Source organism: Polypterus senegalus, chromosome 6 (assembly GCF_016835505.1).
Source record: "Polypterus senegalus isolate Bchr_013 chromosome 6, ASM1683550v1, whole genome shotgun sequence".
Classification (NCBI taxonomy): Eukaryota; Metazoa; Chordata; class Cladistia; order Polypteriformes; family Polypteridae; genus Polypterus; species Polypterus senegalus.
This window is the reverse complement of record NC_053159.1, coordinates 119,438,090-119,510,178: the sequence shown is the minus strand read 5'-3', so window position 1 is coordinate 119,510,178 and position 72,089 is coordinate 119,438,090. Positions and strand designations below refer to the sequence as shown.

The 72,089-nt window shown below is 38.2% G+C and overlaps 3 protein-coding genes across 4 annotated transcripts; 1 reads left to right on the top strand and 2 right to left on the bottom strand.

Moving 5' to 3' along the window:
* The first annotated feature begins 18,619 nt into the window (after window positions 1–18,619).
* Window positions 18,620–32,193, top strand: sumf2 (sulfatase modifying factor 2). The gene is made up of 9 exons (XM_039756978.1): window positions 18,620–18,819; window positions 21,179–21,326; window positions 28,336–28,450; window positions 28,852–28,896; window positions 29,140–29,290; window positions 30,070–30,125; window positions 30,448–30,532; window positions 31,451–31,616; window positions 31,983–32,193. Exons 1-9 carry the CDS (start codon window positions 18,744–18,746, stop codon window positions 32,083–32,085), a joined length of 945 nt encoding a protein of 314 aa, XP_039612912.1. The 5' UTR covers window positions 18,620–18,743; the 3' UTR covers window positions 32,086–32,193.
* A 419-nt stretch (window positions 32,194–32,612) lies between these two features.
* On the bottom strand, window positions 32,613–61,049 carry phkg1b (phosphorylase kinase, gamma 1b (muscle)). 2 transcript variants are annotated; one of them, XM_039756976.1, is made up of 10 exons: window positions 60,859–61,049; window positions 51,416–51,550; window positions 50,549–50,724; window positions 50,395–50,449; window positions 42,435–42,500; window positions 41,451–41,614; window positions 40,128–40,218; window positions 39,099–39,252; window positions 36,097–36,222; window positions 32,613–34,162 (listed from the first exon to the last, which is right to left on the bottom strand). In XM_039756976.1, exons 2-10 carry the CDS (start codon window positions 51,496–51,498, stop codon window positions 33,920–33,922), a joined length of 1,158 nt encoding a protein of 385 aa, XP_039612910.1. In that variant the 5' UTR covers window positions 51,499–51,550; window positions 60,859–61,049; the 3' UTR covers window positions 32,613–33,919. The 2 variants fall into 2 exon arrangements, with proteins under 2 accessions (XP_039612910.1, XP_039612911.1); XM_039756977.1 differs by having other exon boundaries at window positions 51,416–51,508.
* A 3,058-nt stretch (window positions 61,050–64,107) lies between these two features.
* On the bottom strand, window positions 64,108–70,457 carry chchd2 (coiled-coil-helix-coiled-coil-helix domain containing 2). Its single transcript, XM_039756975.1, has 4 exons — window positions 70,302–70,457; window positions 68,928–69,192; window positions 65,715–65,874; window positions 64,108–64,460 (listed from the first exon to the last, which is right to left on the bottom strand). Exons 1-4 carry the CDS (start codon window positions 70,349–70,351, stop codon window positions 64,453–64,455), a joined length of 483 nt encoding a protein of 160 aa, XP_039612909.1. The 5' UTR covers window positions 70,352–70,457; the 3' UTR covers window positions 64,108–64,452.
* Between the last annotated feature and the right edge of the window lie 1,632 nt (window positions 70,458–72,089).

The window sequence follows — 72,089 nt, the reverse complement described above, 5'->3', positions numbered from 1 at the left end:
ACTGAATCTGAATATCTTCGCAATGGCTGAAACCAGTTTTGCTCTCTGGTGTGTGTGGGGTTGGTTTTTTGTTTTTTCTCCAAACCACCTCTCCCCGCCAACCCCGAACCTGTCAAGATCTCTGACCTCGGCCTTCTCTCAGAGCACAATCTCTGATAGGATGTAACCTGAACAAACACCACGTTCTCAATCCCTCATCCTATATAACTTCCAACCCTTCGGTGATTGCTAGTGTCAGTAAGCAACAAGGCAGTTTTGGTGAGATATTGTCAAACTTCAGTTTAAAATTGTATTATTATTTTTAATATATATATAAACCAGGGATATCAAATACAAAGTTAAAACAAGAAAATATACAACCAGAGCAATTCAAATTAAAGTCCATATAGTGAGCTTCACATCCAGTAGTTCATTTGGCTTTTCTTGTTGCAGTCTACATTTTCTTGATCCAGTTCTTTTTAAAATGCTGAGCGTTTTTCCTTTTAAGCTAGTAGCACAAGTAATGCTGTGAACATTGGGATGCCACAGATAGCTAACCTGCCAGAGATATATCGAAGCTTCCTTCCTGTTATTTTTTGATGTGTCTCATTCTTAGCTGAAATTGTGAAAACTGATAAATTACAATGGTCTTATTGTTTATCGGTGAAGCTGCTTTTAGTTAAATACAATAACATGTTTAGTACAAGGTTCTAAGCACCTATATTTTCTCCTAGCAAGTATGCACACACTGGTTAGTTTGCCTGAGCTTAAACCTAGTATCAAAATTATCTTCATCTCCCAATGTAGTTTATTTGCATATGTTCCTGTATTGTGTCTTTGTATGTGGAATGGGATGTCCAACAAGCTCTTATAGTATGTGATGGTCAGCTGTTTATAAACGTTTGTCATGTAGTGTGTCTTGATTATGGGTAATGAAGTCCTGTCATTACAAGGTTTTTTTTTTTTTTGTTTTTTTTTTTAATATATAAACAATTAGGTGACTGTTGCATTTGTGTAGTCTATCAAGCAGCAAGTAGTTTGAGGTTGGCTTACTATTTTGATATACAAAATTTACCTTCACTTTAAACAAAACATAGTAACAAATTAAGCGTTTTATAATATTCCAGCTATAATTTTTCAACCGTTTTTATCTGTGACTTGGGATTCAGTGTGTTAAGTTTTGATCCAAGGTAATTAACCACACTTGTTTTAAAATGAATAGAACAACATACTTGAACGCCAAGCTTGTAGAATAATTGCTTATATTTAAACTTAAAGTACAATAGAAGAGGCATGCAGTATACTTTGTTGCATATAACACAAAGTGCACTGTCCAAAAATGGAGGTTTACATGTGTTTTTAGTTAAATAACGCTAGGACACGGAGCAGGTTATTTTAGAAGTGATTCTTTTACCATGAGTAAGTATTACTGGAAGGCAAGCTGGCTTCTTCGGGCCTGTAGCACTTGTGTGATGTCAGAATCATTCGCGCTTTGTAAAATGTAGAACTATTGTGTGCACTTTCAAGAGATATTTTTGTAGAATGACACTTGAACAATTCTGATTTTAAAAGGGAAAAAATGCAACACCTATTACTGATCTTCCAAGATGAGCATGAGACTCAATATACTGAACCACCTTGGCAAGCTAGTCGCTTATTACCAAAGTTATAATTTCTTGACCAGATGACCAAAGAATATCTCTTTAAAAGCCATAGGTACTCGAGCATGCTCTGTACAATTTGTTTCAGTTACCATGTTAAGAACATGGATGTCAGTTTTTGAGCAGATTTTGTCTTTGAACAATGAACAGATGGTATGTCCCTGAATAATTCTTACCTCACAAAAACAGAAATCTGAAGTGGCCTCCAAATATTTAATATTCTGGGTATCTAAGGACTTGTGCATAACAACATGTAATAATAAATACTGATGGCATTTATATAGTACTTTATGTAGACAAAGGGGAGCCACTTCACCAAAATCAATGTGCAGCACGCACCTGGATAATGTGACAGCAGCCATTATTAAGTATTAGGAGGTGAAGGGAAGGGTTGTATTAGAGAGTCCGTTAGGAACGGTGGATAATTAGGGGACCAGAATGGCCATGGTGGGCATTTTCAGGCAGGGCATCGGGATAAACCTTAACCTTTTGATGGGACCTCCCATGTTTTACGCCTTACCCAAAGCACCATTGTAACAGCACAGTGTCCCTATCGCTGCACTGCGGCATTGGGATCCCAACATGGACCACAGAGTAAGCACCACCTGATTCCAGCAGCAGCCCAGCCATTTCCTAGATGGTCTCCTATCCAAGTACTGGCTGGATCCATACGTGCTTTACTTCAAGTTGAGCTATTCTGAAGTATAGGTGCTATGGCTGCTACCAATAACCTTTAATTCCTGGAACTTTTTGTACAATTTTGATGGTAGAATGGGGAGAGAAGGAATGAAGAGATGCCTTTTAGATATTAGCACGGTGTGGCTCTTGTTTGCATTTTAGAGCAGAAAGTCTCACTTGCCAGTTCAAGTCTGAGCCAAAAGGGAAAATGCTTAAGATCTTAACAATCCTGCAATAAGATGACAAAGTGCATCTCCCTTCAGTTGTTGTATGTGATGGACTTGAAATTTAAAGCCATATGGGGATGGGAGTCTTCTACAGAAAAGCAGACGTTTTACAGGTAATGGTGTGTTTAATGAGAGTTGGAAAACGTGGACAGCCTGCTAACACCTGTTGTCCTGCAGGTGATTGTAGAATGGTGAAACATTGCAATTTTCATCTGTATGGAAAAACTGCTGTATTCTGTACTTCATGGGACTTTGTGGTATTAGTAAATCCCAGCCTTTCTGCCCATTGTGAATCTACCTTTGTTCTTGTAACAGTGCTGTATATTCAGCCACATGCTAGTAACCTCACCGATAATGGGGAGAAATGCATTTAGAGGCTGTCTTCATCTTGGCAAGGTATTTGAAACTTACTTTTCAAAGGTGCTAGCAAAGTACTGAATCTTGTATTTTATTTTTAAAGATTACTATGCTATTGTAGTAGTCATCCATCCCTCCGTAGGTAGTCTGATCTTGCTAGTTTTTCTGCTTACATTATAACTGTAAACAGCAGCATATCACCAGTGAGCATTTGGTTTTATCCAAGTATAAAGCTTGGGATTATTATCTGCTTCAACTGGAGCCTTTAGACCTTTAGACAACATAATGCATAAAAAAAACTGAAAAGGTGGTCAGACTGCCTTTTAATGGACATTTTTCAAACTCTTGTCCAAGTCTGTTACATTTGGGTGCTTCACCAACAATACCATGGTGTTTGTTCCAGGAAATTCCAAATAACACACCGGAATGCTTCTTGTCCAAAAGCCCTGACTCCTTTTAAAGGATAAGATAACAAAAGAGTGGAAATGAGGTGAAAGTAAGCTGTCACTTGTTAGAGCCAGACCGGGAAAGAAAAGCTGATGATTAGAAAATGTCACATCGAGCAGTAAACATTCAGGCAATTGTGCATTTTTTGGCTGCTGCTCCAGCTGCAAGCATGATACCATTGTTACACTGGCTGTAGTTTTGAATATGATACATAATTGAATGAAGCATACTCTGGGAAGTTACAGTCATGCAGTTAGCGATGTTTATATCAACAATCTGCGGGGTAGGGATTTAAAAAAAACACCAGGGACATGGAGGAGTTGAATTGGTTTCTGTTATTTGTAACACAGGACAGGAACGTTTAAATAGTAAATAAGATGCACTGTAAATAATTATACCAAATCAGACATAAACAAAAATAAATAAATGAAAAGGAACGGGATATATTATTGGATTTTGAGCAAAGCGATTTCTGCAGTTCTCCTGTCCACATGAACAACAACAGAAAGGAGAGATGACCTGTCATTTCTCAAAGGGGTGGCTACACATACAATCGTAGGTTCATTTTCTTTATCTTGGAAATATCCCTGATGTCCACATGGCCTACCTTTTGCGCTTATAATGCTTTTCAGAATCCCCCCCTTTTGACATAATGGACAGTGTGACTGCTAGCTGTGAGGCTGGTGTTTATTATGTGAAGAATACAAAGTATTGGATGGATTAAAAGGCCACAGACCATCTGTTGCAGTAACTCTTACGGACAACAACATGTAGTATGACTTTATAAAAACTTGTTTTGGGTAATAGTACTTTTTATCATTGAAATTTTTTTTTTTGGTTTGCAATTTGCTTAAATCTAGAGTATTTTTAATGGGTATGCCATGCTTAATTTTTCACCATATGGTTGCTTGGAGGAGGCAGAATGCTAGATGACAAATCTCACAAGGTTGTAGTTGACACATGCATTTAGTGTTTAAATATAATTGCTCATAAATTATTAGTACAAGTATGAAATTTGTCAAACGTGCAGTGGCCCTGTGATATGCAAGCATCCAGTCCAGTGTTTGTTGCTTGGATAAGCTTCGGGCTCTTGAGCAAGACTAAATTAGTTCAATAATGGATGAATTGTAACACAGTGCACACGTCCTGGGGAAGCAGTGAAAATGACTATGACCTCAACTGAAAAGCATCGGACTCCCTTGTAAGACGCAGGAATTTACAAATCTGCCAAATGTAGTTAAAATCCATTCTGGCACTGAAACAATTTGTTACTTTGGTGGGAGGCCTATTCCTTGTATGGTCTGCGGGAACAAGCATGGACAGAGCATTACCTCAGACTCCTGCAGGGCTTCATGGGAGATGGAGATGGATACAGTCCTGTTGGGATCCGGAGGTGCCGCCAGGGGGCACTACAGCTGTTCCTGAGCCAGTATGGGCAGTTCTTCCACCACACCCGGAAGTGCAGCTGGAAGAGGGGCAATGGAGAAGGGTCTGGCTGCAGCCACTGTAAGGTATTGAGCTCCACAGTAAGCGGAAACACGTGACCTCCACAGTAAGCGAATGAATATAATTAGGACCTACCCAATCACCAGCCCTAACCTTAAAAACACTGGGCAAGGCAGCAACAGGGAAATAGCATGCCTAAGCTTAAGATAGTGGGGGAGGGGCATATTCCTTCTTTAGTATATAAAATAACCATTCGCGGAAATGTCCATCCCGGACAACAAGTAACACGAGGCAGGACAGGATCCAACTGAAAAGGCTATTTCTTCCACAAAGTAAAAAAATCCTTCTAAAAACACACATGAATGAACACCTTTCCAGAAAAGAGTACGATGAAAACGGTTTCTTTTAACTAAATGAAGCCAACCCGAACAACTGAATGTACTAGACAGGATAAAATTAGAAAGACTAAATGAGACTAACTAATATAGGACTTACCCAATCAACAATCCTAACCTTAAAAAACACTGGGGAAGGCAGCAACAGGGAAATAGCACGCCTAAGATTAAGATAGTAGGGGAGGGGCGTTTTTCCGTCTATTGTGGCGGTCATGTGTTTCCGCTTACTGTGGAGCTCAACACCTTACAGTGGCTACAGCCAGATGCTCTTGGGGCAATGAGCACCTGGTGCACTTCCGGGTGACTTATATAAGGGGCCAACAGAGACTACTCTGTGAGCCAGAGTCGGAAGGAGGGAGATCAAGCTTTCCGGGAAGAGTGGAGGAGACAAAAGAGGAAAGGAATTGTGTTTAGTTGTTGTGCTTATTGGGACTGTGTTCTGTTTGTGGGAAATGGGGACGGTGTTTCCCACAGGTGAAGAAAAGAAAAGAAAACTGTGCCTGCTGCGGGTTGATACATTTATCACACTATGTAACTGTTAGAAATGCCTTACATTGATTATAAAATGTTTTTATTAAAGAATTATACAAACTGCACTTTAGGAGTGTCAATTTTGCAGTTGATTTGCTTGTCCCATTCAATGTAAATTAGGATATTTCAGATTTATTGCGTGCAATGTATAGAAGTTGTATTCAATTGACTTTGCATGACGCACATGAGCTAAAGAGTTCTCTTTTAAATTACGATGTAGTGCTTCAGATTAGAGTGGTAAGGCTAGTGTAGTTATTAGCTCTGTTACCTTAGATGCAATTTCCTACACTCTTAAAAATAAAAGTGCCAGAGTAGTTCTTCAGGGCGATGCCATAGGGGAACCAGTTGTGGTTCCCGAAGGAACCTTTTGATCCATAAATGAATAGATGATAATGGATTTATGGACTTTAAGTTTTCTTGTGAGTATCCTGCGCTATACATTAAAGATTTCTGTTTTGTCCACATTGTTATTATTATTATTACTTATTATTTGGCTGTCACACGTATTCAAAGTGACTAACCACATTTATAATACAACTGGTTACATGTGCTTTGTTTTTCCAGGCAGGAGAAGTGATTTGCTCAGGATCACAAAGTGTCCGTAGAGAGATTTGAACTCACAACCTCCAAAGCCTTAACCACTATACCTGCCTAACATATTAGGAGCCAATTTCATGTGCAAAGGACCCTCCCCAAAATGAAGTGGGTCTTTGTGAAGCGATAATTCACTGTGGAAAAACTCATCCCGATAAAATGCCATTCAGGAACCTTTAATTTAAAGAGTGGTGGAGTAAACCCCATAGCTGTCAGTGGCATTTTTGCCATCAAAAGTCTGGTGGGGTCACACAATATTCACTCAAGAACATCTGATTATGCAGTCATACCACACAGAAAAAATAAAGTCATGTCAATGGGTTCTTTGTAGATCAGTTTAGCAATTTAAAATAACCAGTAACATTAAAGGTCAGTGTGACACTAGACAGTCACGTCAGGTCTAATTAATATTTGGGCATCCTATACTGAATCAATATCAGAGGTGCTCTTAGCATAAAAATTCTGCTGGGGCTGTGCAGATCTGGGAGGCAATCTGGACTACTTTAACCCTAATAGTGATGAACCAGTGATTGCAGCAAAACTGGAGTCGCGGTGACGTTTAGAATTGTGAAACTAAGCGGTTTCATAGCCAGTGAAATTTTTACCATTGACACAGGAATTAATGTGTTTTGTATAAATGAAGCCCCCTTTTCTCTGCTATTTTCATTGCTTCTGCACCCTTGTGGCAGTGCCAATGCAGGGACTAGAATTCCTATAAGGCAGAAGGCATGTGCCAAGGCTAACTGGAGGATATCTTGATCAGAAAATGCACACAAACTTTAAATAGGAGTGCTGGCAATAGAACCATTACCCAGCTCACCCACTTTGGGTAATGGTTCCATTGCCTCACTGGATTACACCTTTTGTTAAAGAGTACAGCTTTTTGCCTGATTGTAGATTGTGTTTAGCCATGTAGCTTCACCAAAATACTCTTTTCCACATTTATTTTCATCTGGACTCGTTTCTGAGGAAATTTACTGGTCAACAAGGGTGTACAGTGTTCCCAAATCCTTAGGACAAGAGTGGGGTTTGGGGATGGCAAGTGGGGTGACCGCCCCAGGCCCTGCACCTAAGGGGGCCCAGCTTTTCTGTTCGAGCGGATTTGTCAAGTTATATTCTCCAGTATATATATATATATATATATTTGTCATATATATATATATATATATATATGTCTATATACTGTATATAGATATATATATGTGTCATATTTATTTGTATATATATGTCAAGTTATATTTTCCAATATACAGTATATACAGTGGTGTGAAAAACTATTTGCCCCCTTCCTGATTTCTTATTCTTTTGCATGTTTGTCACACAAAATGTTTCTGATCATCAAACACATTTAACCATTAGTCAAATATAACACAAGTAAACACAAAATGCAGTTTTTAAATGATGGTTTTTATTATTTAGGGAGAAAAAATCCAAACCTACATGGCCCTGTGTGAAAAGTAATTGCCCCTTGTTAAAAATAACCTAACTGTGGTGTATCACACCTGAGTTCAATTTCCGTAGCCACTACCCAGGCCTGATTACTGCCACACCTGTTTCAATCAAGAAATCACTTAAATAGGAGCTGCCTGACACAGAGAAGTAGACCAAAAGCACCTCAAAAGCTAGACATCATGCCAAGATCCAAAGAAATTCAGGAACAAATGAGAACAGAAGTAATTGAGATCTATCAGTCTGGTAAAGGTTATAAAGCCATTTCTAAAGCTTTGGGACTCCAGTGAACCACAGTGAGAGCCATTATCCACAAATGGCAAAAACATGGAACAGTGCTGAACCTTCCCAGGAGTGGCCGGCCGACCAAAATTACCCCAAAAGCGCAGAGACGACTCATCCGAAAGGTCACAAAAGACCCCAGGACAACGTCTAAAGAACTGCAGGCCTCACTTGCCTCAATTAAGGTCAGTGTTCACGACTCCACCATAAGAAAGAGACTGGGCAAAAACGGCCTGCATGGCAGATTTTCAAGACACAAACCACTGTTAAGCAAAAAGAACATTAGGGCTCGTCTCAATTTTGCTAAGAAACATCTCAATGATTGCCAAGACTTTTGGGAAAATACCTTGTGGACTGATGAGACAAAAGTTGAACTTTTTGGAAGGCAAATGTCCTGTTACATCTGGCGTAAAAGGAACACAGCATTTCAGAAAAAGAACATCATACCAACAGTAAAATATGGTGGTGGTAGTGTGATGGTCTGGGGTTGTTTTGCTGCTTCAGGACCTGGAAGGCTTGCTGTGATAGATGCAACCATGAATTTTACTGTCTACCAAAAAATCCTGAAGGAGAATGTCCGGCCATCTGTTCGTCAACTCAAGCTGAAGCGATCTTGGGTGCTGCAACAGGACAATGACTCAAAACACACCAGAAAATCTACCTCTGAATGGCTGAAGAAAAACAAAATGAAGACTTTGGAGTGGCCTAGTCAAAGTCCTGACCTGAATCCAGTTGAGATGCTATGGCATGACCTTAAAAAGGCGGTTCATGCTAGAAAACCCTCAAATAAAGCTGAATTACAACAATTCTGCAAAGATGAGTGGGCCAAAATTCCTCCAGAGCGCTGTATAAGACTAATTGCAAGTTATCGCAAACGCTTGATTGCAGTTATTGCTGCTAAGGGTGGCCCAACCAGTTATTAGGTTCAGGGGGCAATTACTTTTTCACACAGGGCCATGTAGGTTTGGATTTTTTCTCCCTAAATAATAAAAACCATCATTTAAAAACTGCATTTTGTGTTTACTTGTGTTATATTTGACTAATGGTTAAATGTGTTTGATGATCAGAAACATTTTGTGTGACAAACATGCAAAAGAATAAGAAATCAGGAAAGGGGCAAATAGTTTTTCACACCACTGTATATTTCAGATGCTTCTAAGAGGAACCCTTTTAAAATCCCTCTTCAAGGTCAAATTCTGTACATATACATGTTTGAAAACATTCCATAGTCCGAAAATGAATGCACAAAAACGTGTATCGCTACTGACAACTGGCTAACATGACATCGGAGTGAGTTATGACTATGACATCTTGCATATCGAGACTCAGAACACACTTGCAAACTGGGTACTTGTCTAGAAGAGGCCCTGCTAATTTCCGCATAACACCGCATCGCATTTTACAATATCATGGTATTTTCATGAATTATGAATTGCACATTTTAAATAAATTTATATTGTTATATTTTAATAAAGTCTGCATGTTTTCTTGCAAACATTTAGCTGAACACTGTAATGAGAAAATCCAGTGTATGTTAACATTATTTATTATTTATTTTTATTAATTTATTTATTGTGTTAACATTATTTTTTATTAAATTCGTGCGCAAGTTTATATAGTCCACATATACCAGTAACAGCGTTTGACGTAACCGGCCCTGCGTGGGGTTGGTCAGCCCTAGGCCCCACACATTTTTAAGGCAGCCTCTGCCTTAAGGAGCAATGTTATTTTCTCTCCACCACCCAAAATATCTTTAAAAACTCCAAAAAGCCTCTTTTTATTAAGTTTTGTGATTACAAAATAGTATGAGAAATTAATTATAACATCAATGTCAAGGAAATGTAAAAGTAAACTCGTCTTTTTTTGTTCATCAATACCTGTTATATTTGTAATATATAAATTTTATATAATCTACAAAGCAAGATTCAGACTGTTGATTTATTGTAGTGTGTACACATGACAATAAGTCTGAAATTAACTAAATACATATATTTTTTTAATTAAAGCAAAGTCTTTACTGCATATTGTTACTAAGTAGCCAATAACAATTAATACTGCATTAGCTTGCATTTAGTTGTACCAAGGAGCCACTGAGACCTGTCACCATCTGAGGGAGGACGTGGAAGTGGCGCAGGGGTCCATATAAACAACAAACTGAACTGGTCTTGCGGGGCCATCTTACCTCCATCATAGGCACCCGGACAAAGTAGTGCGCTGGGGCCCCTGTTTTGATAGCAAAACAGAAAGATACATAGGCACCAGAAACATCATGGGCCCCTACACTCCTGGGGCCCCCAGGCAGTGCCCATTGTGCCCATATGTTATGACTGCCCTGGGTCTGACAACACAATGGTTCAGTATAAGAAGGGCCAGAGCAGACTGCACTTGATAAGGAGACTCCGGTTTTTTGATGTATGCAGCAAGCTGCTGGAAATGTTCTATCAGTCCATAGTAGCCAGTGTAGTGTTCTATATTGCAGTCTGGTGAAGCAACTTGAGCTCAGAAGAAGCACAATGCCTGAATAAACTGATAAGGAAAGCCTGCACCATCATGGAACAAACACTAGATACACTGGAAGCCATTGTAGAAAAGAGGATGGTGGCAGAATTGGATGCCATTATAAAAACTCCCCTCCATCGTCTCCAGGAAATTCTCTCTTGATGCATTTTTAGCCACAGGCTCGTTCCACCATGAAGTTCTAAGAGGCAACTCTGGAGGTCTTTAATGCCCATTGCTATCAAGCATTTCAATGCTTCCTAATGGGGCACTCGTTAAATCTATGTTGAAATAACATTTTGAAATATCTGAACAATATACTGTACATTTATTTATTTACATATCAGTTGATTGATTGGCTGTGTATTATTTGTCCTGTGAATCTGTATCCTTGTTTTTGTTTCTGCTGCTGCATGCATGTGAATTTACCTTTGGGATTAATAAAATTTTATCAATTATAATCTAATTTGCTACATGTTATACACACACAATAAGAAAAAATACAGAGGAAATTAAATAAATATGAAAATTGCCGAGCAAAGAGCTAAACCAAAAGTCAAAGTGAACTTTATTGTCATCTCAACCATATACAAGTATACAGATAGACAAAATTGTGAAGCTCAGGGTCCACAGAGTAACAACATGATGTGCAAATAATAAATTAAAAATAGAATTAAAATATAAATTTAAAAGTTAAATACAAACAAGACAAGACATTGTGCAAAGACGTAGCAGCAATACTGACGTGTAGTAGGAAGGGTGATTTTTTTTTTCTATACCACATGCTGAGTCACTCTTCTTAAGAGTGTGATAGAAAATGGCAGATGATGGCATTTTTGAGTCAGTTAAATTAACAAATTATTTTTATTGTTTCTTGTTGGTAGACATTTCTTCAAGTCCATTTTATGATGAGGCAGTTCTAATTTTAGGCTTTGATGACAATGTAGAGTCATGATTTGTAGCAATTTTGAATCCTTATTGTCACAATAATGAATACTGCCACTGTTTTTGTCTCCTGACCTGCAATATGGAGTGTGGCAGCAATCATTGTGAACATGCAAGCCTTCTGGTTCCCCCCAACTATGGATGTTTCCTAGTCCATATTGGAAAGGATCCTGCCTTGGATTGGCTTAGCTCATGAAGCTTCGGATAGTGAGAGGAGATAATGCTGCCTGTGACTACAGGTGAGCAATGTGAGACAGCACCGGGGATGTGAAAGTCACAAAAAAGGTCATTGGGGCCACATGGAAAAAGTCATGTGAGATGGGTCACATGAGAGAGAGAGAGAGAGAATGTTTTTCTCATATAAAGGAGCAACAGAAATGGAGTGCAGCTTAGCAAGGAGGTCTGGGATGCTGCTGAATAACGAAACTGTACTTTTAAGTGCCAACAATATAAACATAAGAACACAAGACTCATGCAGAGACAGCACATTGCAAATACATACAGTAGCAGTCAGCTCAGTAATAATCCGATGAGATTAGTTTTCATACTTACTGGTATCGGCCTTGGCTTGCTTTTCTGACTTCCCTTCCTGAAGGTTTGAAACCATCTATGGCTGTTTTTTTCTGTGTAGTCATTACAAACACTTTATTTCAAAGTCAATCCAATACCAAATTTCCTTTATCTTTGCTACTAATTAGATTGATCTGCTAATGCATCAGAAAATATAAAAAAATAAATGTTTAATCAAATTAGCAGCACATTTTTTCTAAGTATTTAAGTATATGTTCTCTTTGTCCATCCTAGAACTTGGTTGGGTGTCTCATCATCTTGGAGGCCGTAGGCATGCTGTAATGACACTCTCAGAATCTCTGTGCTGCTTGCTGCATGTTTCCCCGTATAGGGGTCTGGGCACACCCCTATTATTGCATATCATAATTGTTTTCATTAATTATTGCTGGGTAAATTGTTGTTTACATTGTTAACCACCTTAAACATTCATAGTCCAGTATCTTTTTCGCCATTTGGTGTTTTGACATTGGTCTCTTTCATATCACTAGCATGTTATCCATACATCCCAGGAATGACATAATTTGTTTTCTATTTATCCCACCGATTGAAAACTGTTCTCGACTCCCTCTTTGTTAACTCCATCAGGTAAACTGATGTGTCCTCAAGTTACCTCTTGGAGCCTGTAGTTTTTTTAAGTGGTTTTGCCTCCTTATGCTACTTAAGATTTACGTGAAACAACAAGGCTAGGCAGCTTTGTTTTTTTCCCACTGCAGTACACTACATTTTCTCCAGATTTTCTTTGACATCTCAAAGATTTGCAGGTTAGGTTCACTTACAGCTCTAAACTGGCACTTTGTATGTGTTTATGTGACTATGCCCAGTGATGGAATGTGTTGTCCAGTTTTGGTTCTTGTCTTACTCATAATACTCCTGGAATGATTTGCAACACTTCATGAGTCATAATTAAATTATGAACAACAGAAGAAATTGGACAAGCAAGAAGACTATTGAGTCTATCAGGCTCATTTGTTTAGCTAGGTGCTAAACTGTCCCAATACCTCATGCAGATTCTTCTTAAAAGATTGTTGAGGTTTCTGCTTCAACTACATGGCTCAGTAGTTTTTTTCCAGATTCCTACAACTCTTTGTGTAATGAAGTGCTTTGTGGCTTCAGTCCTAAACGTTCTTCCCCTTAATTTCTGCTGATGTCCTCAAGTATGTGATTCACCCTTATGTTGAAGGAATTCTGCTGGATCTACTTTATCAATGTTTTTGATCATTTTTGAATTAGGCCCCCAAGCAGCCTTCTCAGCTCAAGAGTAAATAAGTTTAATTATCTGAGTCTGTCGGAGTAGGACATGGCCTTAAGTTGTGGGATGCACTTGGTTGTGGTTTCCAGTGCTGCTATGTCTTTCTTGTAGTTTGGTGTCCAGAACTGCATGTGGTCTCATAATGCTTTATATATCCTAAGCATAATGGTATTTGATTAATATTCAACAGTTTTAGGGTCAAATCTAACATTTTATTTTGCCTTTTCAATTGCTTCTGCACAATGTTTCAGCACAAACTCCTAAATCCTTTTTAAACATTACTTCCTTTAGGACAGTGTCTCCCATCTTGTATTTATAATTAACATGAATTTTGCCCAAGACTTAAGAAACACCCAGTACACTACAGTGAAAAAAGGTCTAGTCTCTTTGTTTATTGTGGAGGGATGTGATAAAAAGTGTATTTTTCTCAGTGCTGTATTATATAGATTTAAAAGAGTTGAGAGTTGATGGGCTTTAACTGTATCTTTTAAGTGACTTCAGAAAGAATAGCATCAAAAACAATAGGAAACTCTTAAGAGAATCCTGAAATCTTACACATTGCTGAAATACTTATAAAGTTATTGACTAATTAAATGTTATTTTATTTCATTTGGTAAAAAAAAAAAAATTATAATCAAAATTCCAGTTTTTACAAAAAGAAGAAAAAATCTTAAAACTAATAACCTAGAAAGAAGTACATGTATGTGAAAGTTGGATAACTTGTTGGGAACTTTGTTAACATTATACTTGCAGAGAAACAAAAACTTCAGACTCCCACCTTAGAAAAATGAGAGCTGTGGGAATTTTATATGAAAGAATGGAATTCATGTTTAAGCTGTTATAATGAATACCAGTTAATATGGTGTCTTAATATTATCAGCTTCGTTAAACTGAACAATATGTTCAAAGTAAACTAAAATAGTCTTTTTTTTTGCAAGTTCATATTCTAAGTGTATCTCATACCCACAGCTCTCACTTTTTTAAAAAAAGCATTGAAACTGAACATCCTTTTTGAGCAATTCAATTTGACTCCATAAGAGATGTTATGAAGGTTGTATAATGAATTTTACATAAGCTCTGAAGACATTCTGCTTGTCTTGTGAAAACCAGCACAAATTATATTTGATACATTATATATACAATAATATTATTTTTTACATACCATAATAGTACAGTAGATGTAATTTTATCAACAGAAAAAAGTAGTTTTATAATTTTTATTAAAGGATCTGCTAACCTCTAACGGGAGCAGCTGAAAGAAGATTAGCGGATTAGGCTGCATTTTAGTTTAATAGCGACCTCTACTGACCATAAAGCTACATAAACTATGAGAACTTGTATTTATTTTAAAGTACTTGTATAATGTATCCCCTTAGCATCCTATGAGTCTGGTTTAAAAGCACAGCACAGTTGTGAATCTGCTCTGTTTCAGTAACTAATGATGTGCTTATGGTGGCAGACTTTGTTCATATCAGCATATTAATTCTGTTAGGCCGTAGTGGTGTGTCTGACCCTGTCAAAAGTGACATTCTGCTGTGCAGAATAGAGACCATTCTGATATCTCTGGCAGTGCCCTTCAGTGGTTTAAGTCCTGTCTGACTGATGAGCCTTGGTAACAGCAGGTCCAGCTCAGTGCCAGTTGCACAAGGAGCTCCTCAAGGCTTTGTTCTAAACCCTCTGCTCTTCACTATCTACATGCTTCCCCTTGACCATAATTACTCATAGTTTTAATTTTATTGAATTTTTTAAAATCAAATAACATTCCATACAAGCAAGTCAAGTTTTACAAAACTAATCAACCCCCACCCAAACTGTGTAATTGTTTTTGCAGTGTTAGATGTCATCACCCCTGTGGCAGGGGTCCTATCTAGGTCTGGATTTAAAACACAATTAAAGTCCCCAGCCATTATAATTTTAAGAGTGTTCACATTGGGAATGGATGCAAAAACGTTTTGGATGAAGTTCCCATCATCCACATTGGGTGCATAGATATTTATCAATGTTTAAATAAATTGCCCATGATGATCACATATCTCCCTTCAAGATCAGATATTACATATGATACTACAAATGAGATTGTTCTATGTATAAAAATTCCCACACCTCTAGTTTTCTTTGTAAAGCTGGAATGGAATATTTGGCCGGTCAAATCTCTGTGCAGCCTAAACTGATCCTTGCTTAATAAGTCCCCTGTAAAAATACTATCTTGGCATTTAGACCTGTTAAGTGAGAGAATATTTTCTTTGTCTTTAATTCATAATTGAGACCTTTAACATTTGAGCTCACAAAGTTAACCGTTTGGTCATGGAGACATTGCTTCTGAACTTTTGTTGTCATTTTGTAGTCTTAATTTTAGATAACACAGCTTTGACCTTAATTTCCAATTTTCACAGGAATTATTGCCATGAAGGCCATTGTTGCGTTGGCACTTTTACTGTAATTATAAGGATTAAAAGAAGAGATTAGAAATAGCTTGCTCTCTTTGTCTCCCCACCCAGTCCCCCATACCCCCATTTTGCTTCCCCATGTGAGACTATGCCACACTTCACAAAGTCCCAGTCCTCTGACATACCTAAAGACACAACACATCCAAAACAAGCTCCCCACCAGCGGTGCATACGGATTAAAATAGAGATTATCTATTGACAATACAGTCCAAATGCTATAAACATAAAATATCTTTAACATTTGTCTTGAGAGAGTAAACCCAGGGAATGATTTTGAACAGTAGCCCTGGATAAGCATAGTAAGTAAGCCCTAATACAATAAACCAAGGGTATGATGTTAAACAGTCCTGTAAAAAAAATGTACACATAATTATTCATAGTTTTTTTTTCCACTGGGTTATCATTTTTATGCACATGACACTCAGATCTATCCATCAATCCATCATTCAACTAGCTATATCCTAACACAGGGTCACAGGGGTCTGCTGGAGCCAATCCCAGCCAACAAAGGGCGCAAGGCAGAAACAAACCCTGGGCAGGGTGCCAGCACACCACAGGGCACACACACACCAAGCACACACTAAGGACAATTTAGGATCACCAATGCACCTAACCTGCATGTCTTTGGACTGTGTGAGAAAACCGGGGCACTGGGAGGAAACCCACACAGACATGGGGAGAACATGCAAACTCCACGCAGGGAGGGCCCAGGAAGTGAACCACTCAGATCTATTTCAGTGTTAAGTTCCTCAGTGTTTTCTTAGCTCACAACTTGCCTCTGCAAAATTAAAACCTGGATAGCACATAACTCTTTCAAATTAAACTGCAACAACACTAAAGCCATACTAACTGGCACTACAATTCATCTTATGAATGTGAGCTCCTGACTCACTATCAGACCAATTTTAAGGAGATTGGAGCTCTGAACCTCTAAACTTTCTTTTGTTTTCAGATGTTTCGCCAAACCTTTTACTCTTCATGTTGGTGGACAAAATTAAATTAAATGAGGGGTATCCCTGGTGACCCCAAGCTTCATTTTCTGTTCCTGCCCTTCATATCACAAGAGTCAGATACTTTCCAAAGGATTCTGTCTCTGGCAAGAAATCTTTATCCTTTAATTTTTTGACTAAGGATATATAACTTGTAACTGAAGAACTGGACCAACTGGGTAAGTGTCATCATCATTTTACTGTTACAAATGGGATTGCAAGAACCCACAAGAACACAGATCATGGCAGCCTCAAGAAGCATATTGCATAATAACAGGACAAGCTCAGATCATGGCGGCCTCAAAATGCATGTTGTATAGTAACTGGACGAGCTCAGATCATGGTATGTCTGCTGGTTGCCTTCCAGGCTCTCTTGAGGTACCACCCCAGTGAGAAAGAGAGCACTGTCGCCAACTTTATCACCTGCTTCTACCTCCAAAGCTCGGAGAAAACATCCACTGAGGGCAAATGACTGTGCCCCCCTCTGAAGGAGTTCCTGTAAAGCTGTGCCTCTCCAGAGGAAGGCGTCTGACTTGAACTTGAGCTAACCGCAAAGACGAAACTCCACAGACAGGAAAGGAATGCTCTGATGAGCAACTTTCTGTTTAAAGAGAGAAGCAGCTGCCTATGTTTTTAGCCTGTAGCATTACTGTGTGTGTTTTTATTTTGGAAATAAAAGAATTAAATGGGACAACCTGACTGGTGTCCCAACAATTAAAAAACAAAAAAAAAGAAAGTGAGTTCCTGTTGGTGATGATATTATCAGACCTTCTTCATTTGCCTTGTCTTATTATTGATAACGTTCTTTGTTACTCTACCCACATAAATCACATTAAGAAATTTTCAACTTCCGTCTTCTTTAGCATATTCCGTATTTGCACATTTTTCTTATTTTCTGTTGCTGAGGAATTTGTTCCTTTCATTGCATACTGCATTGGCTACTGGCAGTTGCCTCTTCTAGTCTGTTATCACAGACCCAGATGTTTTAAAACTGCTGCAAGAGCCCTTACACAGACCCGCAGCAGCGAGCACATAACGCCCATCCTTCTCCACCTTCACTGCCTCCTTGTGCCTTATAGGACTGAATATAAAATTCTTTTACTAACCTATGAAGCTTTAAGTGGCCTTGCACATTAGTAACCTCCTCCATCACCATGTTCCTGTCTTCCCACTAATGGTAATCTCTTTATGCCTCCAAGTAACCTGCGCTCTATGGGTGACAGAGCCTTTAGCTTTTGTAGTGTCCAGACTTTGAAATAACCTCTCCAAATTAATGAAGTCAGTAGAATCAATTCATTCATAAAAAAGAAAAGAAAAAAATAATTTTAAACTCTTGTTAAGGAAAGCATTTAACTTGCCCTGATATTCTGACCTGTCTTTCAGTTTACCCTCTCTGCCCAGGTGCTCAGGATGATTTGCTTGTGTATGACAAATTATGTTATTTGTTCAGGGTTTTCTTGTAATATTTTGCATTTTTATTCTCGTTTCGTGTCTCCTAAATCTAATTCAAAGCTGTGTTTTCTGGATTTATCCATATTTTGCGTTTCAAGTAAATATCACTTGTTGTATGTACCCTGTTATTTATTTTGAACTTCTGTATAGAGCCATGAGTATGGGAAAGTACCTAACTAAATACAACGTATTATTATTAAATATTATATGACTGTATTTGTCTTTTACGATTTGTTGATGTAATGTTTTAGTTTTGAATGTTAACAATTAAAAATAAAGCAAAAGAACTAAGTTAAAATACCGGAGATTACAGTTGGTTAGTTTATTGTACATCTATCCAAATTCTGTACTATTGCATTGGGTTCGCATAAAAAGTAGATCTGTGACATTTAACCCCGAGTTGTTCACCGGAAGTATTTCTCCGCAGCTCGGCGCCACAGTGCAGTCCAATCAGGACACTCGGATGGTGTCAGCGGGAAGGAGTAGGCAGATTAAATTTAACTTTTCGGCTGCGATTATGATATACCTTCTTATTGGAATGTAAACATAATGTTGAAAAGAGGAGCAACCCCTGCTTTTATGCTGCTGTTGTCATTGCTTGGGATCGTCGCCTGCGTATCCGCAGGTTCGTATTTTTATTTGGATCCAGCGAATTTTCAATCGGTATACATAAAAGTGTTGCAAAATGTTTTATGTAGAGATGTTCCTACTAATTTATGAAAATGTCAATTATAAAAAAATTTCGACCGCATGTCCAGTAAAAGTAAAGCAGGCAAGAATGGTGCAGTATCCGCCCATTCTGCGTTTCGCTCACGATCTAATTGTCGAAGTATCCGTTGTATCATCGGCCCTTCTGACTTAACGGTCTCGTTCCAGTAACACATTACTGTTATAACAAATTTTTGTTGTTTTCCCTAATAAGTAATAAATACATTTATTTACATGTCTGTGTTACGTTTTAACGACTGAGAGTTACTATGATGTAAACGGAGAAAAGGATTTAAACACACACATACTGTATATACTTAAACGTTTAATATTAGTGCATGCATTTAAAGTTAAGGGATATCACTCAATCGATTATTTAAGAGAAGGAAACTTGGCGTTACACAGTAATCTCATTAGAATTTTTAACCTTGGGGTTCAGGCACCAGTATAAAGGAAAGACTGAATTTTCGTAGTTTAGTGTTGTTGTCAAAGCAGAATTTCTTTAGTTTACTTGTATTATACACGCAGTACATATTCAACTTTATGAATTTGTAAAGTTATAATGCTTGGCTGTATGTATTCTTTAGTAGTTTAATGCTTATATTTTGTTAGTATGAAAGAGAAAAGTTTCCAAGAAAAATTATACAGTTGCAGTTTGCTGTTTTTTTTCTTGTATTAAAATGAACAGTTGAGAACAAATTTTAAGTGGCATTTGTGATTTGAATTGCAGTCACTTATCTTTAATTGTGACGGTATGGCCGGCCTGTACACTGGTACTGTGAGTGCTGTGCAGAGTGAGGGTAGAACCCCTGTGTTCTTCCCATTTGATTCTGTAGTTCATCGGGGTGTTTTCTTGCTTCTACTCTACTCAGTGCTTGAAATGACGATTTGTTGGGGAAGGTCATGTGGTCCAGCGGCTGTATGGCATTTGTTGGTGAAGAAAGATTCACTGATCTTGACTTTGCTGATGATGCTATGATTTTCGTAGATTCAATGGAGGCTCTGATTGGGGCTCTCGCGAGACTGAGCGAGGAGTCTGAGTGTTTGGGCTTACGAGTGTCCTGGTTAAAACCAAGATCTAGGCCTTTAATGACCTCTTGGGCACAGCCATCAGCAGTGTGTCTGTCTGCGGAGAGAGTGTAGACCTTGTCGAGAGGTTTACTTACCTCGGCAGTGACATTCATGTCTCTGCTGACTCATCCTATGAAGTCAGTAGACAGAATGGTAGATCGTGGGGGTGGGGGGTCATGGGGTCGCTGCAAAGGATTGTCTGGCATTCACGATATCTTTGCAAAAAGACGATGATCCAAGTCTTTAGAGTTGTGGTGCTTTCTGTCTTGTTATATGGTTGTGTGACATGGACACTACCCACAAAAACTGGACTACTTCAGTACTGTGTCTCTTCAGAGAACCCTTGGGTACCGTTGGTTTGACTTTGTGTTGAATGAGTGGTTACTCATGGACTCCCAAATGAGGCACAATACCTGCATTGTGAGGGTGTTTGTTACGGCACTACGGCCATGTGGCGCGATTCCCCGAGGGTGATCCAGCTCACCGGATCCTCATTGTTTAGGACCCCAGAGGCTGGACCAGGCCAAGGGGACACCCACATAATACCTGGTACAGCAGAGAAATGATCATTTCCAGGGGGCACTGGACCACGTTTCTGACTTGGAGGTTGCCAGCTGGGATCCTGAGCTACTTCACTGTGTGGTCGGTGCAGGAACATGCTGTACCAGTGCATGCTCCCCAACCTGACCTGACCTGCAGTTTTTTATATTGGTTGTTGTTTCTACATCCTTGTGTTTTTCTAAAATTACTTTATCCATTACAGGACTATACAGTAAACTCAAAGCAAAAATCAACTCTAAATATGGTGTTGGCCAATCACGTCATGAACACAACAGAGGAATTTAGCTTTACCTACACTTAAACTACTGTTGCAACTTATTTTCCTTACAATGTTAACATGCTTTACAACAGTAGTCATAATATTATAGGCCAAACAATCCTAGTACCCATGCATGAGTATAGAGAAAAAATAAAGTGCAGAAACTTGGGAGATAAAATATCAGAAAAGAACAAACACAAATTTGAAGTGGGGCATTTTAACCATAGTTGAAATTGACATTTTTTGAACTTCAGTTTGGTAGAGAAATGTTTAAGCAATATCTTCTTTACAATATCTTTCTGTTTTACTGGAAAATACATGTAATGGCACCTATGCACTTTTACTTATTTATTTTTTTCTCTGTATGCATTTTAATTGTTAACAGATATTGGCACCATAGTCCATTTGCCAGGGGGCACATTTAAAATGGGATGTGATGCAGCTGACGCTCAGGATGGTGAAGCACCAGTCAGGGAGGTAACAGTCCAGCCTTTTGCATTGGACAAATATCCTGTAACAAATGCAGAGTTCAGGTAAGTGGGACAGATTGATGCATTGTCTTTTATTTTTTGGTTAAATTATGCTAATTTTTTTTCCTAATCTGTGTATAAATCTTCTTTGACAGTACCTTTTATTATCCTTTCTTGTGAGTTGCTGAATCTTAATCAGAGTGGTTATGCAGTATTTACTCAAAATATGGAAGTTGAAATCTTCAGATATCATTTTGTATTTGTATGAAACTTCAAGTTTACATGTAGAATTTCAAAACAGCTGGATGTATTATGGAGTAATACTGTAGATGTGTATGATATGACAACATGTTTCTTCAGGCTTTTGATTATTATGGACACAAGGAATGTGTTTTTGGGATTGCACAGCTTTTGCTTCTGCTATGACTCCGATTCAGGGAGTGGAGTTTGAATCCTAGCTTGGCCACAGTCACTACAGAGTTTGCATGCCCTTGCTGTGTCTATGTTGGTTATATCTCAGTAATCTGTTTTCTCTCCTTGTTCCGTAAATTTCAAGGTTGGATTGATTGTCAACACTGAATTGTGTCAGTTTGAGTGCTGTGGGAATGTCTGTTGTGAAAGACTGACAGCCTATCTTGAGTTGTCCCAAATTTTGAGCTCAAAGTGTCTGGCATAGACTTCACCTCAGCGCTTTCTGGTAATGTAATGGCAGGGTCCAGGAAATGAATTGCTGGAATATGGGTTTAGTAATAGATTCAATAAGAGCTTTACATCAATAATTGCTGCTCTGGAAAAAGTGGAATATTTAAAAATGTAATCTGTGTTAAAATATATTAGGTCTACTGCACATAGGTGGGCCTTCAGGATTCCAAAGCATTTTTGCACTAATTTGGATGCAGAGCAGTGATTTGTCAGTCTTTCTTCTTCTGGAAAACTGTTATTAGTAATATGTACAATCCACACTGTCAAATGCAAATAACTATTCATTTGATTAGGATATTTGGTTTTATATAACCTAATGTATGGCACAAAAATACAATGGCAATGTTCTTAAAAGGTGTATGGAATGATGAACACTGTCATCTGATTTGTACTTGGTGGGACAAATTTCTTTCATAAAGAGAAAATACGCAGCATTGGTGTAATCATGCAAATAAGAAACTGAAATTTGAAGTGATATTTTTGCTTTCAACTAATCAGTTTTTAATATGGAAAAATAGCTTTACAATATATATAACAAATTAGAAGAAAAAATTGGTAAGCAGGATAGCTGCCAGTTTTATATAAAGGCAGAAATAAATGTGTAGATTTGCGAAGGTCAGGTCAAACCATGAAAAGAGTAGAACACATTAAAAGAAGTATTAGAAGAAAAGATAAAGTTGACACTTGATTTACCATTCCTCTGCTCCTTGTTATGCGCAACAAAAACATAATGCACAATTTATTGCATGTATTATGTTGAAAGACATTGATTTAGAGGTGTTAATGTGGCCTACAGTACAACACAGGAGAACAGAGTAGTCTTTCTCCCACTGGATGTAGCAGGAACCCCAGAGAGTTGTTTGCTGAGCTGCAGTAGATTTTTTGAGGGGGCATATTTTCTAGGAGCTTTGAACTGTTAAAGGAAAAAAACATTATATATAATCAATTTAAGTTTTCATGTCACCAAGAAGACAGTACCGTATCAGTGGCTTATGTCAGTTTGGGAAAATCCAGACTGTAGCTATCTTACCCTTAAGAGTGATTCAAATGTCAGCCCTCAGAGAATCAGTGAGCTCATAATTAGCTACTGCAGCGAGTAACTTATTGGTGGGTGAAAAGGTGTCCAGCAAAATGGATAGAAAAAGACTATTACAAGACTTTTTTGAGGGAAATTAAAAAATAATTAATTTTAGCCACATCTTCACATAGTAAATGGTTTAAACCGAATGCTTTTATAACAAAGTATATTTAATTAATCTTAACAGGCACATACGTAATTTAACCTAACATTCTGCAGCCATGCTTAATTCAGTTCATTGTTGCAGTGAGTCAAAATGCAATTGCTGCGGCATTGGGTGTAAGGTAGGAATTAGTCCTGGACTGGGTGCCAGTGTGGCCCAATCACATATGCACACCCCCATACTGGGAAAATTTATAATCACAAATCAACTTAACACTTAGAAGCATCTTTGAGATGTGACAGTAAACCAATACATACACTGGGAGAACAAGAAATATGCACACAGAAAACAAATGGGTGTGAGACAAACCCAGGACCTTAAAACTGTTAAATTATAGCACTAACCACTGGGCCATCTGGATGCCTACAGTATATATCATTTATTTTTTTCATTCACTATGTTTAATTGGTTTAATGTATCTATTTAATAAGACCTCTGCCACAACATTGGAAATGTATCTACTATCCCTGCTACTTTGGATACTTTGTGGACTTTGGCAAGCACTTTGTGTTTTTAAATAAACTTAAGGAGATCCGGCCCCTATTTGCTTCGCTTGCCCACCCCTGTCTTTGGTTTCCCGGATATACAATTTAAAGAGATTGTTATTTTCATGGGAATTGTACATATGCATTATTTTCACTTTTACTTTAAAACTTTTGTAAAAACAATACTGTACTTCTCCTTTATTTCTGGCCCTGGGTGTGGTCAAATCTCCTTCTCGATTGACATATAATACTGCCCACGTTGTAAAGGTGGGGGCGGCTGAACGCATGCTAACGAGAAGCGGTTGGATCATCTGCTGGCTTGTTGCTGCTGTTGCTGGCGAGCTGTGTATTCTGCTTGTCATGCTGCACATTGATCATTTAAAATCCTGTACAACAGCTGTTCTTTTTCCACTTCATGTCTCTGCTGCTTGCGTTGTAAACGGGAGGGTGGGTGGTTGGCGTTGGGGGGGATTTGGGTTGGCTGAATGCATGCTAACGAGTAGCAGTCAGATCATCTGCTGGCTTGCTGCTGCTGGCGAGCTGCATGTTCTGCTTGTTGTTGTTTTAAGAGCTGGGAGCACATGAAGCGTGTCTGCCAAAAGCATTCCAACAACTGCTAGGTTATATCTCAGTGAACTTGTTTTAAATGTTGTCTCACTATCTTGCCTCGCATAACATTAAAATGTCTCTTGTAGGATGTCAAATTGTCTTCCAAGAAGATCAGGTCTCGTCTCCTTAGTCTTCCTTCCAAGATTTTTTTTTATTATAGAGAGAAAGATTGATAACAATCATTTAAAACAAGCTACTAAAAACAGCTGCAATGCTTTAACAATATTTTTGTTTTAACACACCTGTGAATGTACACCTGCTGCTGCCTCAGTCTGGAAATTTCATCAGTGATGTTACTGGGATCATCGAGTGTTTCAGGTCTTTCAACATCATACCCTGTCCTCCAGGTGATTCCCACCAGGGTTGATCAGGCCCTAGCATGTGTCCAGACAGCTAGCTTCTCTGACCCCATGCATGTTGTTTTCTGAGCCATAGCCATCTTGAGGCTCTCTCTGCCACTTCGATGGTACTGCGGATGGCTCTTCTCTTCCTCTCTGCTATAATGCCCATACTGCTAAAGGCTCTGACCAAAGAAGAGGCCACAAATCCCCTGTATCCGACCTCCACTGGGAGACACCTAGCTCTCCATCCTGACAGCTGACACATGCTGACCAGTTCTGCATACGTGGAGAGCTTCCTTTTGAAGGATTTGTTCAAACAATCTTCCCATGGGACTTTTAGTTCCAGAAGAATGACTTGTTTGGTGAATTCACACACCAGGACTATGTCTGGTCTCAGGGATGTGGCTGTAGTGTGGCTGGAGAACTTCAGCTGCCCTCTGAGGTCCACCAATAACTGCTAATTACTTGCTAATGCCAGAATGCCTGCAGATGATGATCTTTTGGTGGGATTTTAGGTGAGCTGCTTACAAAGGTGATAGTCTTCTTGAAGGGTTGACACCACTTTACCCACTCAATTTCTGTGCTGATTGTTTCAGTGATGGTCTTCAGGACCTGATTGTGTCTGCATTGATACCTTCCCTCTCCAGGTGTCCTTGTACAGCTGCTGAGGATGTGTTCTAAGGTTCCTCACTTGGAACACAGTGGGTATGCTGGTGACTCTGCTATGGCATGTGTGTGTAGATTTGACGGGCTTGGTAGCATGTCATATACTGCCTAGATTAGAAAACTAATACGGGGATCATCAGCTTTCTAGAGCTCAGATCAACTCACTCTCCTGTCAACCACATTTTCCCATCTCAACCAAGCTCCCTTCTGCTTCATTCTCACAGCCTTGCAGGATCTCATCTCCTCCACTGCTACTGTCACTTCTTCCTGCATTAGGTGGTGTCCATCCTTCCCTCTGGTGGTATCTGATTGGGAAGTTGGAAAGGATCCTAATCTGGCTTGATCTCGCTTGCTGTGACGTAGCCTTGCTTCTACTTCCTGAACCTTATACTCTCCCCTCCACTTCCTGTCAGTCCTCACTTGGATCCCTGCATTGGCCACCATCAGATTACTTGAGTCTCTGTACTATATCACTTCTCTGGCTCTTGAAACTTTAAATTATCCCTCCAAGCATCTGAAGGGCAGTTGCAGTTTGTTGTTGCCATAGAATTAGATGCTCCTTGGGCTCTTTGGTAGCCCCAACCATCTCCTGAAGTGGCTGCTGACCTTTCTTTCCAAGGTCTCAACAATTGAGAATGGGACCTTGTAGAAAATGAAGGGACCACAGGATTCTAAGTAGAATGCCATGCTGATATATCCAGGCTTTGAACTTCCCTGGTATGCCAGACTTGTCCACAGCTTTCAGGCAGCCATCCAGTTCAGTACGAGTTTACTGGATGGATGCTTTGTCCCTCAGTGAGCTGTTAAAAACTTTGCCCAAGCTCATGACTGGTTTCTTTGTGATGGTTGAGATGGCTGTGCCTGTGATGGTAAACCAGAACTTGTCCCCCACCTTGCCCTTTCTCAGCACCGTGGATCTTGATTTGGCCTAGTTTGAAACACCTCGTAGCTCAGTCCACCAGCTTTTCCAGTCCCTTCAGAATCCACCAGCCACCTAGGACCTATTTTGTGATGATTGTTAGGTCATCCATGAATACCCAAATAGGTGATTGCCTTTGAGCGGATTTCATTCTGGGCCCTCTGCACTTTGGTTCAGCAGACTGGGTGAGAATGTTCATGGCTAGGAAAAATAGCATCACAGAGATTGTACACCCTGTATTGATGCCATTCTCTAGCTTGTGCCAGCTTGATGTTATTGCTCCTGAAGAGACCATCATCCAGAAATTGTTATAATAATCCGCAAGGAGTTATCGAATCCTGCTGGGGACATGATGTTTTGTCAGCATAAGCTGCACAAGAATATGGGAAATGGTGCCATAAGCATTCACGAAGTCGAGCCACAACACAGCCAATCTCTGGCCTCCCTGATGAGTTGTGTCACCACATGTGCGTTCCAGACAGCCTGGCATCCCTAAAATGCCACCCTTCTCCAATGATGTATTGATATAGGTGTTCTTTGTTAGGCAGGTGCACAATATCTTGTAAACAGTGCTCAAGATGATCTTTGCCTCGACACACAGCGGGGAGATGATGCAGAACTGTTCAGCTGCTTTCTATTGATTTGGGATCTTTCCTGTTCTCCAGAAGACCCACAGAATTTTCCACAGACGTAACAGGAGTTTGGGACAATTATTGTACACTTTGTATGACGTGCCACTTGGTCCTGAAGCAGAGTTTGCCCTTGCTTCACGGACAACCTCCCTAACTTCTTTCAGCTGCATCTCTGACAAGTCAAAGTGCACTTCCAGTTTGGGGGTCTATTAAGATGTTGCACTCTTCCAACTACTGCTCTCTTTCTAGGTTGCTGTATGTCTGCCTCAGATGTTGATTTATTTCTTTCTGCAAGCAGACCAGCTTCCCACTCCACTTTTGTCCTAGCAGGTCCTTGATGAACTTGAAGGGATTTGGCGATAAAGGCTACGTGTTTTTGGGCCCTTTCGAACCATCATCTTTGATACCACTTGGCCCAATGGAGGACCCTATTCTTCTTGCAAAGTATGCGCATCAGCTGGGCCAAGCCAATGAGCTCCTCCTGCCCTGCCTCTTTGTACTAGATCTTCAGTACCTTCATCTCCTGCCTGATGATGTATATCCTCCCTGCTCTATGATTTTTTTTATGTAGGGTGTCCTGGAGACTTTCTTCTCCTCCACTCCAAACCACTCCATAGCTATGCTGACAATAATCGTGGTCATGGCTTGTAGCTTCCCATCGGCCCTTCCCTTCACTGTTGCCTCCAGAATTTTGTTTACATCGTTATCAAACTGTTACCACAGTTTTGTCATGTTTATAAATGGTAACATCAGTGTTTAACTAAACTTAGATTTTTATACTGCCTTTCTACCACTTGTCATTGAGATGTTGGAAATTATTATAAATGGTTAGGGAATGGATATGACAGAATATGAAAGTCAGGATAAAGTAACACGATGGCTTTGACTTAAAGGCAGGGTCAACACGCTTAGTGTTATTTTGGCAATTTGTTTTAAACTGTATTGGAGATGTAAGACACTAGAGCTTCCCACTCAACACACTAAAATGCTACAGAAGTATGCTTTATTTTGTTTGCCTTTTCAACATTTTGTTAAAAATTTCAGCATTTAGTCTTCACATGTCTTTATTGGGTTGACTGCATTTTTGACAATTCAATTGCCCAGTCATCTGCAAATGTACAACATTGATATTGCAGAAGCTGTAGAGAAAACTGATTCAGTGTTCTGCAAGAAATAAGGTAAAAGAGTCCTTAAAGGTGCTAAATGAAATGAAATGGGGTAGGGTCATCCAACTTGATTAACTGGCAATACATCTGTGATTTGTTACAGGCTCAACCATTATTTTGTCTTGTCTTCAAATTTTGTATTTCTATAGCCATTAGTAATATAAAGAACTCTCCACTATTTCCTTTAGTAAATCTTGTGTGGTTTATATATACAATATGTTACTTGCTTCATCACTATGACGTTTTTGTGAAATATTTTAATTTACTAATAAAATATAATCCATTCTTGTTTTATGTTTGAACTTTTGCAGAGAATTTGTCAGGGCGCAAAAATACCGAACTGAAGCAGAAACATTTGGGTGGAGTTTTGTTTTCCAGGATTTTGTGTCTAATGAATTAAAAAACAAAGTGACTGAAACCATAGAGGTTAGTTTATTTATATGACTTAATACGGTTGACTTCAGTGCCAGATATACTGTAGTCTATCATGCTACTTGTGGCAATTTTAGCTCTTCCTTTTCACGCACCCTTAAAATGTTCTGTTTGTTGTTTTGGACTGAATGTGGGTTAAAGCTGACTTTTATGTTAACCTATAATAAGTATACACTACATGATATCTGTTGGTAGTCAAAAAGACTGGAATTAGAAATTGCTTATTCTGTACCCTGTTTTTCCATTATATGTTTGTTTTTAATACTTCAGTCTTGCATATAAATACACCAAATATCAAAATAATTAAACATGTCAGAAAAGTTTACTTGCTTGTTACTACATTTACACATCATATTCTTCATATTTATATGGTGGAATAATATCTTTGTTTTTAGTCTGCACCCTGGTGGCTTCCTGTGGAAAAGGCATTTTGGAGACAGGTAATGTGTGTTTTTCTGCTCTTTGGGTGATCATTGGTAAATATGATATTTCTAATGAATCTGGCTATAAGTTGTTAAATAATCAATATAAGCCCTATAATTGTTTTGAATGTTTGTTTACTGTATCTTAAGAACTCTTTGTCTGATGCAAAGTATAGTTGTTTTTTTTCCATACCTGTTTAAATTCACATTGACTATGTCTAAGAACATAATTTGTCATTTTTATTTTATTATAATTTTTAGCCTTGGGGTCCAGGCTCCAGTATAAAGGAAAGACTGAATTTTCCTGTGGTTCAGGTGAGCTGGAATGATGCCCAGGCTTATTGTAAATGGAGACAAAAGAGGCTTCCAACTGAAGAGGAATGGGAATTTGCTGCTCGGGGTGGCTTAGAAGGTGAACCTCCAATTTAATTAACTGTTTTTTTACACACCCACATTTTGATTTCTTTGCAGTACTGCAATTAGTTTATAGTTGTGCTTAAATTGGGGTCTCAGCCTAGTCAATGCCAGTTCAGTGTTCCTGCAGAGAGACTCAGGTTTTGCATAATTCTTTTATTTTATTTTTTTTTCTGGTTTTGCTTAACCATGTTCTTGGTTTGATTTGGCTCCTGACCATATTTTCTTGTACGGAAACTCTTAGAATGATACATTAATTTTAACTTAAATTAACAAGTTAAATATATTTTTAGGACTGTTTCAAAATCAAGTACCGCTGAATTCTTTATGCTCTCAAATGCTCCCTTCCCCACATCTACCAAGGTGTTAAATGTAGGTGCTAATAAGGATGCAATGTATGATGGAGCCACTGTTCTTACAGTAGACATACTGCACTTCACTACTCTGATTTCTTCCCTCGCCTATGTTAAAACCTCTTTTCTATGTCTCACGCTCACTTTCTCCTCTGTCCCTGTGTACATAAATCTTTACTTCATTCAACATCAGTTATTTTACTTATTGGGAGAATCAAGTTTACAGAAACTGGAAAGCAGTTTACTATAAACTTTTTTAAAAGTATGTTATTTTATATATAGACCACTGAAGAAGAAGAAGATTTTTTTTTATTTGTTACATATTAAAGCTGTAAAATAACAATGACAATAGTACAAGATTCTAAAGGGCTTCCTTTACATGTGCTACCCTCTGTGCTTAATGAAGTCTTACTGTATTTACTAGGCCGTATTTACCCATGGGGAAACAAGTTTCTGGCCAAACGCTGTAACCTCTGGCAGGTCTGTATGAATATTTATACTTTATACTATTCAGTGTTTTGGAGAAATGTTTAGGTCTCAGAAAAAGTATGGCTCATGTTGTGTACTTTATACCAAAATAAATTGTCTTGTCATTAGTTGGGAGAAAGATATTAGCTGCCAACAGTTTCTAATGATATATTTATACTTCTGTATATATCCTTAATCCTTTCAAAGTATAGTGTTGATTGTGTCTTATTGTTCATTAATTAATTTTGCATTATTTACTTGATTATTACAGATGGCACATAAAAGTAGTGGTCTTATATAACATATAAAAAAAAGGTATATTTTCAATTTTTAGGGCACATTCCCAGAAAAAGACACATCAGAAGATGGCTATCATGGAGTTTCTCCAGTGACAGCCTTTCCATCCCAGAATAACTATGGTATGTTTTGTGCAAAGTTTATTTAAAAGCTAATATATCTTTATAATTTTAATTTGAAACAGATGATTTTTTTTGGATAATAACTTGTATTACACCCTTTGAACTGGCACCTTGTCCAGAGTCTGTTCCTGCCTTGCACCCTATAAGTTCCAGCCCCCCCCGCAACTCTATAATTCAAGATTATCTCAACTCAACTCAATAATTTAAGATTATCTTTCTGACTTAAACCATGGTTATTGATTATTTTTTTTTTGGGAGTAGATGCTTTCTATTGTAAAAGGTGGAGGATAGTGGTCTTTAATAATGTATACAGTTTTAGAATAAGTACTGAAAGCTTAACATAGTATGCTAGAAATGCAATGAAAACATTTTTCAATAATCCTTCCTCAATTTGCTGTACTTTGTTGAACAAGTGACAGAGCACAGAACATCAACAACCAACTATGTGCTTTTTTTGGCTAAATAAACAGCAAACGTTTCTACAAAGAAAGATTTCTGGGTTTCTATACATAAAGATGTGAGAGAGTAACTGTAAGATATAGCATCATTAGCTGTTAAATAGTTTACAATCATTAGTTAACTAATGTAAATTCTGGTGGCCCTGGAAGAATTGTCCAATATTCAGATTAAAGATTATATTTGTAAATTCCTTACCTTTTATACTTCTTTCATTTTTAGTCCACAAAGCTAATATTTTTTCTTTGTTTTTGATAAATATACTGCAAGTAAATACAGTTGCTTGCAAAACATGTACTAGATACATATCATCTAACTCTTGAAATTATCTGCTTTTTTTAATCATAAAATGTTTTGATTTCACTTAATATTTTATGGTTTTCAATATAATTGTGTAGGCTTCATAAATAAGAGTATTTATCCCTTTGCACAACTTTTTAAGTTAATTTTAACCTCCTCCAGGTTTCTTTGATATGCTTGGGAATACTTGGGAGTGGACAGATACTGTGTATAAGTCTGCAGGTCAGCTGTCCAACCGTAGCCCTCAGAAAATGTATGTCTTACGTGGAGCTTCTTGGATCGACAGTGTTGATGGGTCAGCCAATCATAAAGCCCGTGTTACCACCAGGTTTGTATTCGGAGACTATTGCTGTCTTAACTTTTACATTTCCTCACTTTGTTTTAAAATTTGAACTTGCTTGTATTTGCTCAGTTTGTTAACTTTTAGTTTTGAATATTATGAGTAAGTTGAAATCTGTAGAGTGCATGATTCTCTGGCCCCCAATGCTGATGCTCTTGATTCTCCATTATGAACACTACAAATGAGTGTTCTGGGAAAAAAATTCATTATTTCTGTTTTTCTTTCCTCAAGTACATTTTTTTTTTCTATAATCAGACTAGTTGTTAAAATATATAGCGGGCTGGATAATGAATGAATGAATATTATGAGTAAGTGCAGTCCATGGTGATTAAAATGTTTCTTTTGGTTTTACAGAATGGGAAATACACCAGATTCTGCCTCTGATAATCTAGGTTTCCGTTGTGCTGTCTCTACTAAAATGAAAAATCAAAAAAGTAATAGCAGGACAGAGCTATAACTACTTGGTTTTACTAAGACGGAGAGTAAACCAGATTATTCCTCTGATAATCTGGGATTCCATTGTATTGCCAACACTGGAATGAAGAAATAAAAACAAAAGGATTCAGCTTTGAGTATTTGATTAATGCAAAGCGACTTTGCTTTATTTGTAGTCGGTAACTTCAAAGGATATAGTGAAAGTGGGAAAAATATATTAGAATGCTTACAAGGTAAGTCATCTTTTTCAGAATAGCAGTCCAACTCAATGAAGAGGACACTTGTGTATGTTTGATTTCTTTTAACATTACCTAGTTACTTACTTATTTACTTACTTTTTTGGAGACCGAGTACAAAATCATCTATTAACATTGTATTTTGGCAGATTACTTTGGCCTTCATAATTAGCTGACATTAAAGTCTCAGGTTCCTGTTTGCCTCATATTCTACTTGACAGTATATTAAATGTTATTTTAATTCATGTGTACATTTTGATTAGTTCATTAATGTTGACAGTTTATGTGATAAATATTCAGACATAGTGGTCAATTCAGGTTTGCTCTTTAATTGAATTGCATGCATGTTATACAACAACAGCTTAAATTTGATTTAAAATTATAAACAGTCCATTGTAAGACAGTTATCTCTGAGGGTGAAATTAAATCATGCATAAATGCTCATTGATTGATCAGAAAGCAACCTTCAAAGCAACTGACTTCAGTGTAAACAATGTACGATATATACTTGAAATCCTCCAGTCTAGTTTGTCTAAATAGGCTATATAACCTAGTCTTTGTCTGACAGTGCTAGTGGTGTTTACTTTTTTAGCCCCTTCCAAAAGATGTTTCTGAGGCCACATTATATCCCTTTTTGGGTTCTGTTTTTACTTTCCATGAAGAAAGTCTGTCTCCCCATTTAGCACTGTTCTGCATTTTCAGGGACTTATCGGGTTTTATACAGTATTACACATTATAAGAAAAGTGGAAACATGTAGCCAATGCTTTTCTTTGGTTGCTTTTAGGTCTTCAGAATGCTCATTTACCCGATAAACCAATTTTGATTGTTTACCTAATTAGACTTAGTTTTGCATATTACCAGCAGAAAATGTGGGATATTAACTGCAGCTGCCTAGGCAGTGAAGTCTTTACATTATCCGAGGGCAAATCATAGGACTGTTGAATACAAAAAGCTCACATGGCTACCATGTATTGTATTTTCAGTAATGAACAATATAAAATGTCAAAATTTACCAGTTTTATTTTCTTTTGATGTTGAAAAGCGAATAAATATTAAAAGTAAACTGGAAGATCTGTGTATTCTTTTCTATTGATAGGAGAGAATAACACTTATTGTTTAATATAGTTTGTAGCCTTTTGATACAAAGGGGGCATTGTTTTAGGTTTCCTCACTGATGAATGTGCACAAAAGTATTCACAATACAATATTTTTGTTTAAAATACACATTTTTAACATCCCTCTTAAACTAAAATTTTAGGTACCTGTAAACCATATCCACTGTACATAAAAAATAATCTCTGGTATAATCACAAGCTTATGACTTGCAGTAAATAATATTTCCAGTAATTTCTTTGCTGATTTTCACCCATTTCTTTTTTACCAGTACTATTAATATTTTCTGGTGTCTAAAAATACATTTCTACACAAGTATACTGTTTGAGCAGCTAACCGTATCTACAGAACAGCTTTGTAATCTGTAGAGTGCATGATTCTCTGGCCCCCAATGCTGATGCTCTTGTTTCTCCATTATGAACACTACAAATGAGTGTTCTGGGAAAAATTCATTATTTCTGTTTTTTTTCTACTAATCAGACTAGTTGTTAAAATTTAAGCAAGTCTTAAGCTTCTCCTGTCAGGGACAATAATATAGTTTTTGGTGTGTTTTCAAACAAGGCTGCTCTGTTTTGTGCCTGTCCTTTCTTCACCCAATGTCCATAAATTCTGAAAGCGCAGGCATCAATCATCTTACGAATTGTCTTCATTGCATAGGGATCTCTCATTACAATCTCCTTAGTGACTGGCTTCACTCGTCGGTAGTGGTAGTATATTTTCACAGATGCAAGTACAGTTGTACAGATAACCTAAAAGCAGAGAAGATATGATCAGTTGTATGCTAAAATGTTAACATCTAAGAACTCATGGCTGCTGTTATTTTGCGTGTTCATAACAATCTTTTGCATGTGACAGATATCAGTAAGTTTAGCAGTGTACAGTCTAGGATCCTTTTAGTAAATGAGCAAATTTAGCTCACATATAAACCAGTTTTGTGGATTGACTCTTTGAAGAAAAATATCTGCCTTTTATTCTGATGTCTGTATATGGCTCTCTACTTTTCCTTCCAAATCCTAAAGATTTGAATGCTAGGATAACTGGCGCCTCTAATTTAGCCCATTGTGAGTTACTGTGTCTGTCTATGTGTATTAATGCATACAACTTCCTAAACAATTTAATTCTTTAAAAAGTTGAGAGCACATGTGCATTAATGAGACCACATCTAGGGTAACCTGCACATCTTTTGTCACTATCAAAAAAAATGCACCACACGTTTGAAGAGTAACCTATGTATATAATGTAATAAGGTGTCTACTTTCAAAGGTTATCAGGGTTAATTCTTAGTAAACCACATACTTGTGACACAAGTCAGAAGTTCATTCACGATGGAATCCAGGAAGCATGCATTCACACAAAGAGTTTTGAGAGTTGAAACGGAAACCTTGAAAACCTTGAAAAATTATTGTAATGAAATATCGGGACAACTTGGCTGTTAACTGACCCAACAAGGTCGACAGGCCAAATGACATCTGTTGCTTAAGCCTCTTAACCCCTGTTAATATACCCAAGTCTCCTATGTGTTTTAAAGTCAGATATCATTTTTTTTTCTCTACTTTTTATTTTAAAGTATTTAACTGTTTCCAAAATAACATTTATATTTTGTTTTACATGGAACTGTTGAAAGTAACAAAATATTAATGCACAACTACTTAAAACTCCTGTCATGAAGGCCAATAGTAAGTGACATTACTTCATTTTCACTCCTGTGTGAGAATGAAAGAGGATGGCTAAAAACAATTTGCTGGAAAAAAGTTGGTGCCATCTGGTTACACCAGGGACCATTGCACTCCTGAATCTTATTCCTCTCGGCTCCTTCACTGCCTCTGTGGTTTTTGCATCTTCTCACTGTGCATGTGTGTGGCATATTGGTGGTGTTTCAATCCAAATTCCCAAAGACAAGCACACTGAGTTAAGTGTGAGAGGAAGAGCATTTACTATAATGGACTCCCCAACCATTCGAGGTTGGATTCTAATTTGTGTGCAAGAAAACAGAGGCTTAGGATTCTTGTGACTTAGGAATTGAGTCAGATAAGTAAATATATGTACTACTGATTTTTCTTGAGGGTGTCATTCTTGAAGGCAACATTGAAACGTTTTGTGGACTCTGAGTTCAGCTGCCAGAAGCTGATCATGTTTTTAGTTTAACAGTTAAAAAGGTCCGTGATTAAGATTCATTAAATAGGCAATACATACATTAACACTTCTTCTAGTACATTTTAGATTTATTGAAAATGACACACCTTTGTATAAGAACTGTCCAGCATTGCCCAAATTGTCTGTGTGAGCACTTGTAATTCCATTTTCATATACAGTATATTGTGCTCAATTACAAGTAGCTAGGCCTGGATCCCTCTCAGCCAAATGACTACAGAATTAACAATGTAAAAAAAATGAGCAATGTTCTGCTGGAAAGCTATCATCCACAATGACCAGCCTTTGCTTGATTATTTATGTGTATAATTGAATCTTGTTTTTTTCTTTTGTTTTACAGGTAAGGATGCATGCATTTGTTATAGTTATTTATTGAAATACATAGATGTAATATCTAAATTACTATTTATGAAAAATCAAATAGAAGCCTTGACATTATTTTATTTTCACGTTTTGTTCGTTTATAAAATTTTAAGTTCTACTCAAGCTCAGTTGTCTCTAACCTTTTTTTAGTTATTGGAGAATATTTTACCTTAAACTTCCTGTATGGGCTGAAGTGCCGTACCTCCTGCACCACATACTGTTGAAAAAACGGGTGGGCCAAAGCTTCAGATGCTGTGCATCTCTTTTTAGGGTCTATGACCAGCATACGGGAGATCTGCAGAAGAGCACATAGAAATGTGAGTGATACAATATACAGTATATTAGTAGGGTATTGTATTTGTAAAATTGTGTAACAACATTCCTCTTTTAAAGTTCTATGCTGTCGCATGCAGCTGGGGGTGGAGCCCAGCCGGGACGCCCAGGAGGACCGGAGGAGGGCTTGTACCTCCTCCAGACCACGAGGGGGCGACTGCCCTGGTTGTGTTGGGGGCCACGGGTAGAGGGCTTGGAAGCCCAACCCTGTAGGGGCCTGTGGCCACTGCCAGGCGGCGCCCCGGTGCCTGAAGAAACCTGGAGCCCAGCACTTCCGCCACACCAGGAAGTGCTGGGAGGAAGAGGAGCAGGGACACCCGAAGGGCTTCCGGGTGCGCAGCTGGTACTTCCGCCACACGGGGGTGTGTCTGCGGGAGATTGCTGGGAAGCAGCTGGAGCCCATCCAGGTTCCTCTATAAGGGGCTGCCTCCTTTCATTCAGAGGCGGAAGTCGGGTGGAAGAAGGACGGAGCTGGACAGAGGACTGGAGGCGGCCAGAAAGGCATTCGGACTGTGAGGCCTGGACTTTGGGGGATTGGCGCTGGAGGCACTGGGACGTGCACTGAATTTGGTTAAACAGTGTGTAAATAAACGTGTGTTGGGTGCAACAAACGATGTCCATCTGTCTGTGTCCGGGTCAAGTTCCACAATGCTCATATTAATGTAGTGAAAAGTCAAGCAAAATGACACCTTTTATTGGCTAACTAAGAAGATATACAATAATCAAGCTTTCGAGGCAACTCTGGCCCCTTCTTCAGGCAAGATGTAAACCTCAAACATAGGATGGACCAATTAGACTATGCCAGAAAACATTTTTTAAACAGTTGTAACAGTTTCCTTTGGATAAAGGAAACTAAGATCAATATGTACCAGAATGATGGAAAGAGAAGAGTATGGAGAAAAGAAGAAATGGCTCATGATCCAATAAATACCACATCATCTGTGAGACATGGTGGAGGCAGTATTATGGGATGGGCATTCCTGACTGCCAATGGAAGGTGGTCACTACTATTTTGATATGACTGGTAGGAGAAATAGCAGGATGAATTCTGAAGTGTATACTAAGGCTATACTATCTGCTCAGATTCAGCCAAAAGTTGCAAAACTGAATGGAAAACGCTTCACAGTACAAATGGACAATGAGCCAAAACATACTGTGAAAGCAAACAACGTGCATTTCAACACACAGTAGTGGCATATTCTTCATAGGCCAAGTCAATCAACTGACCTCAACCCAATTCTACATGCATTTAATTTGCTGAAGACAAAACTGATAGCAGAAAGCCATACTAACAAGCAGCAACTGAAGACAGCTGCTGTAAAGGCCTGGTAAAGCATCAGTAGGGTGGAAACCCAGCACATGGAGGTGGCCAAGGGTTCCAGACTTCAGGCAGTCATTCACTATAAAGGATTTTCAACCAAATATTGAAAATTATTGTTATATTTATGAATATGTTAGTTTGTCCAAATACTTTTGAGCCCCTGAAAATTGGGTGGACCAAAAATTTCTGTTGTTCCTAAACGGCTAATACAATATTTTTGGTAAGTCACTTGAATTAAAGGTAAAAGTCTACACTTTAATTACATAATGATTACTTTATTACAAATCCATTGTGGTGTTGTACAGAGCCAAAATTATTTCTCTGTCCAAATACTTATGGACCTGACTGAACTTAGCCCAAATGAATTAAAGCTGTTATTGCAGCAAAAGGGTTCTCGACAAAATATAATGTCTAGGGCTTGAATACTTATGCAAACACTTAACTTTTCAGTTTTTCTTCAGTTAAATATCTATAGGAAATGGTTTATTTTGACTTTGGAAATGTATTGTTAAGAGTATAAGAGTTCACATTAAAACACTGATTCGATAAATATGTGTGCAAATCTTTCTGATGACTTCCAAGGGGATTGAATACATTTGCACACCTAGTACTGGACCTACATACTTAACGAACCAGTGAAACTCTCGCGTATTGAAATAGATTTTTCTTTTTACGTATTTTTGCCTCACATGAAACATTTGAGCTTGGTTCAATAGCATTCTCTGTACTTCACAAGTGACATAAAATAGGAGATGCTGGTATTTTCTAGAAAGTTAATATTTTGCTACTGAAACAAGGTTCTTAAAGAAGTTAATGACACCATTGTAGCCAATGAACAAATATTGAGCAAAAGTGTTTATTTTTTGCAGTGTAATCTGAAATTATATTCAGATTGATATTAGAAGTAATATAACACCTATAAAAATAGTAGGTAAAAATAAATTCTGCTTAACCACACCATTCTCTTTTTATAAAATTAAATTCCAACACTGAAATAGGTTTTCCTGCACTCCGTAGAATATTTTCTCTGCTAAAATCTTCCAGTCATGTTCCTGATACAGTCCCAACAGGATTTTTTAAAGAAGTCTGGGATGTGCTAGTTGATAGTGTACTTGTCATTGGATACCGAGGTCTTTCCAGATTGTCTGTAGATGGCAGTAGTTGCTTAAGAAAAATAATCTTGACTCCTCTGTACTTGACAACTTTAGACCCATTTCTAACCTGCCTTTTTAAAGTAAAATTCTAGAAAAAGCGTTTTTTCAGTAATTAAAGGACTATTTAAAAATAAACTCAGGCAAGCTAAACATATACTTATGTAGTGCAATCGTTCATTGTCTTAGTATCTCCAGAGTGGACACTGGGGAAGGGATTTACTGGTTTGAGTAGAGCTGCAATTCTCAAACTGTGTATTTCCAGAGAGTATTCACTCCTTGGAGATATACTTATTACTTGTTTTACTAATCAATAGTATGTCAAACCAAATTAGTAACTACCTTGGCACAACAGAGGAGACTCACCAAATCTTTGACTGTATCCGATCTATCATCCCATTCTGGAGACCCAAATTCATAGTTGCCAGCAAGTATCATCCTGAGCATAAACATCTGCTTTCTGTGCCAGAATGGAGGTGAGCCAGCTAATAAGGTGTACATTATCACCCCAGAGCTCCATCTGTGGAGACAAAATATTTAGGTGAGTATGATGACTGAGAGGCATTGATAACTTTTATTGAACAATTTGTATTATTTTACACTTTATTTACTTAATTGGCTATGTCACATCAATATACCTCAAACTTCTGCCAGTGTTCCTTTTCATTTTTGATTTTTTTTTAATTTTGATTTCATATATTTCATGGTTGAACTTGCTACAACTAAAGAGATCTGTAAGTATATCAGTAGTTGTATCTGTATTATTCTATATCCATAGGTTCATAGGGTGGGTATTGTCACATGTTTAGTGACATTCTTACTTGCATGTGTAAATCAACATGAAATTCTGTATGATAATTGCTAATCATTGCTTTCAGTACAAGTTATGTCTTTATTTGAGAAATGTGTATTTTAGGAACAATACTAAATGTGCTGTGTGTTAACAATTGAATATTATTTTATAGGCTCTAGCAAGCCTAATAAATGTCTAAAGAAGGAGTTGGCTATCTTTTAGATGATGAATGGCAGTCATTGGGTCAAGTAGGGAAAATTTCTTTTTGGCAGTTGTAGGTAAAATGAGAGAAAAAAAGGAAATATGGGCAGTTTCAGATTAGTTCTCGGACTACAGGGACTGTAAAGAATTGTGAAATGCCCACAGATTGCCCCATTGACTATACTGTCTAGTTGACTGATGGGGAGGAGGTATCTGGCAGTGACTGCTTCACACCTCAGTTCCTGGATGGTTATTATCCTGACAGACTGTCAACACTAGTAGGTGACAAATTCTTTTATATTATTTTATAACTAGTATTTTTCATAGTGTGCTGTGGACTTTCTTTTTTAAACAGGTTTCTGGGAAAACTTGAACTTGCATTTATCATGAACTGTACTCACAGATCTATTTCTTTCCCATATCCCTGATGATTTTCATCCATGGAGCACTGGATTATTTCAGGAGCTAGATACCCTGGAGTGCCACATATTTCTGTAAAGTACAAGAAACATTTAACAGTACAGGTGGCAACCTGGACCAGAATTTTCAGAAACAAATGTCCACTCAGTGATGAACAGTTGGATTAACAGTACTATATATTCTGTGGGAATTTTTATTGCATTAATAATTAAAAAAAAAAGGACTATTTACTTTTCTCCTTGTGGTCTGGAAAGTAACTACAATATATTAATACCTTAATAGTGTCATTTTCATGCTTATTGTTTATTGTAGGAAACTCTTTGTTCTAATTATGTACTTTATACTTCAGATATTGCTGGGACTCTGAAAAGGAAAAAGCAGGTGGAAGGGTCAATTTTATTTTTGTGTTCAAACCGTACAAAATCATATTTTCGGCACTGCTCCACATGGCTAATTTACTCGGCCCGCACCACCTTCCCTTATACTTCAGTATTTCTCAGCCATAATGGTCTTGTGAACCAGTTTTGCCTCTAAGTTCATTGATGACCCACAAGCAGCCCACTAGCAGCAATTGTATACTGCTCTCTTGGTGAAACCAGCGTTTTTGGGGATCCACCTTGGTAAAACAAGCTCACTTAGAAATGGGAAGCATTGTGCAGCACTGTCGATAGCTTAGACGACTCACTTGTGAAGCGAGTAGTGGTGGTAGTGGTGGTAACCTGGGTCGCAACACAGTGGTTGAGAAACTTTGACTTATGCAAAACATGATTTATGCTGGGAATGCCTTTCACAGCCAATGATATCCATCTGTCCATCCATTATCAATTACTGTTTAGTCAGGGTTATGGAGCACCCAAGCCTAACTTAGTTTCTGCCTTGCACCTAACAATACAAAGGTTGGATAGGATGCTAACCCACTCATGTATACACTCGCATTCACTCACAATTCAGAGTTGCCAAACAACCTAACACACACATCCTTGAGATGTGCGGAGTACTAAATGGAGTACACTGAGAAAATCCCAAGAGAACATGCAGACTCATCACAAATTGTGCCTGAGTGGACCCTAGCATAAAATGCATAGATTACCAACCATGTACAGTAGAGTGCATAGCTCATAAATTTTGTGCAGTATCTGAGGTGTTCAAGTTTGAAATAATTACCAATGTAATGTGTGCTTGCTCATTTACATCTAATGTATTGCTTAGATGGGTTCCATACGCCACCACAAAGAGTAAAATGTCAAAGGATGAGTAGTTCATTAACAGAGATTATGGTCTGAAGTCTGCAGGTGAAGATTTACCTTTCAGCATTTCACCATGATCAATCTGACAGGAGAAGCCAAAATCAGTTAACTTGATATTTCTGTCATCATCTAGTAGGATGTTCTCTGGCTTCAGGTCCCTGTGGACGATATTCTGGGAATGCAGGAACTGAACCACTTCCAGGAGAGCACGCATTATCTTCCTATTAAGTAGAAAATTAGAGTTGCATGTTATGGGGAATCTAGTGGTGAACCTTGCACTTGAGTTTATGTTACAGCATATTATTTTTAGCTCAGCCTCTGATTTCAAGTGTACTTTTTCTATAAAAGTTAACCTGCGAACTTTGACTAGAATGGATTTGTACATGGGGATCAATACATACAGTATATAGCATGAGTCAGAAATTTGAAGATTTCCTATAGATTTTATGCATTTTGCAGATATATAAGCTCAGCTGATAGCAGGCATTGTTAGCAAGGTAGAAGAAGAACAGCCCTTGAGAAAAATAAATGGCAAATGCTGCACAGCTAAGGTAGACTTATCTGTATTGATACCTGTTGATACTTTAATAAAAACTCCTGATAAAAGAGTCAAACATTTAATCTGCAAAAAAGTTTTGGTCGTGACGAAACAACTACAAAAAAAAAAAAAAACAAACTTGTAAACTGCTCAAGTTTAGGAAAAGCAGTTGGATGAAATGCTTTCTGAAAGGTTTAATGGTGTCGATGTAAAATAATACCAGTGGCACCAGTGGTAGGCTGTGATTTTCCTTTGGCATATCTGGCCACATTTGAAAGTATTCAAGGTTTTCTTTTCTTGTTTGATCATGTGCACATGAGGATACTGGACATAAGGTATTCTGTCCCAGCATGGAACCCCATTTTCAGAGGTTTCTGGTTTGTACTGTTTGCAAGACATGTAAGCAAAAAGTTAAACCAAGGCTGTCACCTAAGTTGTGTGTTTCTTGATGCAGTTGTTCTATGGCATACTTTCCTTTCTATAAAAATGAGTTATTTACTAACCTTGTTTCTTTCTCACTTAAGGTAACTTGTTCTGTAAGATAATCAAAGAGCTCGCCCCTCTTCATCCTGTAATTTAAATGGAAATCAAATTACATAATGTTTTAGAAAAAGGTGGCATTCATGTATTCATTGCAATCTGTTTACCAAATACAGGTGATGGTAGAGTTTACCAATAGCCACCTCTATGCAGGAGATTAATCTGTTAAACTTTACATGATACATGTTATATAGAGAGCAATACTGTAAATACTGTATCACTACTCCCTGGATCTGAGGGTATCAAAAGTCCAAATTTAGTATTCACATTTCCAGGCTTTACGTTTACACATATATTTTAAAACACAACACACACTCTTCTGCAGCTGCTTTAACATTCAGTTTTAAGGCCAATATTGTCCATTAAACAGTCAATATTCTTTTTGGCTGTTTTGCTAAATTAGTATTCCCTATTGTTTTAACCTTACTGGCACCTGAAGCCACATTTCTACTGCTGTCAGTCCCTCCTAATTAGTGGCATCTATACACCAACCCCCTTCCCCGATGGCACTGTTTTGCAAAAATTTAAATGAGCAGGAAGTTTATTTCAGCATATTGATTGTTAATATGTTTATTAGCTAAGCAGACTTCGTCAACAGAATATTTTTTACAGCTTTTGTGGAATGGAATTTGTTTAGTTACTGGCATCACTAGCGTGTTTCATTGTTGCTTTGTCATGCCTTTAGACCCCGCAGAGTTTTGGCATAACTTTGCACTTATGAAGCAGTCTGAACTTTTTAAATTCCACCCTTGAGCTTAAAAGAGAGAGCCATTTCACGCAACTTTTGTTTGAATTTTCCATGACACAATTTAAAGGCTGCAGTAATTTGTACATCTTACTGCACTGGAACATCTATCATCAGTATTATCATTAATCACATTGATTATTTAAGTACAATATGACTTAACTTTTGAACTATTGATCAAAGACTGGAAATGAAACAGTTTGGGACCACACTAACCTGAAGAATTATATTCTACATTCTTGGTTAAAAATTGTGGTTGTGTTGAGTGTTCACTGTTGGTTAAAAATTGTGGTTGTGTTGAGTGTTCACTGTTATGTATTAGGTGAACAATGTGCCATTTACTGAATGAATAATCTCTTACATGTCTGCTTTCAATGTTAAGTGTTTGAAGTGTTGAAATATATTTTAGATAGATACTGTTCTTTGGTAGTTGTACTGTATGAAAAAAATAAGTTCATATATCTTCATTTTTGTGGTTTTATGGCAGCATTTGGTGGACATTTTATCATCCCTGATGTTGCCGACTGACATGATCTTCCTTAGCTTCTTCAATGTAGTTCCAGTAATCTTTTTTCTGTCTTGTTCATTACCTGTTTTATGCTTCATCCGGGGTCTCATCTTTGGCGCAAGTGTGTTTTCTTTCTATATAACCATTTTGTTGTCTATATTTTATTTTTTGAATAGTGTGTTATTTATTCATTATTGTACATTTCTGAATTATTTTAATACATGTAATAGTTTTGTGTGTTTTTTGCCCTGTCTTCAATATGTGAAGCAGAAGGTGGTGGAGCCACCTAATGTTGTAGCTTAGGAATTGTCTCTGGCCATATTTAAGGAGAAGTAGCTACTCTTCTTATGGCTTCTTTGACATTGGGATTTTCACCTGTTCTTTGGCTTAATATCTTTCACATTTGTAATTTTAGATTTCTGAATATTTTGAACTTCTAGCCTTGTTGTAACGTACTGTGCTTTGGCTTTAAGATTGGTTTGGTTCACTTTCATGTTTGCCTTTTTCTTTCCCTTTTTTTGTTTATGTCTGTCCTTGCTTTATTTGCAACCTTAATAAATCTGTAGATATTAAAAATACTTTGCTTTGTTTATATGGGTCTGAGCCTTTATGGTTTCCCTCTTCCTCTTTTTGCAAATTTTTTAATTTTTTGAAATCTGCCACATTTTTGCGTCTTTGTTTTTTAAGTCTGCACTGTTTTTGAGATTTTCTAGAGTGGCCAGTTTGTAACAACCTGTATATTCATGCCACTGACTTCATCTCACAGAGGCAACACAACTGCACCATTTTTCTTGACTCTGTGAGTGGATCCAATCCACTATGGTTCCCAAGATTTGCCAGCATCCATGTACCCATTTATCCAATGGAATTGTAAATATTGCTCCCACTTGTTCTCTCTCGGTCTCCCTCTTTCTATCGCTCTTGTTCCTTCTCACACATACTTACACACGTTGAACAATCCTTTTATGCTTGGCATCTCAAGATTGCTCCCCGCTCCTTATAGTCTGCAGACACAATGCTACACCAGAATTGTCTTCCCAAAAAACGTCACTGCTCCTGATGCACACATCCCAGCTTAGCTAGCTGTGCCTGACACAATGTATAGCTAAAGACCAGAATTTTTACTCCAGGCCAAGTGAGATGGTTGAGGCTTAGCAGAGGAACTGTCCTGGAAACCTGGCCCATTAAGTATTAATCAAAGCTTGTGGGTACAGGGACAATGGACACTGCTAGAGATACAGTTCTAACCTACAGTTTCAGCCCCAACAGAGGGCCACTCCTGACCCCAAAAATATTTCCATGGCCTGACCTGAAAGTAACCTTAGGATGACATTTACAGATCACCTATTGCTAAGGCAATTGAAGTTTAGGGTGGAGAGAAGAATTGGGAGATTGCTTGCTGGCAAGAGGAAGTTAAGGCAATAAGAGATGAGATGAAAAAGAGTATTTGAGAGGTGGGTAAGTGGGTTAGCCATCTCACCTGACTGATCATAGTTCAGAGCTGTTAAGAAAAGACCAGTGGAGAAGCAGGTTTTGCTGATCTTTTCTAATTTGAGCTCTTGTCTTTTTTATCCCTCATCTGTGTGTGCTTAATAGAAGTAAACACGCCTGTTTTGATGCATCGTATATTCTAAGGTAAGTGACCCCTGACATTTCCTCACACCATCTCAATATACAGCATGTAAGTTAAAATTGTACAACTTAATAAGTTTGGAATTGTGTACAATAATGTTCCCCAAAAAACACCCAGCAGGGGACTTGAAGAAGAAATACTGCCCTACTAACAAGTGACATTAACAGTCAGCCGAAGAGTTAATATGAGCCTCTGGCCCTTTAAAGTAGAACTGGCTATAAGAGGTGCAGGGTTACTGAGACCATTGCAAGAGTGCCGGAGACTGGTGGCTTCAGCATTTCATACAGTTATGGAATCAGTTCCACAAATGGCTGGAAACCAATATATGGACACCCTGTACCAGAGTTAAGTCTAGACGTCAGGTTGTAATCTGAGGCAGTTAGAATAAAGCAGATGGAGAGATTTGAAGTTTTTCATATGCCATTGTGGATAAGTCACTGCACTGCTCAGTCTGAGACTGAACTGTTTTGCATCATGAATGAATGGAGAATTTAGGATTTTCTTTATTTGATATTTGTGGTGGGCTGGTGCCCTGCCCGGGGTTTGTTTCCTGCCTTGTGCCCTGTGTTGGCTGGGATTGGCTCCAGCAGACCCCGGTGACCCTGAAATTAGGATATAGCAGGATGGATAATGGATGGATGGATTTATTTGATATTTCATGTTCCTAGCTCTAATACTTCTTCATATGTATATAGCAATTAAAATGAACAAAACATCAGTATGTATATGCTCCAGTTTCATCTGACCTTGTGCTTTGGTTCAGAGTATCATACAGGTGCCCTCTTTAAAGTAAACGTCCATTATCCAACCCACTATATCCTAACTACTGAGTCATAGGGGTCTGCTGGAGCCAATCCCAGCCAACACAGGGCGCAAGGCAGGTCACGCACATACCCACCCACACCAAGGACAATTTAGAATCGCCAATGCACCTAACCTGCATGTCTTTGGACTGTGGGAGGAAACGGGGAGAACATGCAAACTCCACACAGGGAGGACCCAGGGAGCGAACCCCGGTCTCCTAACTGCGAGGCAGCAGCGCTATCCACTGCGCCACTGTGCCGCCCTAAACATACGTTCATATTGTAAAAGTATAGAGTCAGTTTGTATCTGTAAACAGGACATGAGGAGAATAGCTTTAAAGTGTAATCTTTCTTATATGTGTATTTTCACACAAAAAGGAAGGTCAAAAATATAAAGAAAGAAATAAACACAATAGAAATGCCCTTCTGAGTTTACGCCAGTCTCCTCCAACATAATTTGGCTTGTCAGTACAGTACATTACTACCAGTAGATAAATAGACTAAATAGTCGTTTTGATTAAATGGACCTAACTCCCTTCCTGCACATAACCACCATTTCATATTATATAAAACTCAAACGAAGAAGGAGAAAATTAATTTAAAAAATCAATTTTATTAATAAATAAAGGGGCAAAAAAGAAAGGGGTCAGAATTAGTGAATATTTAGCTTCTTTAGCCCATAAAGTTATCACATTCTGATTAACCTCAAAGGAAACCTTGCACGTGTCATTAAACAAAATGATTTATGGGACCTGGGGTACACAATATGGTGAAATACAGCACATCTCATAAATTCACCTACACCCCCACCCCCCCTCCCTATAGTCTGATTAAGTGTTGCTGAACAAAAGCACTGAACAAAAAGGAGTGACTTATCCTAGGCTGGGCACTAGTGCTTTTGCTGGATGCACTTGTATTCATACCCATGCTAACTGATATGTCCAGTTTAAACCCATAAGTACACCTAACACTCAGGTCTTTTGGAGTGTGAGAAGAAAAGTGGAATACATGGAGAGAACGCGCAAACTCCATGCAGACAATGACCATGCAGGCCATGATTTGAAGCTAAGGCTTTGAAACTGGGAGACAGCAGTGCCAGTGTCGTGCTGTGCTCAAATTAGAAATATGTTTACTTATAATCTGAGAGCCTTAACAGCCTGTATCCTAATAAATGAACATGCTACATGATTACTTTGTGGTCTGTTGCAAGAATGAATTAGAATGGATTATAATATTCTTGGAAATATAGGAAAACACATTAAGGTGACATCCCTAACTAAGGTGACATTTGTTGTAAAATATACAACATATGTATATTTAATTCAATGTTTGTTGTGACTGTGGCCACCTGTGTTGGCAGAGTTACTGGATGCCTTTGTGTTTATATTCAAACAGAAGACCTGGAAGTTCCTGGAAAATTCACTTCTCCTTTCTGAAATGCAATAACAGGCTGTTATACTGGAAACTGCTCCATACTTGAATGACAAGGCGGACACCACATGTAAATATAGATTTAGGATTGTGCTAACAGGCTTTCTCCAGAACTTTGGAAATCTGATCTGTTCCCTCTCAGCTGGCTGGACAACACCAACCAGTGTCGCTATTTCTGTATGGCAAGAGCTGGAGTGGCCCGGGAGACCTGCACCATGTGATTCTGTAGTTATGTAAGGTCACCAGCACATTACAGCAAACCTGTATATGACACCTGCTACTGGCACTGGGGAAAGATGATTCCTACTCCTCATTTCCATTATCCTGTGTGACATTTTCATCTTTCATTCCCAGTGTCTAAATATCATTCTGCTGTAATAAGACCTGGCCATGAAAGACGCACAAGATGGAAGTACTGAAGGACAACACAAAGAAGGTATCTCTGAAAAGAAACTGTGCTGAGACAGCAACGCAACACATTACAGAGATTCCTCAAAGTTGGTTTGCTTACATGTTTTCTATGGCTTGGAGTAACCTCCATTTTTATTTGGTTAAATTGACCAATGTGTGCCTATCATAGTATAATCTTTGTTTCATCCTAACTGTCACAAACTTCAAACATAGGTCACTGAACAAGATAATTGTATTTTGTGCTGAATTTTCTACTGTTAACAATTTTGTGTCTCTACATCACTTGACAGATGGGTGTTAGAGAATGAACTTGTATTGTCTGTAGGTGTTTCCTTTGCAATGTGTTCTATGTCAATGATATTTCTGGAAACAAATACACAACTCAGGAAAATCTAAACTGTAAGAAATATATTTACAGATATTGAGCCTTCTGAAACGTGTATCCTGAAACAGAGCACATCAAAGGCGTTGAGGGTGCCCGTCCTCTCACGGAGTCAGAATGGCGGTAAGGTCAGATCTTTCCCATACATTTCATATTTCTTAAATAATGGCCATGTCACTGCCTTATAAAAGACAGAAACTAAACTGTGCCTTTTTGTGCTTGCTGTAGCCCTTCTGCTGTATGATGTGTTTTAACTTAGACTGCAGTGTAAACTTTAATATTGGGGTTACACAAATTCCTGTTTAGTTATTTGCCGTGCAGCTTTATCCATTACAACATTTTTGGCTGTAAAGTGTATGGCATGAAAACAAACCGAAGAATATTGGGGAGTGTGAGATGTAAGAATTACTGACTGAACACGTCTTAGGGACGCAAGGTGTACAGTGCATTCACTAAGTATTCAGAGCCCTTCATTTGTTTCACATTTTGCTCTGTTGTAGCCTTGTGCCAAAATCATTTATATTCATTGTTTTACACCAGATCAAGCAACATTCAATACCCAAGAATGACAGGGCATAAACAGGATTTTAGAACATTTTTGCCAATTCATTAAGAGTAAAAAAACTGAAATATTACACTGACAGAAGTGTTCAGTCACACTCTTTTCTCCAAGCCATGTTAAAGCACCTTTGTCAGCAGTTACAGCTTGGAGTCGTCTTGGGTTTGATGAGACAAGCTTCACACAGATCCTGTCAAGCTCTGTCAATTTGGATAGAGACCATTGGTGGACTGTTATTTTCAGGTCTGTCCAGAGATGTTCAACTAGGTTTAAGCCTGGGTTCTGCTTTGGTAAGTCAAGAACATTCCAATAGTTGTTCCAAAGCCAATCTGGTGGCTGTGTTTTGTGGTTAATGTCATTGTCCCGTTGGAAGGTAAAGCTTTGGCTCAGTCTGAGGTCCAGAGCACTCTGGAGCAGGTTTTCATTAAGGATATGTTTGCACTTTGCTTGGTTCAGCCTTCCCTTAACACTGACTAGTCTCCTACTTCTTGACACTGGAAAATAACCACACCACTGCCACCACAGGGATTTACAGTTGTAATGGTATTGCACAGGTGATGAATGGTGCTTGGGTTCTTCCAGACATGATGTTTACCTTGGTTTCTTCAGACCACAGAATCTTGTTTCTCACATTCTGAGAGTCATTTATGTGTAGTTTTGCCAACTCCCAGTAGGTTTCCATGTGTCTAGCCACTTACAGTAATTATAAAGACCAGATCAGTAGAGTGTTGCAGTGATGGTCATCCTTCTGGAAGTTTCTCCTATCTCCACACGGGTTCCCTGAAGCTCAGCCAGAGTAACTACCTTGGTCATCTCTCTCTTACCATGGCCCCTCTCCCACAAATACTTAGTTTTAGCCAGGTGACCAACTCTAGGAAAAATTGTTGTTTCTGACCTCTTCCAGTTTTAGAATTTTTAAGGCAGTTGTGCTCTCGGAAACATTTAATGCTGCTGGAATATTTTTGCAGCCTTCCCCAAATGTACCTTGACACAATCCTGCATTTCAACTCTTTGCAGGCAATTCCTTTCAACATCATGGCTTGGTTTTTACTCTGATGCACATTGTCAGCTGTGGGACCTTCTAGAAACATGTGTGCGACTTTCTTCCATCATGTCCAAACAAGGTGGAGAAATATCTCAACGATATTCAATAAAATGGGATGCACCTGAGCCAGATTTCAAGTGCAACTGCAAATGATATGTTGCTGAGAGATTTCAGTTTCTTTATTTTTAATACATTTGGAAAAATGTGTAAAATTTTGTTTATACTTTGTCATTCATAGGTATTGAGTGATGACTGAAAAATGAATTAAAATGATTTTAGCACAAGGCTACAGGCAACATAGCAAAATGTGAAGATCTGAAGGGATATGAATACTTTTTGAATCCATATATTTGAATAATATGTTTGAAAGCAGTTGTTAAATAAGAAAAACAAGCAAAGTACTTACAAGTCAAATACCAGGAAGAAGAAAGCCTTTGATTCAAAGTAATCAATAAGCTGAACTAGAAAGCAACAAAAACAAGGAACAATAAGATGCATTTTTACTGTCATTTCTATTAATGTACACCCACGAGCAGAGTGCAGAGGCATTATTCACTTACTGATGTTTTGCTCTCCACGCACCTTCTTCAAGATGTCTATTTCCTTAGCTGTTGACTCTTGGAGTTCCTGAATCTCTTGCTGGGTCAGCTTGTCTGATGTGATATCTATGATCTTTACAGCGTACTCATGGCCCGTTTGCTTGCTTATGCATCGGCGCACAACACTACTTACTCCTCTGAAATGAAAAAATGTATTTATCATTATATCTCTCTCAAGTTGAGCATTGTGTAAACCGTACAACTTTCATACAAAGGTGGATTAACCTAGAAGGTGGGTGTTGCATAGGTGAGTTAGACACAGTAATGGCTATAAGTGATTTTTGTTCCTTGCCATAGATGTACTGGTTATGTGTCTTTATGTATTTATTACATAAAGAGTAAGAGTCTGAACAAATTTAACATTGCACACTTTCTTAAGTGGCCTGCAGTAGACCCAGCTAATTTTGTCATTTGCTTTACTCTTCTCTACAGCATGTCCATACCATGGTATTTCTGGGCCATTGTTGAATTGAAATGAAGACACACAAAAAGGTAAGGAAAAAAACAGTGCTATTTTGACAAATAGGTTGACCTTAACAGTTTAGATGTTTCTAATCATCCAAAATGTGATAGACATGTACACCCGACTTGCTGTTGTGATGAGTGGGTTTTCATTAAATAACTGCTGACCTGTTGAGTTACATTATTTGAGGATTGCACAGAAGTAGCTTTTAACGTTTGTCAGGTCAGCCGCTAGATTGGTTTAGTCTAGTGACCAAGAAGACTCATGCTGAGTAAATTGTCATTAGAGGAACATTAAGACACAAAACCTGAACCCACTGCCTGCTGTCAGATAAATGAAAATGAAAACAAGGAAGTCGCCCTCACCTGCCGAGGATTTCCTTTGGGACATACTTGTCGTAGAACTCCTTGGCTCCTACCCAATCTGGAATCTCTTCCTCTCGAGTCATTCTGCAAAAGCTGCAGGAGTCCCCAAATTTTTTAGATTTTAATGTCACAAACCTAACCAGTGAGACAGTTAGATGTTAGCAAATACAGCACATTATTGTGCATATGGATTATAATTGAAGCAGACAGACCTTTCTTAGTGACATCAAAAAGCCAAAATGATCAAATGTGGTATTTGGTTTACTTAATGAAGAAGCTGTTGGAAGACGTTCTGATTTAGAAATTTATTTCTATGAAACCTTGATGGGCTATAAAATAGTGAAAATGTGTTCCTGTATTCTGTGTGGGTTTTCTCCTGGGTCCTCCAATATTCCTTACATGTCCCCAAGAATGTGCAGGTTAGCTGGTGACTCTAAGTTAAACCCTGTGAAAGTGTGAGCATAGGTGGGCCCTCTGAGTGACTGGAGTTCTGTCCAGGATTGCCTCCTGCCTCAAATCTGTATTTCCCTCTGCAAACCTGAATTGGGCTAGGCAGGTTTTAGATTACTATGTTATAGATTTAAATATGAGGGTAAATCAAAACTGAATGACAGTATGAAAACTATGTGCTAACCAGAATAGATTCAAACTGATGCAATACATGTTTGTGATTGCTTATGGGCAGTTTGACCATGCACAGTGCAGTGCTCTGCCGTTCATCTAGTTCATTGTCGGGCAACCGGTGCGTGCGCCGCGAAAACTTTTGTAAAATATTTCAAACTAGCAAAATACCCGCGCTTTGCAGCGGAGCAGTAGTGTGTTAAAGAAGTTATGAAAAAGAAAAGGAAACATTTAAAAACAACGTAACATGATTGTCAATGTAATTGTTTTGTGACTGTTATGAGTGTTGCTGTCATCAAGGATTTGATTATCATTATTTATTTCAATCAGGTTCGTATTTGGAGGATGAGTTGTGTTCAAGTTACATTCTGTGTTTCTCAACCGTTGTAAAGATAACAGGTTTTATTCATCAAAGTGTTCACTACCCAAATCGGTACTCGTGAATCTAAGATGTTTAACAGGCATTACTGGTATTAAGTTGTGGATTTGTTTGCGAATATTTAGCGGTAGCGTGTCTATGAACTTTTCCCAGTCCTGCAAAGTCCGTTCATGTGAGCCGCTCGGAGTACATGCATCAAAGCTTCTCAGCTGTGCTTCTGCTATCTCGTGCGATCTCGCGATGTCCATGGCTTTATTTAATGTTAGCTCAGACCCGGCACTTAAAAGTTTCTCTCGCACTTTTGCTGAGTTTGTGCCAAACACTGTGCTATCCCTGACCATCTCATCTTCGTTTGCATAAGCACAGTCCTTCACCCGCAATTTTAACTACGCTACAAATTGCTGAAAAGTCTCTTTTATACCCTGCGTCCTCTCATTAAACTTGTATCTCGCGAATATCGTATTCGTCGTAGGCATGACAAACGCCAGCGGCAGCCTGTCTATGAACCTAATTTAAACTTTAGGTTTACACCGTGCTTTGTTTCCGCAGTAGCTGCACTTATGAATATGTTCTCAATTATGTAATGCATTTTTTGAACAGGTTTCATTCATCGAAGTGATCACTACCCAAATCGGTACTTGTGAATCTAAGATGTTTAACAGGCATTCCCGGTATTAAGTTGTGGATTTGCCTGCGAATATTTAGTGGCAGCGTGTCTATGAACGTAATTTAAACTTAAGCTTTACACCTTGCTTTCCTATACAGTATATGTGTACAAAGGCTTGTTTAAGCGTCAGAGGGTTTCCGCAGTAGCTGCACTTATGAATATGCTAAGCACAGTCCTTCACCCGTGAATATTTACCTTATATGGGCAGGCACTTAATTACGTGGGAGGCGTGATGATACGGGACGCAACTCCGCCTCACACGGCGACCGAGCTGCTGGCTATGGCCGTATACATGGATGAAAGTAGGTTCCAGTTATGACCGTTACGCGTAGAATTTCGAAATGAAACCTGCCTAACTTTTGTAAGTAAGCTGTAAGGAATGAGCCTGCCAAATTTCAGCCTTCCACCTACACGGGAAGTTGGAGAATTAGTGATGAGTGAGTCAGTCAGTCAGTCAGTGAGGGCTTTGTCTTTTATTATTATAGATTGGTAGTGTTTTTGAACTTTTGGTTGATTAAAAATATAATGTTTAAAAAAATGAATGGAATGAATGGAAAAACAGATAACGGTTAATCAGATTGTTGAATAAATGAATGTATTTATTTTGAATGCAAGTTAAATTTTCGCTATTCACCATTCATCATAGTATCAACACCAGCGGTGTCAAAAACACATCTCGTGAGACTTAAGTCTCATTGTTAGAAGATCTCGCTCACTGTACGGATAGAAGGAGGTGGAGCAAATATAGAATGAGAAAATACGAACTCTTCAAACTCAGTAACAATGCTATCGAATCACTGTTACCATTTGGAAGCTGTTATCTCTGTGAGCAAGGTTTTTCAACACTTACGGAAATGAAGTCTAAGAAACGCGAGAGACTTCAAATGATTCGACAAGGAAATGCGCGTCTGTCTTTCGAAAATTGATCCTTGCATCAATCTCATATGTGCTGAAAAACAATCTCAACATTCACATTAATTAAATGTAAGATTTATCCTTTGATTCCTTTATTAATGAAATGTCTTTTAAACTTGTAAAATTAACTGTTTTTATTGGCGATTGTCCATAGATTGTGTCGTCACGACTTTATTTATGGACAGTCCCTCTGGTGCGCCGCAAAAGAAAATTTTTGGACTTAGTGTGCTGCAACTTGAAAAAGGTTGCCTTTCGCTGATTTAATTAAAGTCAAGGTCAAACGAACGTAGATGCTGCACTGCGAGATTGCATTATTGTTGAACAACGTGCCCTAGTGAGATTTCTTTGGGGAGAGCAAGTGAAACCTGCTGACATTTACTGAAAAATGCTGCCTTATGCAGATCAGTAAAGTCTTTTGGTACCCATCTTGTGGAAACTTTACGGTACCTCAAGTCATTATGCACTAGCTGATATCTAAATGTGCAGCAACAGCAGACAATGTAATCTGTCTGTCTTCTCTGATGAAGGCATTCTCCATATCGATGCAGGGTTGTGTGCATGATGTTTGACCACATCGAGCTTTGTCGGTTGCACTTGTTCTTCTTGCTTTATATCTTTCTACATTTCGTTGAGTCATGCTGTTTTCACTTCCATTCTGTGCCAACATTCTTCTGTGAATTTCAGCTGGTTTCACTCACTCTGCTCAGAGAAATCTCTGTATGGCATGCCGTTCAACAGTTGTGTAATCCTGCAGTGGAGCATCCATGTTCATTTGACCTTGACCAATGTACTGTGCTTGTTCAAACAACCCATTAGACATTGCGAACATGTTGCACTGTGTCAGCTTCTATCCATTGCAGTTACTGCAGAATGTTTTTTTTTATTGCATTTGCTTTACAACTTACTCTTGTATTTGGATGTACTCCATCAGCTTAAACAGTTCATTGTATTTCACTTTATGGTAACCTTCTAAATTTCTTCACAACTCCTAATTCAGTACAGTACGTACTATGACAGTCTTAATACTTGAGAACTATGTGACCTGCTTGGAGTCATTCCATGGATGGACTGTGTGTTTCAGATTCAAATCTGGTTGAGATACTGCTTAAGTATTGTCAAGTCAAGTTGGGGAGCATGCACTGGTACAGTGTGTTGCCGCACTCACTACACGTTGAAACAGCTCGGGATCCCGGTTGGCAACCCCCCAGGCAGACACGCGGTCCAGTCCTACCCTCCGGAAATGACCCTCTATCTGCCGCAGCCAGGTGTTATGTGGGCGACCCTTTGGCCTGGTCCAGTCACTTGGGTCCCCAACAATGAGGATCTTACGAGCTGGATCACCCTCGGGGAAACGCGCCACATGGCCGTAACGCTCCCTCACAATGCAGGTAATGCGCCACATTTGGGACTCCATGAGCAACCGCTCATTCGACACAAAATCAAACCAACGGTACCCAAGGATTTTCAAAGAGAGACACAGTACCAAAGGAGTCCAGTCTTTGTCTCAGGTCACTGGATAGCGTCCATGTCTCACAACCATATAGCAAGACAGGAAGCAGCAGGACTCTAAAGACTTGGACCTTCGTTCTTTTGTATAGAAATCGGAAGCGCCACACATCCCTTTCCAACAACCTCATGACCCTCCATGCTCTCCCAATCCGTCTACTGACTTCATAGGAAGAGTCACCAGAGACATGAATTTCACTGACGAGGTAAGTAAACCTCTCGTCAAGGTCGACACTCTCTTCGCAGACAGACACACTGCTGATGGCTTTGCCCAAGAGGTCATTAAAGGCCTGGATCTTAGTTGTTATCAGGACACTCGCAAGCCCAGACACTCAGAATCCTTACTTAATCTCTCGAGCGCCCCGATCAGAGCTTACATTGACTCCACAAAGATCACAGCATCGTCATTGTATTGTGAATATAAGATATATATTATATAAGTATTGTGAATGGCTGAAAATATATTTTAAGAATTTTAGTTTGTAAAGATTGCTAAAAAATTGCTAGTTTCCTATTAAATTTTAAAAAGTGATTTGCAAGGCATTCCAGTAGAAAAATTCTTGAAATTACTCAAATAATATAAGGCAAACATTTAACAATGAGATAATGTATTGACTTATGTTTTTTTTAGCATAATGGTTAGCCTGCAGATACTGTAGATTAACAAACTGTAAGAGACGTTTCAGTTCAGAAGGATGGTGGGCCAGTCCCACAGACCTTATCAGCACCCAGAACTAACTGATTCTCAATTTGTGTTCTGAACATTTGCCTAGAAATTCACCCATACTTTCTATGACAGGACATGGCGTTTAACAGTTGTTCAGTTTTATGGTCCCTTTGCAGGTTTTGCCTCAATATCAAAACTTGCACCTACTGTATGTGGTAAAATGATCTTTCTAGAAACATCCATCCATCCATCCATTATCCAACCCGCTATATCCTAACTACAGGGTCACAGGGGTCTGCTGGAGCCAATCCCAGCCAACACAGGGCGCAAGGCAGGGAACAAACCCCAGGCAGGGCGCACACACACACCCACACACCAAGCACACACTAGGGACATTTTACTTTTTTTACTTCCACGCTCAAAGTGCTTTACATTACAAAGATTATACTCCCTTTATAAATATTCTGGATAATCTGAACACAGGTAAATCATATTGTGAGAAAGGAGTGGAAACAAATTCTTGACTGGCTGGTTTAAAGTCCAAAGTTGGCATCATGCGGCTATGCTGCCCTTGGTAAGGTTAGATAAGGTTGATGTTTTCAACAGTGCCTTATTTTTATTTTTATTGACTTTGCCCTGTAAGTAAATGTTGGAGAACGGGACATGATTGCTTGTGAGATTGCTCCTCTGTGTTGTACCTCCAGCATGCTTATTGACACCAGCGAGATATCACTTCATTTTAAGTCCTTTACGCAGGTAGGCTGGCTGTGGAATTGGGGCCACTCATTAAGAAAGCACCCTGCTTACCCAGTAAAGCTAAAGGGGACTCCCACAGTTCAGCTAGCAGGTGGACCTCTGACTTCTAAACTGTAACTGTGAAGGTGGCATGTTATGCAGTGGCAAGCTCTCTGTTGTGCTTAGATGGAAAATATAGCACCAGAACAGGAGAAGAGATGTTGGAAGGAGGCAAGCAAAGATCATAACCGGGAAGAGAACAAATATGAGCACCAAACCCATTGGATAGATATTAAAACATCAAAGTCGAAAGGAAAGCTAAAATTTGTTACCACAGTACAGAGAAAAATGATCAAAATACACTGTGTGAATTAAAGGTTGTTATTCACAATTTCAAATAGAGACATGACTTAAAAGATGACCCTTTATCCCGTCACCTCAATGACGTCACAGGCTGTGCACTTCTGGGTTATTACGAAGGAAACCTCTAAACAAATAGCAGCAGGCTCTATTAAACAAATTAGCGATGGAAAAAAAAAAAAATACAAATCTTGCAGATATGTCAAAACCAAAAACCAGTAATAAGAAACAGAATCCTTATATTCAAAACCCCAATCTGTCACAATTTATACTTTTTGCTAGTTTTTTTTATTCATTTCTATTTTGGTCAGGGTTTGCACTCATTTATAGATTTTCCACCATTTTTTGATATTTTATTTCATCTCACTTCATTGAAATGTTGCTTATTTTTTCTGCGTTGATCTTGGATGCCGCCATGTTCAGACAATTGTGATTTGTTGCTTTGAGAATGTTTCCCAGAATTCCTCAGGGCTGTGTGACACATTATGCCTAATATGTGATGGTATATAGGTCAGCAGAGCACTTTCGTACACTCTGATATTGCATAAGAAAGCATACAAATTTTTGACGACATGTTCTTTATAGTGTTTCTGGTTAAAAGACTTCTCCTTTCCGACTTTTGACTTTGGATTTGTTTTTTGCCAAAACAAAAGATAGGCTTTGATTTCTCGTTAATGATTGTGACACAGATTCTGTGTATATCTCCTCTCCCAGGCCCTTGTATAAATAGATTTCTGTCACTTTGAGGTAGAACCCGAGCAGGAAGAAAAATTTAGGAAAAATTATATGAAAAGATCATAATTCAATAAATATGAAACACCATCATAACAATCTATCTCTTTCAGCCTCGCTGCCTCTTGCTACACTCATGATATACAGAGCAGCAAAAAGCTTTATGAAATGTTCATTTTTATTTATATGTGTATTTTGATATCTTAAATGGATGGAGAATTTTATCTGAATTGCAGTAGGCAATGATAACAACTTTAACAACAGACGCATAACAGGAGAGTTTCTTTCTTGTTAGTCAAATATCTTTCTATCAATCGATCGATCTATCAAATTCCGTTTTCAGAATGAGACCTACGTGGCAAACTGACTCATAAATTGTTAGCTTATTGTAAATTCACTGATGCTTGACAAAATCTCTCTCTGGCTAGTGATTTATACCTTCCCACCAAGTCATGTGTGCATGAATGTGGCCTTTCCTTCTGCCAGTGTGTGCTTTCTGTCCTCTGTAGGTCTCCTGTGGGACGTCCCTGTGACCTGTGCTTCTGTTTGCTAATTTTGGCACAACCACACCACACAGCACAAATACAAAGCCTTTCATATTTATTTGGCTAGTCAAGATTTTCATGCTGCCTTGTGTGAATAGGCCAGTTCAGGTTTTGCCATGTCTGGGTACAGACACTAGATTTTTAGTCTAAGCCTGTTAAAAATAAAAATCTCCGTTCTCTTTTAATCCGTTCCATTGTAAGTTTGCTGGGACGTTTGGCATTCCTGTCTTTCTGGAGGAACCATTTCAATTTAGCATCATGCTAAAAGGAGGGAGTCTGATGTGTAGCATGACGCTGAAGAATGTCAACATGTTGCGTGTTGGTTAGAATTTCAAAGTACTTTCTACATATGACTACAGTACTACTACTGTTACTGCTACCACCACATTGTTTGAGTATAATCTTTCAATTACAGCTCCCTCAGTTGTGTTGAATATAGGTATGTGTGAAGAAAAACAACCCCAAGCTACAATAATACCACCACCATGTTTCATTCATCTTCTAAACATGTAGCCACACAACACAGGGTCACCTCGCCATCCCTACAGCACCATTGCACACTAGACCAGCTTAGAATCACAGTCAACCTAAGCTGCACATTTTTGGGATGTGAGAGAGAACCAGAATACCCCAATGAGACCACCACAGTTGATCATCAGTTATAAAGTTATTTTAATAGTAGGTGCTGGTAGCCAAGCATGACATTTTCTGCTGTTGTCAAAAAGGTTCACTTTAGAGCACCATGTTCCAAAATCCCCATAATCATTCAGATGGTCCTTCGCAAATTTAACCCCACCATTGTCAATGCTGAACTGCATTAAGTGGATTCATGAATGAATGAACAAACAACTCTATTTTTTGAACACAGTGATCTCAACAAGAGGGATGAACTCCCTGTGCTTGGGAGATGTAGTCCATGTGACTGTGGGTACGGGCTTTGTCAGACAGGGTTGGATATTTGATCAACATGCAAGTTTGTCATCTCAAATTCCATGATGGACGTACTCCAACCGAGTGATGTGTATTGAGTGTAGTTCTCAGTGTGATCCGTCTTCATTGGGCACCAACGCTCAGCCAGCGGCTCAAGCACATGTAGCAGTCTGTTTAGAATTGTTAGCAAGCCATGAGGCAAGTGACAAAACACATTTGCTGTCTACCCCACAGTATGGAAGGGCAGCAAGGAGAACCATGACGGCTTCCACAGGTGGTAGTGATAAGCTGGCAATATTGATTTCCAACTTGTGATTTTTAAGCAAGAAAAAAAACGCTTCACTTTTCATCTCCCTTATTTTTAATGTCTTTTACATGGCAGTATATGTGATAGTATATATGTCACCAGAGCACTTTCATACTATCGGATATTGGATAAAAGAAAAGATACTGCCTCTTAGATGGCTGTATATGCTGGCACCAACCCACAAGAACATGAGGACACAGCAGTCCCAGTGCCTGTTGCAACATCATTGTGCGTCATGGTTTAGTTTTCTTGTGAGGTGTCCATCCTTGTGGAAGTTCAGTGATGTCCATTTGTTCACATGACAGTTTGCTTGCTTTGTAATGTTACCTTGAGCCCATGTGAGTGAGTGAGTGAGGAGTACGTGTGTGGATCTGAATCAAACAATGCAATGCCCTGTCTCATGTTGGACCCTGTTTGAAACTTGTTACTGCCATGATAGACCCTTGCTTCTCAAAAGCATGTGCTGCGAAAAGCACCTTTATAAAATCAACCGGTACATGAAAGAGGTTTTGACTTCAAATAATAAAGTTAATCCTCCACTCTAAATTTACGCCGTATGAGAAAGTATTTGTATGCCCTACAACGGACTAGTGCCCCGTCTACTGGCTCCCTTCAACCCTAATGTGGAGAAGTGGGTTAGAAAATGGATAAATGAAATAAATATAAAAGGAAAAAGTCAATCAGTGTAGCCATTGAGGAGCTGAGCAGCATCTGTTGACGTTTACCATGGTTCAGACGAAAGGCCACATTCACTAAGAATTTACTAACATTCCCTAAAATTAAGGAGTGCTTTGAATTTTGTCACCAGTTCACTTCTGAAAAAATGAAAATTAAGTCACAGTTTTTATAGCACGTAGTAAAACAGCAGAATAAAGTATGCTTGCTAAATATTATTTTTTTAATAAAGATATAATTAAAACAGAAGTGATCATCAGAGCAGCAGCTTTTCCTGGGTGAGGACCTTTAACTGAATTAAGTTTATGGCTTGGAAGCAGCATTCTGACCTTTTGGAGCTGCCTCTGCCCCCTAGTTGAACTGACATTTAAAAATCAGTAGTATAAATAAATTTAAGGACTTACCATTCACTCTACAGGATAGTTTCCATTTTCAGTTTAAATGATACCTCGCATGAAAAATCGTACAAGTGAAAAATAAAGATTATTTAATAAAAAAAAAGTCACCAGTTTTGCAAAGAGGCACACTGTATCCTGAGACGAGATTGAATTTAGCTCACGCCTCAGCCAATGTTGGTCAGTCTGTACTGGCAGAGCTAAAATTAAAGTGCTATGCAGTAAGAGCCAAGGACAGCCTTTCGCAAGCACATGTGCAGACATTGCAGCCAAGCCCTACACAGCACAAGACAACTTGAGTGGAACCGTTAATTCTGGATTGATGAAGCACCCCCTACTGGCCAGCAGAACGTCCACTGCAGAAGTATGGCAACTGTTACAAACCACTGAATGATTTTTTCATTTCTTTTTCTTGTCAGAAGTGAGCTTCTGCATTAAAACAGGAGGAAATTATAGACCTCATGACATTCAGGAAAATGAAATTGGTAGGACTTGATCCCTATAAAGCATTCACTACTAAAAGAAACTAACAATTTGATGGGCAGAGGAGGTCCTCATTGTGAGATCAGATTAGTGAAAATCTTGTAAGAGCAATACTTTGGATAGTACTGAGTCCTGGGTTGGAAACCCTGAGCAGTCATGGCCTGTATGTTTTCTGTATGCTCCTCCAGCATGCCAAACATGTGTGGCACCAGTCAATTGGCATGCATATATATAAATGTACTCTATGCCCCATCTAGAATTGGAAAAATAAATAGGAAAGTGGTTCTATTAATTATGTATATACTGCATTGAAGAGAATATTTTGTGCTTTGTATTTTGCACACTGGCTGGCTGATGTGGATGATAATTTTTTTTTTTTATTAAGTACACTGTATTATTCCCTGAGGTGAAAATGGTGCATATTATAATAATTCCCTTATATCTAAAGCAGATATAGTGTAACAACACAAACAGAAATTATTGTTTTAAAACTAATGTTTTTGTTGTGTCCACATTTGGTAAATAATTAACAGGATAAGTCCAATACAATTTCTAGCACTTACTGTATTAGCCTCAACATTATTGACAATTCAGCATTAATGCCAATTCACTCGACTAGTTAAGTGTTTTTAGAATGATGAAAGAAAGTTAATTTGATTTTTGGCTCCTGTGATACATACTGAAACGCTTCTTGGAGAAAGGCAATAGAAAGAAAAATGCAGTACTCTTTACCAGTGATGGCAATGCATTTATAGAAATTTAAAACCTGATTATGGTCTAATTATAAAACAGTATATCAATTGAAGGATGCATAAGCTAAAATTGCTCTGGAAATGAACCAATTACAGCCACGTGTATCCAAAAGATCATTTTCATTAAAAACATTTTACAGGTTTTCAAATATAAAATAAGTGTAGACTTAATACAGTATTACAGTTGTAATTTTTTTGAATAATTGCAGAAATCAAGATGCTAAAGCCTAAAACTGTAATAAGATTACAGGACACTGCAGGTTCCCTTTTTCTCAGTCTAAAACATGAGAGAAATTAAATCCTGGTTGTAACAGAACTCTTTTAAAATTAAATTGCCAACAAAACTGAAGTCATGCTAACTGGCACTAAAGCTCATCTAAAGAAAATATCCTACTTTTAAATTACTCTTGCTGATGGTATCATCAGACCTTCTTCTTCTGTAAGCAGTCCAAGTGTCATTTTTGAATCTACTGTACATCACATTAAGAACCTTTTTCACTTCCACCCCCCCTAACATAATACCATGTTTGCACATTCCTTTCCATTTCTGCTGCAGAGGAACTTGCCCACACTTTTATTACATTAAGCATTGACTACTGCAGGTGCCCCTTCTAATCTGTTATCACAGTGCAGGCAAAAAATCCTTACATAGACCCACTTCACCTTTATTGGCTCCCTGTGTCTCGTATGATTTAATATAAAATTCCATTACTGACCTATAAAGCTTAAAATGGCCTTACATTGGACCACACTCCAGTCCACTGATTCTGGTCATTTCACTGTGCTCTATGGGTGAGGGAGTCTTCAATTAACAAGATCAGCCAGTGCAATCCATTCTTTTAAGAAACAACTTAAAACTTTTTTTGTTCAAGAAGGCATCTTTTACTGACCCTCTCTCTCAGTCCAGGTGCTTGGGATGATTTGCGTTCGTATTGCAAATGATGTTAATTGTTCAGGGTTTTTAATATATTACTATTATTAATGATACAAGCAATTTACACTCTTAACAAACAATATAAAAACAGAGTTTAGATCCAGTTAAGTAAATTATTAATTGATACATACATAAAAGTCCTGTGTTCAACTCAAAAGCATTATCCCATATGAAAAGGCTTCGGCCTTGTGGACACTTTAATTTTCTCAAGGCATCTACTTAACAGAGTACTAGGGGGCTTTGTGTCTCTGTCGCTCGCGTATGTGGATTTCACTTTCACCAAACAACAACTCCTTTTAATTCTCGTGGATACGCCTCTTCATTGGAAAGAAACACTATTTTTCCCTGATGGCAACATGAATTAGATGATCTAGGAGTCTCCGACTTAAAAGTTTAAATCCGAACAATTTATTTGATCTCTTTTTGCTGTTCCGTTATTTCACAGAGTAATAATTTCCATTTGTTTGTGCTAGTGCAATCTTTACTATCATTTTTTTGAGAATTTTGAATTTTACCACTTTCATAATCTCTAACCTGTATGTGTATCGTGCCAACGTTTTCTGAACCTCTTTACGACGTTCTACTTTGTCATCTACTCTTTCTTTTATTTCCGGCCCCAGGTGTGGTTAAATCTCTTGGCACAAAGTCTTGTCTCGTGGGACGTGAAAGTATCTCTCTGAGAAATTCACATCTCGTCCCAGGATTTTTTTTTATTATAATAGAGAGATTAGCAATAAATGCATGCATTTTTCACAGCACGAGTATACAACTGGCTGACTTGACATGTGGGTTATGTCACACAAATAACATGAGATGTTTTTATATTGTTTGTTGTTGTCCAGCGTTGCTCACCATTGGCTGCTGTTCCATCAGAATGTTATGTCCAGCATACACTAAAATATGGATTAAAACCTTTTCTAAATCATGACTATAACATACACAGGGTCATAAAAGGAGTATTCCTTTAAAATGTAGCCACTGTATTCTACACAACTCATGGATCTTTAACTTTACCTTTATTTACTTTTCCAGCTACAGTATCAAAGATTATTATTAAAAAAAAAAAAAAAAGACAATCAACAATATTTACCGAAGACCTTTATTGTGAGCCCAATTCTAGGTTGTCCTAAAATAAAATTAGGATTCAGGCTAGAACTGCATGATTTTATTTTAATCCATTCACATCTTTTCAAGCTACATCCAGGTCAGCACATTAAAATAGAATTACATTATTGTCAGTTCTACTAAAACATGAATAGAGAGAATTTGAATACTTGGCTAAAGTAAATTTTTACTTAACAGTCTAACTTCATCCACAGGAAATGGAAGGAAAAAAAAACAAAAAAAACACGAGTTCTTTATATTATTATCTTCAGAATAATTCAGCAGAGCTTCCAAACATACAGCCAGCATTAAGAGCATCAAATTAGTTTATCACATTCCTGCAAAAAAAAAAGTAAAAATGTTGTTTGGACACAAACACAGCCCATCAAACATGAATTAAATGAACGAAAATACTCCATTTACAAAACCTAAGTTACTCAGGGAGTTTCAATTTACTGTTTGTTGTAAGCCATTATTTGTTCAACCTACACACTGAAGCTACTCCTAATGGGAAGTCATCTACTTGTGTATCTGAATTATAAAAACACTTCTGATACAATTTTAAACATCTGCATAAAATCCCAATTTGTTTTTATACCTCTCCTCATAGTTCATATGAAGCTACAGAAACAGTTACAGGAAGCCAAACAATTTTCACATATGAGGCAACAACAAATACATGTTTCTTTTGACATCAGAAAAGATGGTTACTTATAAACTGAACCCTATGATGTGCCACATGTTGGTCAAATATGCAAGTAGGAATTTAAGTGTACTTGTACAAGACAATAATACTACTGCATATATTGTTTACAACTTGCACGTCTTTTGAAGTTTGCAAATCTGACATGGGCAAAGTGTGCCAATCAACTTTAGACAAAAGAAAAACATGCTGAGTTACTATGTGTACTAGACTACTGGTGAGAAAAGGGTTTATATGTATGGTTTTTAGATGTCTGTGTTACTATTTGAAAAGAAAAGCAGAATCTGTCCCATTAAATGGAGTTTCTTTAAATGTGAGCATAACATTTGCTTGGGTTAGAACAGAACCTGCCCTACTTGCTTTTGGACTCGGCAACACAACCACAAATATAAAACAAACTGGAGAGGTTTTCTCCCTACCAATCATACTAAAGTTACAAGATATGTAAACAAGATTATTTCTGGCTTAACACAAACAATTGGTCCTCTTTAATACACAACCAGTAGATAGCGGAGTGGTGGCTCTGAGGCTAAGGATCTGTGCCGGCAATTGGGAGGTTGCCGTTTCGAATCCCATAAACGCCAGAAGTAACTCTGCTCCATTGGGCACTTTAAGCAATCATCCTGGGTATGACGTTAATCTGCATCCAAGTCCTCCAATTTACAGGGAAAACTTGGGGGTTATTGGCAGGATTGGCACTTAGGTCACCTTAAAAAAACCTCACACAGTTTCAGTGTGGTGCTGAGGTGTCACCCATTTGCACTCTGTCCCAATCCAGGTGGTTTGTGGCAACGTCCTATCAATGCAAGCTCTCTCTATTGGCTAGATGTATTCAGACATATCAAATAAGAATACCAAATGTCCTACTGTGGGTCTGGGGAAGACTTACCGTTTGCAAACTTGCACTGTTTGAGAACCTCACTGAAGCCTTCACAGAGTCGCAGGTCACTCTGGTTTTGTGCACACTCTATAAACTGACGCAGCTCATATTCACATGGACTGCGTTGGCTCTGCTGCTGATACATGGGTGGGGCTGCAGCAACAGGCTCCTGAAAGGCACACACCATTATCAGAATGGGTTAAATAAACATCATATCATCATTTAATTGAAAAAATGCCGCTTTAACCTATTATTTGAGTAAAATATACTCAATTTCAAGACAGTTGCTTTCAAATGAGCTGACCCTTAAAACAACAGATTCAAACGTTGAAGGGAGTTGTCCAATTGAAAATTAACACTCGTTTAATACTTTTCTAATAACTACATTAAACATTAGGTACATAATAAAAAGGACAAAACAGTTAAGAACCAATCTGAAAACTGAAGCTAGACATACAATGACTGGACACTGCAACAACAGGAGCATGACCATTTAACCTTGGTGTGAATTTCCCCTTGGGATTAATAAAGTATCTATCTATTTACTAATCCATGTTATTCCGTTTTTTTTTTTTGTTGTTCAAAAGAAGCAGGATCATCCAGGTGAAATATGATGTTGTTGATCCTACCATAACAGGTAATAGGCTCCATGTGACCTTAAAACTAGAGTAGGCAGGTTATGCCTATGTATATTTTGCTGAAAGTAGTCTTACTTTTTCTAATATTAATGACTAAAGATATTATGGACTTCACCTGTTCTTTAGCTTTATGCCAATGTGGCAGCAGAACAAACCTGATAATACCATGTTTTGTTTCTTTTTCTTATTTTAAAATTAAAATGCATGAATTACAAGTAAGACATACAATACTGTCTCTTATTCAATAGCAAGCAAAAAAAGGCTATGAAAAATGCATTGTTCAAAAGCTTGTGTTTGCATTAAAATTATTAGAGAAATCTAACCTTTCACTAAGGTATAATTATTCAAAGAAAAAAAAAAATAAAAAATTAAGCATTATTCTCAATAGACATGTGCCCCAAATATTGTCACTCATGCATTTAGCACGTTGCACACTCTCCCATTGCCAAGAAGAATGCAAAGTATTTTCATATAATGTGAAATGAGATAGGAGAACACATATAAAAAGGATTTCCAAACCATTCCTGTGAACAAAATATTTCCAAATCCTCACACCTCACCTGTATGTTCTACTCTTAAGGTGACCACACAAGTTTTCAATGGCTTTTCATCAGGAGACTGGGATGGTCACTGTAGATGCTTGATTCAGTTATCAATAAACCAGTCTTGTATGAATTTGTAAATATGCTTTGGATCATGGTCTTGCTAAAAGATCCAACCACAACCATGCCCAATTTGACAGAGTTAATAATGCCATATATCAAAAGAACTTTTGAAAGAAAAGTACCCCCACAACATCAAATATCCTCTACCATGTGTCACAGTAGGAATTAAAGACATGACTTTACTTATTTGTATGCCAAAACCCACCAATGACGTTTGTTGCAAAAAAGCTCTATTTTTTTGTTTCATCCAACTATAAAACCCAGGACCAATTAAAATTCAAGTAATAATTAGCTTTCTGTTTTGTTTTCAGCAAGAGATGTTCTTCTAGCAAGCATGTCAAATGTTAGTAAGAGGTTAGTATGTCCGAGTGTAGCTTTGTACGCGTTGTAGCCCCAAGAAGCAATTAAATGCGATGGTCCAAAGGTGTCAGAAAGGAGAAAGGTATGCTTTTTGAGCCATTCTCCTCACTGTACATGGCAGGTAGTTGTATCAGACCTCCTGATGTTTGAAGCTTCTTAATTACCGAACTAAAACTGGAAATTACGATATTCTGGAGTACAGCTAGTTTTGATAGCAGTTGCCAGAGTCTAATTTCATGTATTTATTCACTTGTCCTACCCGTGTTGATTGATGACGAAAGGGGTTGGCCTGTGTGTTGCCATGTACATATATTCAGGTGAAACAAAAAGTCATACATCACAAATTAAGAGTCCTTAGAGACTCTAGTGTGCATCAAGAACTACACTACAAAAAGTAAAATCTAATTTGGCATATATGCTAATTGGATTTTGTCCCCGAGTTTTGTTTTTGTAAAGCTGCAAATAAGTGAGGACAAAAATTGAGGATTTTTTTCCTTCTTCGTATTGAATTCACTCATAATCAGAATGTACAAATCAAGCTAATTAACAAGAAAAACATTCTTCCAGCCTTTCTAGATCATCAAGGGAGCCAAAAAATAAATTATTTTTTCCTTGGTACAGTGGTTAAAACCCATGCATCCAGATGTGTGTGTGGAGTCTGCATGTTCTCGCCATGTCTACATGGATTTTAATACAGTCACTCATGTTTTTTCTATGACATTGCCAAGGATGCGCTGGTCAGGTTAGTGACTCAACATTTTCTTTCTGTGAGTGACTTTGTGTGCATGCATGAGACAACTCTGAATGAAATGGCATCCTCTCCAGGGCTACTACTTCCTGTCGTGTGCCCAGTGCTGCCATGATAGACCTTCACTCCACTCCACAGATGGACTAAGAATGCTAGATTACATTTTCTTCTAAAGTTTTATTGGTTTCATGAGTTTAGAACAATCGCTTTAGACCTTATACTTAAGTACTGTATAATTTATTATAAATTGAGCACATAATGTAACCACAAAGACTTATCCTATACACGTTTCACCGGTGTGCTTTTTTCTGTTGCATATAAAGAATGAATCTATAAGCACCTCCACATGTTCACAATTAAAAGTAAAAATATAGTAGAGAGCCAAGAAAGTCCCACCTTTTCATTTCCTGACAATCCACTGCTGTTTCCTTTTTACAATGTTTCAAACTCATTACACTATCATTGTTAAATTGTTTTTGCTAGTCATTAAAAACCACAAGCTGACTTGAATGCTACACTCTGGATTTTGAAAGTAAAGATCAAGTCTTCTGTATTGTATTTAACACTGTCTCATGTCATAAAAATCAAGTCCTACTTTATGGCTTTTACACACTGCTTCTCTGCTCTGAACCCAACATATTGGAACCCTACAAAGACTAGTACCACAAATACTTCTATGTATATTATACTACAGATGGTGTAGAAATAATCATGGTATAATATGGATGGAGAAATCTAACTAAAAAAAAAAAACCAAACAGCTCACTAACAGATAGTAAAATAAGCCTAGTAAACAGAACAGTCCACATACCTGGTAAGTGATGTCTGCCCTTGCTGGTTCAGCATTTCCTCCTCCGCCAAAGCCACCAGTCATTGCATGACCGATAGTGTGTCCTACGGCAGAACCCACAGCAACTCCAGCAGCAGTAGTTGCCATCTGAGCAAACATGCCAGGCTGGCGAGGAGCTGTGGAAGGAGGAGCGACTGCTGATGGAGGTGGGTGTGCAGGAACCGATGAGGCAGAGGCAGCAGGAGCCATTGGTCTGGAAGGAGCCATTGGTCTGGAAGGAGCACGGCTGCAGGTAAGAGTTTGAAAAGGAGCTTTAAGAATACACTAAATGTCTACAGTATATAAAAAGCGATAGTATCATCTCTTCCAAAAATATGAGGCACAGAACAGGCCAGGCGTACAGCATCAAGTACCACATTACTTCCACAATGACACCCCGTTACCCATGTGTTATGCTCCTGGTGACATAAGTGTTCTCCTTTACCCTTTCAGTTAGGTTTCCACCGTTCTTACGAAGTTAAAAAGTCGGTGTACAGGCTTGGAGGTCACTATTTAATTCCGCTTCTTGGTACCTACAACCCCTCAGTAGCTCTCTACAAAGCCTCCTTTCTGTCTTTGCCATCTCATTTCCTTCATGTTCTCTGTTATCTATACACAAAATGATTCCTCATATACTGGGAAATGAGCGTTGCCTTACTTGTAACTCTCTGCTTATCACTAAGTACCCTTCTCTGGATTACTTAAACATACCTCGCAACTATACTTAATACTTTAACAGATTTTTTCCCTCATCCCATTGTACTATGGTTTACATATACTGCCTCTTTGGTATTCTAGACCTGGCTCTAACTTATCAGAATCTCATTAGCAAGGAATTTTATTCTTAAAACGACAGTTACTCCTGATATGCATGACCCTTAAATGTATAACAGGAGTTTCAATTTTGGATGTCAAAAAACATTTTTTAAGTCTGGTTTCTGTGTTCAATTCAAAATAGTCAGTCTCATTGAATGGACGTCACCGCCGTATTACATGGCGGTCTTTACATAACCAAGTGGAAATCCTTGTAAAAGCATCCCTTCTAACCGTGCTGCTCACGAAACACAGGCCAAACATCGTCCAATTATGTCTCCCATTTACCGTTCACCTCGGGATTTCGAGCCCTTTCCCCATGCAACCCAGACCTTTTTAAATCGCCTCACCGGTTTTCTTCCGTCAGTGATTATTTGTAACCTTAGGATTAAAGATTCACCTGTTCAAATATAAATTGACATTCCTCCCCGTCCCGGGAACTTTGGAGTTCACATTAAAAACCTTAAGTCCTACGTTCACGCATGACACACGGTGCCTCAGTATCATTAACCGGGTAAGTGGCCTCGCTCTTCATCACCCTACCTCATTGGGGAAGGAGATCTTGACATTCTGCTTCGGTTTCCTCTCGGCATCTTTGGTTTTGATCCTCTATTTTCCAGGTAAATGACAGCAGAACACCAACACTCTCAATGTGCCCTGAGTACAGGAACTTTCTAGCACAGGCCGGAAGTTGCGTCAGAAATAGTCTCTCGTCCGAATGACCACGCGCGCTCTCCCGTTGACTTCCGGTGTTACGTACGATTCTGTCCCCTCTAAGAAAATGTTAGTCGGCTACACGAACTAGTGAAGTTTCACTACCGGCTCCCGTTTGGAAATGAACGCCTTTCATTTATATGTATTTATACATATATGCGAGCATATTCATTTCAAAGTTCAATTGTAAGGCCCGAGCTACATTCAATTAAAAACAACCGTACGCGCGCTCGCGTGCACGCGCGTTTCTTTTTTGCAGAAAACGCAAGCAAATGTCCTTGAGGAGAGAGGAACTGAGTGCAAGGTCTTTTTAAGGCCCAGAGATCATAATCGCACATTTACAGTTAACGGTTATTAAAATCTGTTTTTAATGAAAAATGTTATGTAAAAGGTGTATAAGACAAATAACTCCAATGCATAAAACATGTGAGAGCATGAGGGCAATCATTAAGAAGAGCGTTAGGAAAGATGAACGGCAGTTAGAGAGTATTGCAGGTAAGACAAAAGATGACGCAGAGATTTTTCCATTATTTTAGTTGTAAAAACAGTCAAGGAGGTGATGAGGCACATCAGGGACAGTAAAATAAAAAATCAATAATAGTGGATTAAAATACACAGTGAAATAACATGTCATAAACTTGAATTTTTCTGATGTATTCACATGTGAGGAAGTAACCCGTCCAGAACTAACAAGGCCTACTAAGGAGGTGCTGAGTGACTTGGAAATGGGAGAGGTTGAAGTCTGCTTACATGTAAAAGGCTGAACTGAAGTACATCATTAGGGCCAGATAACATTTATCCTTGAGAGCTTAAGGGGATTAATGAGTGTGTATATATATATATATATATATATATATATATATATAAACCCTTGACGCATTGTGCACTAGGGAAATATCTAAGGAATGGAAAATGGCAAATATCTCATTATATAAAAAGGGTGATTGGGAAGATCCAATTAACTGTAGGCCAGTAAGCTTAATATGCATCACAGGTAAATTAATGGATGGAATTATTAAGGAAAAGAGTGAGCAACACATGGCAAGAACAGGAGTTTTACTGAACAGTCAGCATGGATTCAGACGGGGAGGCTATATGCTGGAATTGTGTGAGGAAGCAACTAAAGAATACAATCAGATAGGCAAATGTGATATTATTAATCTTCATTTTCAGAAAGCTTTTGATAAGGTTGCACATGAGAGGTTGAATAACAATGTCAAAGAAGTGGGAGTTCAGGGTGTTGTCTGCAGATGAGTACAAAAGTGGCTAAAACACAAGAGTGTGAAGAACCTTGTCAGAACTGGGCCATGCTCTGAGTAGTGTCCCTCCAGGGTTAGTGCTGGGGCTGCTGCTGTTTTTAATATGCATATATGATTTAATAACAACAATAACAAAATTTATTTCTATAGCACATTTTCTACCAAGGATATAGCTCAAATTGCTTTACAAGATGTCAAAGAAATAGCTACAAGAAAAGAAAAACAAGTTAAATTAGGTAAGAATAATAATGAATAAATAATAAAACGTAAACCAATATGAGCTTACTATGCAAAACATAGATACTGAATATAATTAATAAAAAGTAGAGTCCTTGTATATAATATGGTACTAGGCTGA

Bases quoted from the DNA above. Each gene is read 5' to 3' on its own strand.
- sumf2 (XM_039756978.1), top strand. From the start codon at position 18,744: ATGTTGAAAAGAGGAGCAACCCCTGCTTTTATGCTGCTGTTGTCATTG. The intron at 21,327-28,335 runs GTAAGTGGGACA...GAACTTTTGCAG, and splicing joins GTAACAAATGCAGAGTTCAG to AGAATTTGTCAGGGCGCAAA. The intron at 30,126-30,447 runs GTCTGTATGAAT...TTCAATTTTTAG, and splicing joins AACGCTGTAACCTCTGGCAG to GGCACATTCCCAGAAAAAGA.
- phkg1b (XM_039756976.1), bottom strand. From the start codon at position 51,498: ATGACTCGAGAGGAAGAGATTCCAGATTGGGTAGGAGCCAAGGAGTTC. The intron at 42,501-50,394 runs GTAAGTACTTTG...TTTAAATTACAG, and splicing joins TTCTTCCTGGTATTTGACTT to GATGAAGAGGGGCGAGCTCT. The intron at 36,223-39,098 runs GTGAGTCTCCTC...GCTCTTCTGCAG, and splicing joins CGGATACAGTCAAAGATTTG to ATCTCCCGTATGCTGGTCAT.
- chchd2 (XM_039756975.1), bottom strand. From the start codon at position 70,351: ATGCCGAGAGGAAACCGAAGCAGAATGTCAAGATCTCCTTCCCCAATG. The intron at 69,193-70,301 runs GTAGGGTGATGA...TCTTACCTGCAG, and splicing joins AGATCTCCTTCCCCAATGAG to CCGTGCTCCTTCCAGACCAA. The intron at 65,875-68,927 runs GTATGTGGACTG...TGTGCCTTTCAG, and splicing joins GGGCAGACATCACTTACCAG to GAGCCTGTTGCTGCAGCCCC.